This window comes from Aegilops tauschii, chromosome 2 (genome assembly GCF_002575655.3).
Source record: "Aegilops tauschii subsp. strangulata cultivar AL8/78 chromosome 2, Aet v6.0, whole genome shotgun sequence".
Taxonomy (NCBI): Eukaryota; Viridiplantae; Streptophyta; class Magnoliopsida; order Poales; family Poaceae; genus Aegilops; species Aegilops tauschii.
Genome location: NC_053036.3, coordinates 204,147,987 through 204,220,075, shown reverse-complemented (window position 1 = coordinate 204,220,075; position 72,089 = coordinate 204,147,987).

Genomic DNA, 72,089 nt, shown 5'->3' with positions numbered 1-72,089 from the left:
GAATTGAAGCTATTGTATTGCTATCTTTTCCCATTAAGTAGTGAACAAAAATGGGACCAACCAAGACATTATGCTTGTTGCTTTGTTACAACAAACTCTGCATCACCCCCTTTATAAGTAGATGGAAGCACATGTTGTTGTTGCGCCCACTCTACCCTGGAACTATTTATGCTTTTTGTTAATCTAATTCCGCTGGCAAAATTAAGCAATGCCACTCTCAGAATTAACTACTGAATCTTATTTCAAAACTGCAACACTTGTTAGGGATTGGCGGGATTACCATTTTTGTGGTGCATGTTTCATCCTCCTTTATTGCCAGTAATTGATTCCTTTTTTGCCTCTGTTAAAACAGGGATATCTATTCAACTTGTTGCTATTGCGACATTTTGCTTCGCTTAATTTTGGTGGAACTGCACAAAATGAGACCGGATTTCCATATATGTGTTGAGATCTCTTTTAGATCTTCCTCAGGAGTTGTTTCAAATCTTGGTCTTGAAAGGTCAGTACCTACTTTCCTCATAATTAACTACTGAATCTTAGTTCAAAACTGCAACACTTGTTAGGGATCGGCGGGAGTACCATTTCTGTTAGGGATCGGCCGGAGTACATGTTTAAGAAATGTATTATTCAGATAATGTCTCTGTTATTATATATCAGTTACAGTGTTTTACAAATGGTACTATCCTGCTTTGTAGTTCTTTCTACATGTTTAACCAAGGTATTGTTAAGATAATGTCTCTGTTAAAATGAATCAGTCGCATTGTTTTAGGAATGATACTTTTCTGCTTTGTCGTTCTTTATACATGTTGAAACAAGGCATTGTTAAGATACAGCCCCAACCGGCTCCATGGGGTGGTCCTGTTCATCCAGCCCTCCACGGGGTCCTGTTCATCCAGCCCCAACCGGCTCGATCGATCGGGGTCCTGTTCATCCAGAGGCAACACCATGGGGTCCTGTTCATCCACCCCCACCGGGAACTGTTCATCCAAACCCCCCAGCAACGCTCACTGTTCATCTAGAGGCAACATCGATCGGCTTCAGTTAGTAGCAGTAGCGAAGGAATCGCTCGATCGGGTTTAGTTAACAGCCATCGATCAATCGCTCGGGTTCAGCAACGCGTAGCCTGCAGTGCAATCGCTCGGGTTCAGTTAGAGCCCAACGCCTCGCTCGGGTTCAGTTAGACCCCAACGCCTCGCACCCACGCGCGTGCGTGTATGAGAGAAACGCGCATCGCTCAGCCCCGACCACCCACCGTAACTGGGAACACCCCGATATTTTCCTCGCCCTCGCTTCTACCACGGTTTTTCCGTCTTGGACGGCCCAAAGAATGTCATGCAGCCGCGTCTCCGGCCCGCCCAGGACGAAAAGCCCATTTTCTATCATGATTTTTGGTCATAGAAGTAGGAGCCCACCACATCTATGATGATACCGGGTTTTGTCACAATTATCGTCATAGAAGTGTCATAAGTATGACAGAATTTTTTTTCGTTCGGCCCAAAATGTCATGGATGTGTCTTTTTTTTGTAGTGCGCTTAGTTGGACAGGCTTGCCGGCGCGTAAACCCAAGCCGCGGTGCTTTGAGGATGGATCCTTAGCGGCCTGCCGGGTGTGCTTGCTGCCGGGCAAACCACCTAACCGCTCTCAGCGCGGCCGCTTGAACTGTTGAGCGGACTCAAAACAGAACAAGGGTGTCACCAATAGCGGATAGGCCACCCTGCCGATCTCAACGCGCCCGCTCGAACTATTGAGCAGACTCGAAACAGAACAAGGGCGTTGCCAATAGCGGGAGGGTCCCATCGCAATGCAGGTTTTCCATACAAAGAGCGAGATCTTTCGAGGAAAATAACTTTATAAAAGAAAAGGGAATTACTCAAGGTTTTGCGCGACTTAGCTTTTTGCGGTCAAGTAGATGATTGTTGCTGCTGCGGACGGCACCAGAGTGCGGCTGATTGATGCCGCCTTCTCTTCTCGGGCGACCGTGACGAGGGAGTCAATAGGTTGGCTCGAAAACCGGATTTTCACAGCTCACGCCCCCTACCCGGCGCGCCGAAGATGTCGGTGGAAACGACACCTATGGGATCACGGGGAATCCTTCTATGGTCGGCGGGCGCGAGGCTGTGGAAACAGCGGGTTTAAGAGATCAACACGGGAAATTTATCCAGGTTCAGGCCGCAAGTGATGTGTAATACCCTACTCCTGCTGGTCTGTGTTTATCTAGTGTTCTTGGACTAGGTACAAAGCGTGCATGGTCCAAAAAGTCCGAATCCTCTCACTGTACACCGCGGGCCTCCTTTTATAGTCAAAGGTGCAGCCACAGTGGCACACAGGAGGTGGAAAGTAGTACAGTAGTCGAGTTTATCGCCTGACATCACAGGACATAACGCATTAAATGCGCTACTTAGGTGTCCTCTTGCTTTATCGGGGATGGCAATGAAGCCCATCCCGTCCGTCGCTGCTCCGCCTTGCTCCGACACGTGTCCAGGCCAACGAGGCATGCAGCGCCATGCAGGCTAGCAGGCTGCTGAGCTGGTGTGGTGGTAGGGTCTTCACGAAGATCTGCATGCCACCACGTAGGTGCTTGACTAGTTGGCTTGGGAGCCACGTACTGCCAAGTGGGTACCCGCTTAGTTTGTGGGTCGGCCGCTGAGCGGGGGCGGCGATGGGGCGGCAAGGCTTTGCCGCGGTCTTGCTGATATTCCCGGCAAGGATCTTGCTGGGGCCTCGTGGGTGCCCTCGGCAAGAGTCTTGGCGGGGTCTCGTAGGTATCTTCGGCAAGAGCCTTGCCGGGGCCTCGTGGGCATCCTCGGCAAGGAGCCTTGCTATTGTCTTGTTTCCTGGTTCCTATCTAGGCCTCGCAGGCCCTTTGCATTCACAAAGATCTGCATGCCACCATGGAGGTGCCTCCCGAGCCTTGGTTCCAATGTGGTATATGGCGTCAGAAGTCTTAAACTCAAGGGTGGTAGCCTCGTTGGTGTTGGGTAAGTTGCCCCGGCAAGGCTCTTGCCGGGGCTGTGAAGGCTGCCCCGGCAAGGGCCTTGCCGGGGGAGTTTCACCTTGCCCATCCGCTCTTCATGCTTCTAGTATTGAGCATGGCTCTGGTAGTCTTGTGACTTGGCTTCCCCTCTGTCCTGCCAAGCGCGGTTGTGGGTGCGTGGCTGCGACTGCCCGCGCACAAGTAAAGGGGTGCAAAAGAGACCCCTACTTTTGTACACCAACAAAGTCATAAGGCCATCTCTAGCCGATCCTTTAAAAGTTAAAGGACTAAAACCCTTAGTGGATATATATATACTCCAGCAATTTGTGGCCTTTTCTAGTCGATCCCCTAAACTTAATGTTGTAAGCTTCAATTTGATCAAGTTCAAAGCAGGTTCAACCGAAAGTAGCATGCATTCAAACATAAACATAGATAGTTTTGTATAACCAAACATAAAACATAAATTTAAACTAAGTTAAACTACTTTCGATCGAAGTAGAGGACGAGCCAATCCTTCCTCATCATGTACGGTGTGCCGCAAGCCGGGTCCGGGCCGGTGCCGTCGTTGGGGTCGTTGGGGAAGGCACCCCTCGGCCTTCGATCTCGTCATCGAAGGAGAGCGCGATAACCTCGCCGCCCTCCGCGCCGCTGTCCTCGCCGCTTTCGACCTCGTCATCGCAGGAGAGCGTGATAACCTCGACACCCTCCACGCCGGCAAAGATCGCCCGCTCCGCCTCCACAAGCTCCGGGTGGTGCCGGCGGAGCTCTTGCATGTAGGCCTCGTCAGCGGCCTCAGCCTCGAGGCGCTCCCATGCCTCACGGTCCTCCCGCTCCATAGCCGAGCTCACCACCCCTGGCTCCGACGGAACAAGGTCGACCAGACATGTGCCGAAGGGGAAATTGAGCCTAGCCACCGTGCCGTGGTAGCGGACCTGCCAGCGGTCATACTCCATGGCCGCTAGCTCGGCCGTGTGGAAGCTACCGAGCTACCAGCGGGTGTGGGTCTCCCGGTCTGTAATCTCAACAACCCATGTCCCCCACCGCCGCTACTGGACCCCGAGGTAGGACCCTGTTGGCTGCCGAGTCCGAGGGAGGATGGGGAAGTCCTCGAACCGGCGTAGAAGTGCGGCAGCGGGTGGATCGGTGGACCGGCGACGGCGGATCGAGCCCGCGGAGGACGACGGGGACACCTCGGCAGCCACCTCGCCGGCGTCGGGTGAAAAGGCCGCGATAAACCTCTTTTTGGCCATTGGCTCCTCGAGCTCCCCGGCACAGTGGCAGAGGTTGAGGATGGAGGCGCCGGCGATGGCGGTGACCTACCAATGGTTTCGAGGGTGGTGTGTGTCTGTGTGAGCGGAGGTTTTGGGGAGTGTGTGGTGTGTGTGGAGGGGGGCGGGGGTGGGCAAGGTGGTGTTTGAGGAAATACTGCGGCAATTGAAAATTTTACTAGGCGGGAGTAACAAGGCGGGGCTACTGAAAATTTGGATCAAGGGCGAGCAAATATTTTTGAGATTGTGAGGGATGCAGAGGCGGGAGTAAAATGCCGGGGCTACTAAAAATTTGAATCAAGGGACTGAAGCAGAGCGGGAGTAACAGACATCGCACACGGTCCGCACATACTAATCGTGTGCTATCAAACATTAAAACTTTCCAGGCGGTAGATATTTTCGAGATTGTGAGGGATGCAAAGGCGGGAGTATTTGGGGAGCAAGCTAGTGTGCTTGACACACCGGCTGTGGACTGTAGCTGATGCACCTTCTCCCGTAAGCTATAGGCATACTATACACCGACGATGCTCCAGGATATTTTGTACTACATCTCACACGGTTGGTGATAATAAACTGTGTGGGATCTACTTGATTTTTCATCTTGATTTGAATTACATAATGGGGTCACAACGGCAAAGGACGGTGTTTGAATTGCTAGACCTTTTATCTGCAGTGAACATGCAACTATATGTGTGTCGTAAAAGAATTCAAATTATTCAGGGTTCGTTTGGACATTTTGTACATTAAACTGGCTTTCTAGCCATTTCAGGTGCACAATTCAAAATTAAACTACATGCACATGCTTCGGTGCGTATAAATTGGTTCAAAAATCAAATCTGTGTCTTGGGTGCATGCTTAGGTCCCATGCAAGAAATGGGAATGAATTTCAAACACCAGGGCACTGTTGATTGTCGGCAAAACATTGAGATACCTGGTTTTAAATTCTAGTAAATCCAAAACTCGTCTGAAATTCATGAAACTTGGCATGGTATCATGGAGCGGCATCAACATGCCATGGTAAAAAATTTGTCCCATTTGGGGCAGGCTTGGATATAAGCTTCTCACAAACCAGAGCTTCTCACAACAAGCCTGATGGTTTCGGTACGGAATGTGCCACCTTTGGGGACGAAACGATATCCATTGCCTCTTATTGCTTTCAAAAAATTTCTCGTGTAACATAGAACAACAGGCGTGTTGTGTTAAGTTTTGGAATTTTTCGGGGTTCGTTTGGACATTTTTATACATTAACTGGGTTTTCTAGGCATTTTATGTGCATAATTCAAAATTGAAATACATGCATATGCTCCAGTGCATATAAATTGGTTGAAAAATCAAATATGTGTCCTTGGGTTCATGCTTAGGTCCCATGCAAGAAATGGGAATGAATTTCAAACACCAGGGCACTATTGATTACCGGCAAAACGTTGAGATACTTGGTTTATAAATTCTAGTAAATCCAAAACTCATCTGAAATTCATGAAAGTTGGCATGGTATCATGGAGCGGCATCAACATGCCATGGTAAAAAATTGTCCCATTTGGGGCAGGTTTGGGTATAAGCTTCTCACAACAAGAGCTTCTCACAACAAGCGTGATGGTTTCGGTACGGAATGTGCCACCTTTGCGGATGAAACGATATCCGTTGCCTCTTATTGCTTTCAAAAAATTTCTTGTGTCAATACAGAACAACTGGAGTTTTGTGTTAAGTTTTGGAATTTTTCGGGGTTCGTTTGGACATTTTTATACATTAACTGGGTTTTCTAGGCATTTTATGTGCATAATTCAAATTTGAAATACATGCACATGCTCCAATGCATATAAATTGGTTGAAAAATCAAATTTGTGTCCTTGGGTGCATGCTTAGGTCCCATGCAAGAAATGGGAATGAATTTCAAACACAAGGGCATTGTTGATTGCCGGCAAAATGTTGAGATACCTGGTTATTAAATTCTAGTAAATCCAAAACTCGCCTGAAATTCATGAAACTTGGCATGGTATCATGGAGCAGCATCAACATGCCGTGGTAAAAAATTTGTCCCATTTGGGGCAGGTTTGGGTATAAGCTTCTCACAAACCAGAGCTTCTCACAACAAGCCTAATGGTTTCTGTACGGAACGTGCCACCTTTGGGGATGAAACGATATCCGTTGCCTATTATTGCTTTCAAAAAATTTCTAGTGTCAACATTGAAAAACAGGAGTGTTGTGTTAAGTTTTGGAATTTTTTGGGGTTCGTTTGGACATTTTTATACATTAACTGGGTTTTCTAGGCATTTGATGTGCATAATTCAAATTTGAAATACATGCACATACTCCAATGCATATAAATTGGTTGAAAAATCAAATCTGTGTCCTTGGGTGCATGCTTAGGTCCCATGCAAGAAATGGGAATGAATTTTCAAACACGAGGGCACTGTTGATTGCCGGCAAAACGTTGAGATACCTGGTTTTTAAATTCTAGTAAATCCAAAACTCGTCTGAAATTCATGAAACTTGGCATGGTATCATGGAACGGCATCAACTTGCAGTGGTACAAATTTTGTCCTATTTGGGGCAGGTTTGGGTATAAGCTTCTCACAAACCAGAGCTTCTGACAACAAGCCTGATGGTTTTGGTTGGGAACGAGCCACCTTTGGGGACGAAACGATATCCGTTGCCTCTTATTGCTTTCAAAAAATTTCTAGTGCCAACATAGAACAACATGAGTGTTGTGTTAAGTTTTGGAATTTTTCGGGGTTCGTTTGGACATTTTTATACATTAACTGGGTTTTCTAGGAATTTTATGTGCATAATTCAAATTGGAAATACATGCACATGCTCCCGTGCATATAAAATGGTTGAAAAATCAAATATGTGTCCTTGGGTGCATGCTTAGGTCCCATGCAAGAAATGGGAATGAATTTCAAACACCAGGGCACTGTTGATTGCCGGCAAAACGTTGCGATACCTGGTTTTTAATTTCTTGTAAATCCAAAACTCATGTGAAATACATGAAACTTGGCATGGTATCATGGAGCGGCACCCGACATGCCGTGGTAAATTTTTTGTCCCATTTGGGGCAGGTTTGGGTATAAGCTTCTCACAAACCAGAGCTTCTCACAACAAGCCTGATGGTTTCGGCATGGAACGTGCCACCTTTGGGGACGAAATAATATCCGTTGCCTCTTATTGCTTTCCAAAATTTTCTAGTGCCAACATAGAACAACAGGAGTGTTGTATTAAGTTTTGGAATTTTTCGGGGTTCGTTTGGACATTTTTATACATTAACTGGGCTTTCTAGGCATTTTATGTGCATAATTCAAATTTGAAATACATGCACATGCTCAGTGCATATAATTTGGTTGAAAAATCAAATCTGTGTCCTTGGGTGCATGCTTAGGTCCCATGCAAGAAATGGGAATAAATTTCCAACACCAGGGCACTGTTGATTGCCGGGAAAACATTGAGATACCTGGTTTTTAAATTCTAGTAAATCCAACACTCGTCTGAAATTCATGAAACTTGGCATGCTATCATGGAATGGCACCCAACATGTTGTGGTATTTTTCATGTCCATTTTTAGAGAAGGCGCACTCGAATAACAGCCAACAAATGCATTTTGAAAAAAATAGCTGCCACTTTAATATCTCAAACGTTTGTATAATTCAAACTGTGTGTGTTCTGTTAACCATTCACGTGACCCCACGTGTCTTCATATTAATGGCTATAGGAGGTGTCGTGCGGACAACTGCTTGACTGAACGGGAGGCGTGCGAGCGCAGTCCGATGCGCAGGCTCACCGGGAAGCGTGCAAGCTGTTCAACACATAATCTGTGCATCTCTTCAATGCAAACGATTCAGATTACGGTATGCAAATTAAAGCCAGACTTCGGCGCTAAGCCAAGCGACACTGCGATTTTTCAAAATATGCAGCGAAAAATCAATAGCACTATCTAATTTTTGCAACTAAAATTCAGTAATTAAGCATAGATTTCATTCATAGATTAAGCAGTCGTTCTCACTGGGAAGCGAGACAGCCTTGGACCGCCGCCCGCCTCGCTCCCACTGGTATGTATTAATGGCGCGGCCAAGCGGCCGCACTCCCCATCCTCGCCACACACACAATCCTCTTTCTCCGCCCGCATCCTCGACCCCGCTCTGAGTCCTCAAAGCCGTCGGTTTATGAGGATGCCGCCGAAGCGCCCCATCGGAGGGAGTGGCGATGCAGGGGCTGCTGAGGCACCGGAGCACGGCGTGAATATGGAGATAGAGGTTTCCGTCGCCACCAACGAGGTGGAGAACGAGGCTGCCAACAAGCATAGGCGGGTCGAGAAAGAACCGCAAGCGACTCCAGCAGGCCTAGACTTCATCAACAAACTCCCCGATGATATGTTGAGAGTCATCGTATCCCTCCTCCCAATCAAATATCAGGCAAGGATAGCCGCCCTTTCCCGACGGTGGCGCCCCCTATGGCTCCTCACCCCTGTCGACCTCCTTGACGCCCACGAGCTCTGCCATGGCTATCGATACATGGGCATCCCGATGCAATGTTTGAATTTGGGCGTGCTCTGCCAGCGGTTGGGCGTGCACACGATCACGTCGGGGGCCCCATATGCATGCGGTTGCGTCGCGCACGTTGCCACGCGATGCAGTTACGTGCGGCACGATGGAGTTACGCGCTGCAAATTAGAACTACCATCAGGGCCTGCCAATATTCCCGGCCGTTTGGCTTCCCCTTTAATTCCCGCGGCCATTATAACCTTAGTCCCTTGAACCTTTCGATCACGCCCCACAACACAACAAGCACACCCACGACGACACATAGAGAGGGGATGTCTAGCGGTGCTCCAATGGAGTTTAGCGAGCATAGAGTGAAGACTCACGCAAGGGAGACAGATCTCTCGGTGGTGTACACCATCGACCCGGCCGTGGTGGACGACTACATCAACAGCGTTGAGCAGTTGCTTGCTCGAGACAAGTACAAGGTGGTCAGCATCGACCTCCAGTACACCATTGGTCGTCCCGGCATAGACCAGAAGGTTGCCGTCACCTAGTTGTGCATGCGCCATCATGTCCTCATCTACCACTACTGCATGGCCGCAGAGCCTTGCAGCTGTTTCAACAGGTTTGTCAACAGCATCGACTACAAGTTCGCGAAGGTGGAAACCACTGACGATGTAAAAGCGCTAAGTGTTACGGGCTTGGCCTGCAAGAACCTTGTCGAAATCCGTGAGCACTACAGGGTCTGGGGCAGCACGAAGGACTCCCTGGTCGAACTCGCCTCGGCCATCATCGACCCCTACTACGAAAAGATGAAGCAGGATGCCCAAAGAACAAGTCCCGTATCCTGGCACAGGGCTTGGATGTGGCAACTGGATGAACCTCACCTCAGGTTCACGGCCAAGAGCGTGTACACATGCTACGAGATGCACAGGCGGATCGTTGACATGAGGAAGTGCCTCGTTACCCAAATCGACGAGCCCGGATCGAGCCACAAGCAGAGCAAGCGTCACAAGAAGTAGATGATGATCAGATGATCGTTTATGCTAGTTAAGCATGCATGTAATATATAGTTTACTTTATTGGTGTGTGGAAATGTCATGTGTGTAGTATCCACCTATGTAATTATGCATGTAATAGTTTACTTTGGTGTGCAAATGTCATGGTTGTAGTAGCCACCTATGTAAGTGGATGTTTAATTTGGTTATGCAACCATGTCCTTATAAGTGTGTGTATTTAAAACAATAATGAGGCTAGCCAACTCACCTCCAGAAGGCTCCCCCGATTTGGGCTTCGTTGGCCGTCGGATCTGTCTTCTGATGAGTTTGAGCCGTTGGATCTTCACAGCAGTAAAATCCAATTTTCACCTCACGGTCATCTTCGCTGGCCAATGACAGATGGGCTCGCGTTGTGTGCTTGTTGGCTGGGTTCGTCGTCCCTGCGTGTAAGAAGTTTTGGCCAATCCGCCCCGCGTGTTCCGCGTCCAATCATACCCTCGCCTCGTCCACTCCCACTCCCACTCTAGCCGCCAGAGAAACCCTAGCCCCCTTGCCCAATGCCCCCCGATCCCCACAGCCGCCGCACGGCCTCGCTCCTCCTTCCATCCTCCCGCACCCTCTCCTTACTCGCAGCCGCCTCCTTTCCACCTCCGCCCGAGCTCCGCTTTCCTTGCCCGCCTCCTCCTCCTTGCCATCGGCGAAAGTGGTGAGCATAGGGGCAGCAGCAATGGCTGGACGCGATGAGCTTGCCTCCGGCGGCGCCATGAACCTGCACGCAAAGGGCGACCCCATGGATCCGCCCCTGTAGGAGAGAGAAGATGCGGAGGGAGGATTGAAGGATAGGGGGAGGTAGGCGTGCTAGGGCGGGGTGGTCTCGCCGGCGATGACAGGGCTGACCGGCCAGAGTTGGATCGAGATCCTGGCTGGCACGGCTTGGCTCCAACTCCCTCTTCCACCTCTCCGCTCCCCGACACTCAAATCTGGTAAATCTCCTCTTAGTTCATTATGCTCTTGGACGACTACCGGATTAGCTATCAATACTAATCCTGATGCTACCTTGGAACTGTATGGTTGGCTGATTTATCTTGTTTGACCCCTGTTCCAGGCTCTTCTGCACACATCAGGAGCTATGGAAAGAAAGCTTGTAGTGGAGTGGGTTCCTTTGTATGATCTTGGAAGATGGTCAGTGTTGTTGACTATGGACTTCAGACCGTTTCTATTTTCCTCCGTGAATCTACCACTGATGCTTTGGAGGTGCTTGCTTTGTGTAGATGACCTCTGAAGCCCATTAGAAAGCATGGCAATGGCTTAAGGTTAGCGCATTTCGAGAAGCCAACAAATAGCCGCCTACTTCATTAGGCTGACAATCACCTGCGGGATAAAGTGCGATGTTTTGCCTGAGGGGTTGGAGTAGGAACGCAGGAGGAGGTGAGAACAAGGGTCGTTTCAGATCCACCTGAACCATCCAAAGTTTTTGTTAATAAATTTCTTCAAATGAGCAGTCCATCCTATTAATTACAATCCTTTTAGTTCATTTGTGTAGTAGCTGGCTTAGTTGTTTATGTGCTTATGAACAGATGAGTATACTTTTATTTTGCTTGGCAGGGACAAGATCATGCTATTAATCAACTTTCTAGAATAATTTTTCCTGATCTGAATTATGAAATTTGCTTTGTTAACATCTTCATATATTGTCACCTAAAAGGTGTAGGCTGAGATGATCGTCTTATTTGCACACAAGATCAAGGACTGGGCCAATGTGGTCGTTGCGCACGAACCAGTGTAGCCCATTGGCACTGGTAAAGTTGTATCGGCGGCTCAGGCACATGAAGTAAGTTCCTCCGTTTCGGTGTATTGGTGTTTCTGAACTAGCAGGCACAATTCATCTCGTGACCGCTGCCCGTTGTCTTCCCTTCTCCTAAAATTTGTGACCAAGCGATTAAACCTGAAACTGAAGCTTGGTCTTTCTCAAGATTTACCATGGTGTAATTTTATGCTATAGTCAATCCTTGGATAGAAAATAAACATGTTATGAAGATGATATATCAGTTTTAGAAATACATATTGAAGGACTATAGCAGCGTTTCTTTTTACTGAATCTCGTTTTGTTGTTTTTTCATCTATATCGCTCATTTTGTTGACATGTTTATTCAAATGTGCCTAATGTTTCTTTGTTTTTCTAGGTTTCTCAAAACTAACAAATGCTGCTCTCTGATAAATTAGGAGGCTGAATGTGGTAGCTTACTGAACTCTCATGTTGGAAAAAATCTGGAGATGTGTAGTGCTGATAAAGAAACGCATGTATGTACGAGTATGGTGTTTGCATCTTGTGACGCTCACATGCTCGTGCAGCTGCTACCTGGATTTACCGCCACCGCCTCGAGTCGCTTCCGCCTGTAAATCCAGTTGCCACCATGGTAATATTATTTCAGTCCCAACTCTCCTCCTGTCCCCGCACTTGCTTGCTACGGGTTCTTGTTGTGTGTGTGCCTGTTGGCTTAGTGACGTGTGTGTTCAGGCACGCATTGTCTTTTCCTGCCAGGGTGTTGGCGCTGCTACTTGGCCGGTTACAGCTGATAGTGTGGTATTTCTCCCTGGTCACCCAAGGAGTTCGCACATCTCTCGGTTCTCTGGCCATGTCATCATGAACAAGCAGAGTGGGATGACGCTCTTCTACTGGTTCTTGGAGGCTCAGGCATAGCCTCTCCTTCTCTTGTTCAATAATGTTTCGGTTGCTACTTGGGGTGCATACCTGAAGGAGAATCAACATTATTTTGTTCCGTGTACATGCAGGACCAGGTTGCTCATCAGTTCACTACAAAAAAAAGACACATCCGTGACATTTTGGGCCGAACGAATTTTTTTTCTGTCATACATATGACACTTCTATGACGATAACTGTGACAAAACCCGGTATCATCATAGATGTGGTGGGCTCCTACTTCTATGAAAAAAAATCATGACAGAAAATGGGCTTTTCGTCCTAGGCGGGCCGGAGACGCAGCTGCATGACATTCTTTGGGCCGTCCATGACGGAAAAAACCGTGGTAGAAGCGAGGGCGAGGAAAATTTCGGGGAGTTCCCAGTTACGGTGGGAGGTCGGGGCCCGAGCGATGCGCGTTTCTCTCGTACACGTACGCGCGTGTGTGCGAGGCGTTGGCTCTAACTGAACCCGAGCGAGGCGTTGGGCTCTAACTGAACCCGAGTGATTGCACTGCAGGCTACGCATTACTGAACCCGAGCGATCGATCGATGGCTGTTAACTGAACCCGATTGAGCGATTCCTTTGCTACTGCTGCTAACTGAAGCCGATCGATGCTGCCTATGGATGAACAGTGAGCGTTGCTGGGGGGTTTGGATGAATAGTTCCCGGTGGGGGTGGATGAACATGACCCCGCGGTGTTGCCTCTGAATGAACAGGACCCCGATCGATCGAGCCGGTTGGGGCTGGATGAACAGGACCCCGTGGAGGGCAGGATGAACAGGAACACCCCGTGGAGGGCAGAATGAATAGTAGACGATGGAGAGCTGGATGAACAGTACCCCGTGGAGGGGTGGTTGAATAGGAGCCTGTGGAGAGGGCTGGTTGAACAATAGCCGGTGGAGTAGCGCGTGGTGGAGGCTGGATGAACAGGAGCCCGTGGATGAATAGTCGCAGGTGGAGGCTGGAGGAGGTCGACGGTGGATGAACACTAGCCCGTGGAGGCTGGAGGGGGTCGACGGTGGAGATGAAAAGTGTCCCGTGGAGTCCCGTTTTGCGGTACGCCACACCCCTCCTGATGAACAGGACCCCCGTTTCGACCGTAGCGCTCCAACACAGTCCGTTTCCTCCGTTTTGCGGTACGCCACACCCCTCCCGATCAACACGACCCCCGTTTCGACCGTAGGAGGTCCGTTTCCTCCGTTTTGCGGTACGCCAGACCCCTCCCGATGAACAGGATCCCAGTTCAAACGTGGCCAGTCGAACACAAGGCCGTTTCCTCCGTTCTGCGGTACGCCAGGCCTCGTTTCAATCGGCTGTTCCGTCCAAGCCCTCCCGATGAACACGACGACGCATTCCGTTCCGACCCAGCCGGTTGGCTCCCCATGAACACGACGACGACGCTGTTTCTCCGTTCTGACCCAGCCATGTACACGAGCCCTGGCCGTACGTATGCGCGAGTAGGCGTTCGAGACCCTGCCCGTATGTACGTATGTGGCCGTATTTTCTTTCTTGGACACTGGCCGCTGTACGTACGTGTACATGCTACGTGCGCGCCTCTACTACGACACGTGCGCGCCTCTACATCGACCAGTATGTACGTACACGTTCGCGACCATAATGACAATGCTACGTACGCTTCGACCAGGTGGGTCCTGACTGTCAGGCACTTCCTTGCCTGCGAAGATGTAGCTGGTGGGTCCAGGTAGTCAGGGGGCGAATCGTTTTTTTGCCCGGACGCACTTCCTTGCGTGCGAAGATGTAGCTGGTGGGTCCCCGCAGTCAGGGGGAAACGTTTTTTTCATGAAATGCGGTGGCCCGTCCGGTGGGTCCCCGCTGTCAGGTGGAGGAATAGTTATTTTCCGCGTAATAAGGAGGCACTTCCTTGCTGCGGCTGTGGACCCAGCTGTCAGCCTCTCCATGTACAGTCCACGTCCGATGGAAGTCGTTCCTTGACCACGTTGACCACGCCGCGCCGAGAGCACCAGGGCGGTGGACGACGGCGAGGCCTAGGAAAGGGATGACGCGGAGCTGGGGAAGACGCGGCAGTGGAAGCCCGCGCGGAGAGGAGTACGAGGGTTCACTGGTTCGGCTGCGGTGTGAGGCTGCCGTCGCCGCAGGGCCTGGCCAGCGGTGGGAATAGTAGGGGGCGGTGAGTTCTCCGCGGCAGCACAGCCGGCCACGGGAGGCAGGAGCATGCGGCACAACCGGCGCTGCTTTGGGCGGCTGGAGCAACAAGACCAGAGGTTGAAGAAGCACTACGGCCGTTGGATGGACATCATACGGTCACTGGAGCTAGAATCGTGCATATTGACTAAGTTGACAAAGCCCTCCGTCCCCGTCAACTTAGTAGGCCCACAAGTCAGCCTGCCACTATACTGGGTCCCAGCTAGCAGGGGGAGTATACATTTTTTGGGCGTAATAAGGACGCACTTCCTTGCGTGCGAAGATATAGCTGGTGGGTCCGAGCTGTCAGCGGCGATAACATTTTTTCGTGAAATACAGAGGCCCTTTCGGTGGGTTCAGATGTCAGGTGGATGAATCATTATTTTCCGTGTAATAAGGAGGCATTTCCTTGCGTGCGGCCGTGGACCCAGCTGTCAGCCTCTCCACGTACAGTCCACTTCAGATGCATGTCGATCATTGACCACGTTGACCAGGCCGCGCCGGGAGCACCAGGGCGGTGGACGACGGCGAGGCCTAGGAAGGGAACGACACAGAGGCAGGGAAGACTCGGCAGTTGTTTCCCACGCGGAGGGGAGTACGACTATACGAGGGTTTACTGGTTCATCTGCCGTCGCCGAAGAATAACAATAGGTGTGGGTGAGTAGAGGGATGGCTAGGCCAGCGATGGGAGTACGGCGGGGCGGTGAAGCCTGCGCGGCAGCACAGCCGGCCGCAGGGAGGAGGGAGCAGGCAGTCCCGTCGGCGCTTGTTTGAGCGGCTGGAGCAGGAAGAGCAGAGATTGAAGAAGCACGACGGCCGTTGGATGGACATCCAACAGTCACTGCTTGTGCGTCAACCTTTTTTTAGGAAAGCCTCAAATCTGTGGAAAACAACATACAACCCATCTGCCATTATTTCTAATAATTTACAGCCCATTTGCTAATTCTGAAGGTTTTTTTTGGAGCCCATATTCTTTTTGTTAGCATTACAGCCCATATTGTGGCCACGGTTAAAAAATTATACGAAATGTTGCATATTTCGGTGCGGTCTGAACTGTTTTTAATCCTGTAATTTCGAGTCACATTGAAACTGATTTTAAAAATAAATGTATATCAATATAAAATCCAACAAATTGTCCATGCATAAAAATTAATGCAATTTAAAATCTTGAAATGAAAAAAAAAGAAATTTGAAAGTAATTGCCGGTTTGATGTGTTTTAAAAATGTACAGCCAATTTCTCATTACTGATAGGCCATTTTCTCGTCCAGCCGAATGAAGCTCTCCTCGTCTTGAAAGATTTGCAGCCCAATAGGCCTGACAAAGCGACTTACTTGGCAAATCACAAAAAAACTGGGCTAGCCATTTTCAGAAAGAAAAAAAACTACTGGGCTGGTCTATGGTAAACATAAAAGAGAAGGCTGTCTAGACATGCCAGAGTGCCCCGCACAGCCCAGTTGACACCCTGCTTCCGTCTCAAAAACAAATTAGATAAATGCCACAACAAATATGGCGATTCATAAAAATGCCACTGCAATTTCCAAACTTTGAAAAATGCCACTGCAATTTTTGCAATCTTTGGAAAACGCCATTGCAATTTGCAAACTTTGAAAAACGCCACTCCAGACTTCGAAAAATGCCACTAGGGATGGCATGAAATGGCATTTTTCAAAGTTTGGAAATTGCAATGGCATTTCTTAGAAACACCAGATTTGGAGTGGCATTTATCAAATTAACCCAAAACAAAAATAACTGGGCGAGCTGCTGGGTCCCTGATGTCAGCCGCTCGTTGTGCAACTCTCTCGTTTATTGACTACGTTGACAATGGCATGGGACCCAGATGTCAGAAATCCATTACGAGGAGCCATTTTTTATTGGATTGAAATAAGGAGGCACTTTGCTTGCGTACTGCCATGACCTTGGCGGGTCCTTGCTGTCATCCTCTCCACGTACAATCATCTTTTGGTTGTGTACGCGTCAACTTGGTAGGCCCACAAGTCAGCCTCTAAACCCGTGGAGGACAAATACAACCCATTTAAAAAAATAACAGCCCATTCCATATGTTCAAACGGAAAGTTCAACATTCAGAGCAAAGTAATAGGTCTGATCCACATATAGAGTACTGAACTTCCACGTTGACAACCATCATAGCCAAGTTAACTATCTACTTCCACTAATACTCTAGTAGCGTACAAGTACTAACTTACTCTTAGCTAACTAGACGATGCCGGCCGCCATCTGCGGTACACGCTAAACGCCGGCACCGGCGTCCTCCGCCTCGCCTCGGACTTGCCAGAGGTGCGATAGGGCGCGTTGCTCGCACGCGTTGGCCCTTTCCATGCCGGCGTGGTCCACCGAAGCTTCGGCTTCTAAGCGGGAAACCCACTTGACGAGCTGGTAGTAAAAATCGGCGTCGCGAACGCGTGCGTGCCCGACAGCCTCCAGGGCTATTTGCCGGGCGCCGGCCTCCACGTAGTCGGCCCACGTGCGGGCACTCTGCTCGCGACTCAGAGCGTCGGTGCGCTACTGCTCCATGTCCCGCTGGCAGTGCAAATCGGCGATACGCTGCTCATCCACCAAGCGGCCGCGCTCCAACAACTCCTGCTCCTCCGCCAGGCGGTCGCGCTCCAACAAGTCCTCGATCTCCGCATTGCCATCTAAAGACCGATAGAATGCATCCTCCCTCCGTCTGCCTTCCGGTGAAAAACCGAACACTAGTTCCGGCGGTGACCGCCTCCGGCCACGCCTATCCCGGACGGGCGGGGGCATGGCGGACGTGGCGAGAGCGAGGATAAGTGGCGAGCAACGTTGGGCCGGTGGGGGCTTATGAGGATAGGGCGAGTTGGGTCACGGTGCCACCATAGAAGGCCGAGAAACAGTACTTATAAGTGGAAGGTAGCGCGACGGTCATCAGAATTCAATGCATAATGAAGCAGGCATGGCTTAGCACGCCAGCTTGCCGTGCAAAACTAGAGAAACTGAAATTCTGACTGTGCCGTCCCGTCCCGTCCGTGCTAGGTCGCACGCCGGCCTTACGGTCAAACGAGTGCACTCGAATCATCTCCCTCCTTGTCAATAATGATTCCACGGATTTAAAAGGCCCGCAACAATTAAAGCGCATCTTTTTTCGCATCAGTTAGCTGCCTTAATTACGGCCGGCTGCATGCGGGCACTCAAAGTCGCTCACAGCCAGTACGCGGAGCAGCATGCAACGAGTTGCAGCCGAGGGCATTAATTGATGAACTTTAGCTGGGAGATAAGGCATTTGCGAACGTTTTTGCTAGCAGTTTCTTCAGATTCGCAAGGCATTTTCTTCAGAGCAGCTTGTCAGTTTCTTCAGAGGTAGGCATTTCTATTCAGAAAACTGCCACTTCGGATCTTGCGTCGCAACTAAAACAGCTAGGAGCGCATTAGTAGGCTAGCTAGTGATCGATCGGTAATTTGTAAACACTGAGCGAACAGATATAAGGAACTATTAATACATCTCAATGATTCACAGATCATATACAAATATGTAGCTCCAAAAGCAAATATCAGCCACAACTAAAACCAACTAGTACGATTCCCATACATAAGATCAACATGTTAATGCATCTCAATGATTCACAGATCATATACGAATATGTAGCTCCAAAAGCAAAGATCTAGAAAAAACATATGTTCTTCCTACTAACATGGATGCTTCTCTTGGCCAACATTCAGTACAGACTGAATGACAAATTTGTTTGAGAAGTCTACAATTCCTCTTGCAAACGTAAGTGGTGTCACCAATAGCTGGAACCATGGGAATGAACCACACATGATGGAGGAACATCCACTACAATATGATTTGGTCTTCTCTTGATCACACGGCGAGACTATTTTCGGAATACAAACTTTAACTTAGGCAAAATGATGCCCATTGTATAATCAGACCAAAGCAACGAAGCACCTAGTGTTGGCCAATAAATAGTACAGTACTACTTTTCTGCAGTCCATGAAGTGACTATCCAATCTTTCTGTGTCTATTTTCAAATGGCACTGCATGCAGTGACTATACTATTCTCTTGTGCAGTTCAACCAAAATTGAGGTCACTTTGTGTGTTTGCTAAATAGCAACGGGCAGACATCTCTGTCTGCACAAATATCAAGCAGCTAGTAAACATATACCCCACCTTGTATTTTCGGTTTAAACATGTCTCTTCCGCTTAGATCTGTCATGTTTTGCACTGGACAATTTGATACAGTCATGTTTTGCCCTGGACAATTTCATACTGAATTGATTTGCTTGTTCAGAGCAGAAATATAGCGCCTATTCTTCATCAGACCAAGGATATCCATGTTCGCAGTGATGGAAGAGGTGAAATCGATACAACCGAAATTGAGCATCCAGTCATTGAATCATGTCCTGCACCTCCAATGTAGGTCCACCCTGCCAATAAATTCAGATGCAAACCACTAGTATTACTATCTAATGTCAGTACAAAAAGAGTAGCAAGATAGTAGCAAACCATGTACCTTCTTAATGAACAGCTCATAGTGCCACCAATTGGATATAAAGGTTTGGGAGAAAACATGCTCCTAATGTTGAACCAGTTGGACTTTTTGTGCAGTTCCACTAAACTCGAGCATCCCTGTTTGCATAGATATTGAAAGTGTGATTACTATAAAAGTGGCACTAGTTGAAGCATAGACTCACAAATATAAGCATTCCAATTTCTTAATGGGAAAAGGTAGCAAGACTGTTTCTAACCACCTTTTTGAAGGAATAAATAAGGCAACAGAGGCTGATGTCAGAAAGGCATATATAGTTCTTTTTGAAAGAATGATCGATTCCTGACCTTTCCTCTTCTTTTAAGCATATTTTGTGCAGTTCAACTAAAATAAAATGCCATCACCGCCTTGACAATTCAGTGCACTGTACAAAAGGAAATGACTTAACATTACATCATGATGTCAGGTATGTAGTCGACAGGCATTAGAGACAAACTTACAGACCTCCTCCGATAACATAATGAACATTAATTTTAGCAAAGGTGTGACTAGCTTTACCGGGATAATTTGAGTGAACTCTACACCCTCTGTTCCTTAATAGAAGAGGTTTTTGCGGTTCAGTTTAAAGTACCCAAACGTCTACTAGTATTTAGAAAAACAGGTAGTAGTTTTCTTGAGCACATATCTGGGAAAGCTTGCCACCCTTTATTTTATGTCCATACGCTAATGCAACACCATTCGAAATTTCGAATACTACAAATATACACTAATCCAATGGCTAGTGCAATAGCGGAGTAGTTATTTTATTACAGGGTACAATACAATGGTTTTACTGAACAGATTTCAATAAACTCTGGCACTGGAAGATTTCTATAAGAATTAACAATACAAAATGTAAAGGTAACACGTTTCAGCATTGGTATACTAGCTGTGCATGAGCATTAAACCAAATAGAAAAGTCTGAAGGTAACTAGCATTATTAACTAATGACAGTATAAAAAAATTGCAAACCATGTACCTCCAAGGTAAATATCATTTCGAACTCGGGGGGACCTTAAAAATTGCTATCCCAATCTTGATAATCGATCAAACATAAAAACTTGATCGAACGAATCAAGAGAACAGCCGGAGGAGGAGGTGCCCACTCTTAACCTTTCCTCTTGTCTTCATAATTTTTTGTGCAGTTTAACCAAAATAAAATGACATCAGCGCCTTGGCATTCTGGTGACACTGTACAAAAAAATTAACTTATCTCATGAAAGTGAGGTATGTAATCTATAAGCATTAACAGTGCAAAAATCTGAAGGTAGTAACAAGTTTCATCGTTGGTATACTGGTTGTGCAACATCATTAGAATGCCTTAGTTGAAAAATCTTCAATACATCCACAATCAACAGCTAACCCTGAAATAATCCAGTGACATTAAATGGCATTGCTTAAATTTATCGGTGGCATTAGACTGAGTGCGGCATTAGTTAAATGTGGCATCACTTTAGCAGTAGCATTGCTTGACTTGACTGCTGGCATTATACTAACAGCAAAAAAGTTAGACTAAGAGCATGCGAGGCCCATTCGGACAGTGGGCGCACCAGTACGATGTACCTCCACGGATGCATAGAGTGGTGAGGGAGGTATGGTTGCCCAGAGCAACAAATATCCAGGCAACATATGTGGATTACGTCCCATTTTTGTTATGTTTAGCCACCTTTTTCCTATGTGAGGACAACAAACCGATCGACCTGGTCATTCTCTATTGCGTTGTCATGCCTTTCTACCCTTCTTCAACCAAGAGACACGAGACTCGTCCCTTAGCTACTGATTTTCCCCTTCTGAACCTAGATGCGGGTTCGATGCCTACTCTCTTGGACAGTACAGTCTCCCTTCCTTTCCTTATTCAACCCAGACATGGATTAGTCTGCATGAAGTAGGGTTTCCTTTAATAGTGCAAATTAAGGTTTTCGTCTGCGTGACCAGCAGAGCAGAGGATAGCAAATTGGGAAGATGGTGGAGTGGAAAAATATCCACATGCAACGACATGGCAGATGGGGCAATAGAACAAGGGGATGGTTCGAAAAGAGGTAGCATACCTGAGGGTCGGCGGGAAGTGGCTTCGCTCGTGGTCATCGTCCTCCACACGCACTACGAGAGCGAGCTTGGGGACGGAGGCCATCCCGCGCGGGCGCTAGGTCTGAGAGGACGGCCTTGTCGATAGTGCGTGACCTTGCTCGCCGCCGACGAGTGCGTCAACACTGCACGTCCTTTTCTTCCCCTGCGGATCTGTGACCACCGGTGAGGAGGGAGAGAGAGGTCGTCTTTTTTAGATCTGGAGAGAGGGTGATAGTGTGAGAAGCAAGTGGGCAGCCCTTAGCAAGAAAGCTCTGAAGCTCCAGCCTATATATCTTTTTTATACTACTAGTACTAGAGGTAGAGTAGTGGTAGAGTAGTTTATATTTTCTCTGCAACAGTACCAGTTAGTCGTGCTTCAAAACTGAATGGCACGCCATTAAAAAAATAAAGTCGAGAAATAATGCGGCACCTCGGTCCAACGCGGCCAGAGCACATTTTGCACGAGAAATTACACACGATGTTTCGTTGACATGTGGTCCCGTTCCAACATGTCAGTGAGACGACGGCGAGTCCTTTTGTACAATTTCCGAAAGGACGTGTAGGCCTGGGCGCCTCTTCGTGTACCGTGGCAAACTGGCAACCGTCCACCGACTCTTCGCCTTTCCCTCTCGATTTGGAACTGTTGTCGCACGCTCTTCCTCCCTCCTCCATTTGCCTTCACCCTTGCTTCTGCCATTGTTCGATCGTCTTCTCAATGGAGGGAACAAGCCGGAAACGACCCTGTTATTCTTGCCCCAATCTGAAAGATGACGTGGTGGGGGAACTCATTGATCGGTGCGACGTCATCACCTCGGCTAGCATGTCAGGTTCGTTCAAGCCCATTCTCGACTCAACTAATAACATCATTACAAGGAACCCAAGGGTCCAGGAGCGGTTTGATCTCCCTTATCTTCTTCGCTATAAGCCTGTTCGCATGGGCGCGGACGACGGAGGCCTCGCCTTGTGCAAGTTGATGCCGCTTGATAATGATACGTGTGATGTCAAGATGCCATCGCTTAAGGGTAAGTCCTGGGCTGACACAAATGGAGATTGGGTTGTTTATATTGGGTACAATTGCGAGTGGGAACTTGTGAATGTGTACACTCGTCAGCGGATTCCACTTCCAAAAATCTCCGAGTGCCCTGAGGTTGAGCACACAGATGATCTACGTACGTTCAAATACGATCATGGTGACTGTCGTCTACTGAAGATAGCAATTTGTCGAGTTCCCAACCGCTCTTGGAATTACAAGAACTATCAAGTTGTTGCTATCTTCGACAAGCTTGTTGCCGTCCTTCGTGGTTCGACTGGATGGATATTGCTCAAAAATCAGTTTCTATACACGGATGTGTACTGTGATGCAATTGAATACGAGGATCTTGTGTTTGCTGCCACCACTCGTGGCACTGTTTTTGCATGGGATCCTCGTAGTTTCGGAACGTTTGTCTTCCACCGTAATTATAATTGTTTCATCCACATACATGCGGGTTAGCAAGTTTCCCTTTACTAATTAACCTTCTTCTTGTGTTTCCAAGGTCCTGTGAACATTCCACCACCTATACTTGAAAAAATTTATAAGCAAGGGGGAGATGACGATGGTGATGATCACGAGCATGAGGAGGAGCAGAACTTATATACTCTGTGGCGCCTGGCAACTAATTCCGATGGATCACCTCTTCTTGTCTGTATACAGTGCACTCAGATTGTTACTACTGAGGAAGCAAGTGTTGTCTCCCATGGTCACCCTCTCCTGACCTATTCCAACACCCATTGCATGGTATTTAGGATGGATACTAGTGTGCTAGCACAAACACCTTCTCCCTGGTTCAGTATTGATAGTCTTGGAACAAACTCGCTCTTCCTTGGACCAAACTATCCAATGATGGTGAAAGGCGATCCAGCTGCTGTTGACACAACGTTACTACCATTTATGAGAAGCAACTGTATCTATACCTCGGACATTTCGATGGTTCCCTACCCTGGTCCTGATATATGCCGCTTCAGCCTGGAGGATTAGTCCTGCGTTGCTCTCGATATTGACAATAGCTGGCCCTTCCCAGAGCACCTATGGTTCAAAGCAAGCGTTTCCAACGCCGAGGATTGGTTGAGTTGAAGTTCATTTCATTGCTTGTTATTTGTTGTGTGATGAAAACTTTAGTATTTGCTAGAATGTTTTGTTGGAAATAATCTATAATCCAACATGTATCCTCGTTGTCGTTGTGTGTTGATGACTTGTTGTATTTAATGAATGGTACATTTCAGTTGCGAATGCATGTCATAGATTCAATTTATGAATGGTTTTCGAGTCACTTCTTGGAGTGTGAGTACCGTAGTAGTATAGCCAGCATCCGGTTAGTATATGAAGTTGCCACATCACATAGAGCCAACCTAATATTGGAGTATGCTAGCCCTCCACCGGCACGCCGCTTCAAATGGCGGAGGAAGTGACAGGTCGCGTCACCTTGTGTCCAGATCTGAGATGCCACGTGTACCAGATGAATGACTCCAAGTTCGACCACCGTGATGTTAGGTGCGAGCCCAGGAACACTGTTGGAGAGACCCCCCTCATAATTTTCCTACATTAGTCGTTTGATCCATAGGATAGAATGCTATAGGATTTTTTTCCTATGTAATCATCTTTTAATTGGCAATCTAGCATCCACTCCAACTTTTGTTTCACTTCCTTTGTTCCTACGAAGAGAGTACTTGCTCTTAATGATGTGCCGCTGCAAGAGCCGCCTATATTTATTAACCATGCTCTAAAAAGGTGGACCAGCTTTGGCTATAGTAGTACTGTACTAGGTTAGTAGGTGACCTTGCGCTTGGCTCTTCTCCTCTTCCGGAAGTCGAACAATAATGATGGTACTACAGTAGTACTTCTGGCAATCTGACACCAAATGAACTGCTGCCCGTCCACCGCTTGTAAGCAAAAGTTTCTCCTCGTGCTGCGAGCCACCACGCACGCGTTGGCGAGGGAGAAGGCATAGTAAGCAAGCTTCTCGTCGTTCTGCGAGTTGATGGGACACATCAAAGTTATTTATTAGTACTCTTGGAGTAAACTCGCTCTTCCTTGGACAAAACTATCCAATGATGGTGAAAGCCGATCCAGCTGCTGTTGACACAACATTACTACCATTTATGAGAAGCAACTGTATCTATACGTCAGACATTTTAGTGGTTACCTACCCTGGTCATGATATAGTAGGCCGCTTCAGCCTAGATGATCAGTCCTGCGTTGGCCTCGAGATTTATAATAGCTGGCCCTTCCCAGAGAATCACTTGTGGTTTAAAGCAAGCGTTTCCAACGCCGAGGATTGGTTGAGTTGAAGTTCATTTCATTGCTTGTTATTTGTTGTGTGATGAAAACTTTAGTATTTATAATCTATCCTCGTTGTTGTTGTGGGTTGATGACCTGTTCTATGTAATAAAATGATATGCATGTGATAAACTTACTAAATTTATGAATGGCTATCGAGTCGCTTCTCTGAGTGGGTGCTGCGACGAGGCAAAAAAATATTTTCCGAATACATAATTGTACCTGCATTGCAACAGGTTATCGGATGAGGCCAATCAACAATAGTACACTATTTGTACTAGCTTCATATGCTGCACTATCTCTATGTCTACGTACGTAATACAACAATTTTTAAACTTGAGACCAGCCACCCATCCTCACAAAGAACACTTTTTAACCTAGCACAGACTCCAGGAAATTTGGCCACAGTGTGAGGTGGGCCATATGTTAATGTGTTCGCTGTACGTAACCAGCACCTCGAATCCTCGATACTACTGCTATAAGTAGTACTAGGAGTAGTAGGGTGGCATGGGACAGAACAAGCATTCACGTCCAGGAGTACGGCACACACCACCAGCACGACTTCCATCTGACACCATATTTCTTGGAGTCCGTGCTACAGCAATCTCTTCAACCTAGTCGTTTCTCTAACTCAGCCATCGCGCGGCGGGCGAGGTGGGGGTTTGCCGATAGTCGGTTTCCTCAACTGCGGTCCCACTTATAAGGCCAACTCCAACGCACGACCCTAAACGAACCTCTGTTTTGCCCGGACTCTGTCCGTTTGGGTAGGGCAATGGGGTCGTGTCAGGGCCATTTCTCGGATGCGGTGGTCGTGGGCCGAATGCGCGACCGCATCCCGGCCGCGTACATTTTTCTTTGCAAACACATATCTTTTTTTCATCATTGATTTTTTGGTACATGGAAATACATCACCAAAATTTTGACTAGAAAAGCAAGACCAAAGAAAAAAAGAACCACAAGAATACATTTTAGAAGATATCCAACTTCCATAACTGCTCCTGTAAGTTGGATTAGTGCCTTCTCGATGCATTCATTGTTGATCTACGGAGGCTCGATCTTGCGTGCTTCTTTCTTCTTCGAGTGTAAAGAAGTAGACGGGTCTAGCCTCTATTCTATCAACAAGTGCACTAGTCTCATCTCTAGCCTCTATGCTAGCTAAAAGTGCTAGAACATCTACTAAATTGTGCTCTATCAATATATCATTGTACTCTTCTTCCCAATACCAAAACTTGCATCCATTCTACACAATAAAATTTTAAGTTAGCACAACTAGTCTAATCCGAGAGCACAACCGAAGATTTGGTCGAGTTCTTCCTTCTTTTGCCGACACGTGGGACATCCAGCATCCAGGTCACGTCATGCAAGAAAATAGAGTGGTAGGTGAAGCCACGTGATGTGCATCTTGGGTTAAACTGTAAATAGAATCTTACTACTCTTGAGTAACTCCAAAAGCGGCCACCGAAGATCTTTATTGGATTTGTTTTTCATCACCAGCACGTCGAGGTGAAAGATGTGTAGGTTCAGTGGGTCCTCTTGCGTTTTCACTGACATGTGGGACCGCATATGAGCAAACAGACGATGGGCTCCGCGCGTCTGCTGGCTGGCTGAGAAGAGAGATAGAGGAGGGCCGAGCACGGACTCCAGGAAATTTGTTCTACGTACTCGATATAGTGGAGTAACCAGCACCTCGATATAGTGGGGTGGCATGGGCCATAACTGGCATTCATGTCTAGCAGTACGGCACACGCCACCCACACGAGTCCCATCCGACACCAATTTTCTTGGAGTCCGTGCTAGCTACAGCCATCTCTTCTCCCTCCTGTTTTCTCAGCCATCGCGCGGTGGGCGGGGTGGGGGTTTGCCGATAGTTGGTTTGCTCAACTGCGGTCCCACTTGTAAGTGAAAATGCAACACAACACGCATTCCCCCTTGAGCGGCGTGCCGGACAAACCGTGTGGGGTGCGACGCAAACACGGCAGGCTTTTCCTTTTGAACTTGTAACTTGTAAAATATGGTTCTGCTCCATGGGGCGACCGATAGATAGAAATAACGATTTTCCCTAGAGTAATGAGAAGTCTGGTTCTGGCACAGTTCATGCATGGAGTACGTAGGAAAATTATGAAGTTGATGCGAAAGGTAAGATAATTACTAGTAGTACCATATACTACTACATGGATTTGACGGAAAGATAAAGATACATACGGATCCATCAACGACATCCTCACGCCCGAGTGCACCGGGTCACCAACCGACGTGTGAGGAGCAGCGGCGTTGGCGGCAAGCTCAACGTGCTTCTAAACAATGCGGTCCAAGGTTGCCCAGCGGTCCAAGAAGGCCAGCGTCCTATCGTCCTCCTCTTGCATGTAGTAGTCCTTGTGGACAATTTGTGCGTAGACGTGGGTGATTATGTCGATGGTGTCTTGCTGCGCCAGGCACTGCGCGGCGAGCTCGACCTCGAGGTGGACATTCTCCGGCGCGATGGCGGGCAGTCGCAGGGCCACCAGTGCGTCAAAGAGGTTGTCACCATAGAGGCTGTTGAGGGTGGCAGGCATCGCAGAGCCTGGGCGCGTGGGCTGGAGGCGTACGTCAAGGTCGTCCGCGAGCTTCTTGATGACGGTGAACTTGTCGAGGAAGCCGACGAGGACCTCGTCGAACAAGGAGACGAAGCTGTCGTCCAAGCTGCCCCTCGCCCTGGCGGCCTCAAGCACTACCTGGAGACATTCCTTGGTGCCAGGATGCAGGCCGGCGTCGTGGACCATCTGGCACAGCCGGCTGATGCTCGCGCTCATCGCCTCCATGGGTCTAGCTTCTAGTCAACTGATCTTGCGATTGGAGTGATCACTCTTGCCCTTAGGTGCGTAGGTGCGTAGGATTTCGTAGATTGGACTGGCGGGAGCCTTTATATGAGAAGTGCAGACTGCGTTGAATTCACGTGCGTGTTGGCCATCTACTCCTCGCCCCTCTACTGCACCTGCCTTTGGCTATATGACAGGTTGGCCAGCCACCCATTGGACCCACGTGTCATACACCCAAAGGCAGGTGCAGTAAGTCAATGAAGCTGCGTCCCCTCCGTGCCCGTGCATGCTTTCAATGACTTGAGACTACCAAACATCACATGAGGTGGTTAGTTCATTGCATGTAATCCTATTAAGTAGCAAAAAGACATTAAGTTACCTCGTTGATAGGAATAAAACAATACACCATGTATTTATTTACAGAGGGAGTATAGCCAGCATCCGGTTAGAATATGAAGTTGCCACATCACATAGAGCCAACGTAATATTGGAGTATGCTAGCCCTCCACCGGCGCGCCGCTTCAAATGGCGGAGGAAGTGAGAGGTCGCGTCACCTTGTGTCCAGATCTGAGATGCCACGTGTACCAGATGAATGACTCCAAGTTCGACAACCGTGATGCTAGGTGCGAGCCAAGGAACACTGTTGGAGAGACCCCCTCATAATTTTCCTACATTGTCGATGACGAGGTGCCTATGGTGACTTCGTAAATTTCAAGATGATAGTGCCGTGCATGTGTGCGTTCATAGGGGTGAGTGTATGCGCGTGTATATGAGCGCTTGCGTCTGTACTGTGTAAAAGAACGTAAATGCGTGTCAAAAAGATACTAGTCAGTATACTCAATATTGTGCACCTCGGAGAGGAAAACGATAGAACTAGTACGTATTTATTTACGGTGCAGATTCACTCATTTTGCTCCATATGTACTCCGTCTCGGTGTAGTCTAGTCACTTGTTGAAATCTCTAGAAGGGCAAATACTCCTTTCTGGTTTACAGGGCTATACTAGCAAGTAGTTGTACGTACTAGTACAATAGTGGGCTCACATAGCAATTTTGTCTCATGCAAGAGCCTGGCTATATGCATGCTCCAATGTTCGCAACTGCAACATTCGGTTTGCGCTTGGCTCTTCGCCTCTTCGAGAAGACGAACAATGATGTTACTACTACTGCTTCTACAGTGTCGAATCCACTGCTGCATGTCCATCCACCGCGAGCGGGACGGATAGCTTGTTGTAGAAGTACTACTAAGCAAAAGCCTGTCCTCGTTTGCGAGCAACCGCACGCATGGGTAAGGGAGAAGGTGTGTAGTAAAATCAAGCTTCTCCTCGTTGTACGAGTTGACGCGACACATCATAGCACTGGCCCCACATGCTTGCCTCTAAACTTGGCTGAAAGACCCGCAATGTATAATATATTTGCTGCAACCTCTAACATTTACCCACCACAAATTAAAATATATGTGGCCATATGCATCGTTCTGATGCAGAGGCCGGGGAGTCCCCCCTTTTTGAAAAAAAAAACAAATTAAAATATATATTCCCGTCTTGACAAGATGAGCGTGCAAACTACAATCACCAGGGTGTCAGGTAGGGCCAGAAGACTATTTTTTTAAAAAAAAAAACTTCGAGACAGCCACATAGCATGGAGCCGACCCCAACGATTTTAAGCTTACAGGCACGATACACGCTATCCTAGACTACTCTACACATGAAACTGCCACATGAGCGTCCGGGCTGCGGTTGGCTCTTCGCCTCTTCGGGAAGTCGAACAATGATGGAGTACTACTGCACTGCAGGAGTACTACAGTACGCTTCTGGCCATCTGACACCGATTGAACTGCTGCATGTCCACCGCGTGCGGGAGGGAGAGCACGTAGCGAAAGCTTCTCCTAGTCTTGCCAGCCACCACGCTCATGGGCGAGGGAGGGACGCTCCTGCCTTTGCGTGTATGATAGGTGGGCCGGACAGGTGTGTGGCCAACCTGTCATACAGCCAAAGGCAGGTGCAGTTAAGTCCGCGAGGGAGAGGATAATCAAACTTCTCGTTGATGTACGAGTTGACGCGACACATCAAAGCACTGCACTCGATATATTTCAATAATTTGCGTTTAGCGATGCATTAATTACAACGCATGCATGCCGTGACTCTCCTTTTGATACTTGCATGTGTTGATTTAATGCACCTTGAAGTAGTATAAAATATGTGACGGTAAAGCTTTCTAATACCCCGGCCCAAGTTGAGAGATGGTTGTGCACGAGGAGGGCGAGATCATGCAGATCGAACAGGACCCGACGATGGAGCTCTCTAAGGTCTCGATGGACCTCACCGTGCTCCATTGCCCCTTGTGCCTCCGCCCCTTGAATTGTGGTTTCTCAACGAGTTGTGCTGAACTTCTTGTGAATTGTGGTGGTTTTCAGTAATGAAAATTGGAAGGGGCAAGCCCTTCTTTGATAAAAAAATTAAATCATCCTTATATATTCACCAGTCTTGCTATAAGTCGCAGTAGATGCTATATAGGTCCGTCGGATCTTACATCAAGATCCGTGCTTTCAGATTTTCTTTTTTCTCTCTTAAATCTCAGTCGAGTGAGACATAGCCACGCCATTAAACAGAGGCTCGGGCGCCATTAATGGAGACCTTGGGAGAGAGGTGGACGGCAGATGGAGGTCAAAGGGCTCTCCTCCCGATAAGCACGCGCAGGGGTCTGATCGCACGCCTACTCAAATAGCTACCCTGCACGGCGCCTCCTAGCTAATAAAAAATGGGGACGCGTGGCGGCACGTAAATGGTACTAGTAAGTAGAACGCCCACGGTTTCAATAATACTTGTGTTTCCGATTGTAACGTGACAGCACTTGTTCCAAAATGACTTTGTTGATTGTTAATGTGTGCGCCTTCGCAAATCAGACTGCAAATTTACCACAGCATGTTGGTGCCATGTCATGGCACCAAGCCAAGTTTCATTATTTTCATGCGTGTTTTGGATTTATAGGAATTAAAAAACTAAGTTTCTCAATGTTTCCAACCCAGCCACGACGCCCAGAATTTTGAATTTCATTCCCATTTCTTGCATGGAACCTAGAAATTTACCCGAGGGCACACATGTGATTTTTCAACCAACTTTGGTGCACTGGAACATGTGCTTGTATTTCAAATTTGAATTATGCACACAAAGGTGACACGTTCCCTCCCAGAACCACAAGCCTTCTTGAGAGAAGCTCCGATTTGCAAGAAGCTTATACAAAAATTTGTTCCTATTCGTCCAATTTTTTTTACCAGGCATGGTACTACCATGACATGACACCATGCCAAGTTTCATGATTTAAAACCAAGTTTCTCAATGTTCTCGACCGAGCCACGATGCCCAGATGTTTGAATTTTATTCTCATTTTTTGCATGGGACCTACTCCCTCCTTCCATCTATATAGGGCCTAATGTGTTTTTCAAGACAACCTTTGACTATTGACAAGATTAATAGCACATGAGATGTATACTATGAAAATTATATTATTGGAAGCTCCTTTGACATACAAATTTGAAGGTATGCTTTGTGTAAGTTGCATGTCATATATTATTGCTCTAACGTTTGGTCAAAGTTAGCCTCGAAAAACGCATTAGGACCTATATAGATGGAAGGAGGGAGTAGAAATTCACCCGAGGACACAAATGTGATTTTTCAACCAACTTTGGTGCACGGGAGCATGTGCTTGTAGTTCAAATTTGAATTATGCACATTAAATGACCAAAAACTCAATTAATGTGTAAATAAGGCCAAACGAAGCCGGGATAATTCCAAAATTTAACAGGGCGCTCATGTAGTTCTATGTTGCCTTTGTAAATAAACTCAAGGGGGACAACGTATATCGTTTCGCACTCAAAGGTGGCACGTTCCCTCTCAGAACCACGAGCCTTCTTGAGAGAAGCTTCGGTTTGCAAGAAGCTTATACCAAAATCTGTTCCTATTCGGCCAATTTTTTTTACCACAACATGGTAGTACCATGACATGACATCCATGCCAAGTTTCATGATTTTCAGACGTGTTTTGGATTTACAAGAAATTAAAAACCAAGTTTCTCAATGTTCTCGGCCGAGCCACGATGCCCAGATGTTTTAATTTTATTCTCATTTCTTGGATGGGACCTAGAAATTCACCCAAGGACACAAATGTGAATTTTGAACCAACTTTGGTGTACGAGAGCATGTGCTTGTAGTTCAAATTTGACTTATGCACATTAAATGACCAGAAACTCAATTATTAATGTATAAAAAACGACAAACGAACCCGGAATAATTCCAAAATTTAATAGGGCACTAATGTAGTTCTATGTTGCCTTTGTTAAGAAACTCAAGGGGCAGCGTATATCGTTTCACACTCAAAGGTGGCACGTTCCCTCTTAGAACCACGAGCTTCCAAATCGGCCCAATTTTTTACCACAACATGTTAGTGCCATGACATGACACCATGCCAAGTTTCATGATTTCCAGGCGAGTTTTGGATTTACATGAATTTAAAATCAAAGTTTCTCGATGTTCTCGGCCGAGTCATGACGCCCAGATGTTTGAATTTCATTCTCACTTCTTCCATGGGACCTAGAAATTCAACCAAGGACACACATGTGATTTTTCAACCCACTTTGGTGCACCGGAGCATGTGCATGCAATTCATATTTAGATTATGCACATTAAAAGTCCAGAAACTCAATTAATGTATAAAAAGGCCAAATGAACCCAAAATAATTCCAAAATTTAACAGGGCACTCATATAGTTCCATGTTGCCTCTGTAAATAAAATCAGGGGGGCAGCGTATATCATTTCGCACACAAAGGTGACACGTTCCCTCTCGGAACCACGAGGCTTGTTGAGAGAATCTCCGGTTTTGCAAGAGGCTTATACCAAAACTTGTCCCAATTCAGCCAAAAATTATACGTATGAAAACAGGGTTTAGATTATCCCAAACATCTCGCTACCTAGACCAATAATGTACTATGATTTGAATTCAACATAAAATGGATACAAATATTTGAATTGGAGAGCGTATGGTACATGTAGTTCATAGTGAAATATGATTACTGCTATATGTATGTTTTTTTGTTATCAAGATAATATTTAAATTATTGTATAACTTGACAACAATCATATTCAAATAAGGAAAATTGATTCAAATTTAGTCCATATGGTAGACGACAATATATATGTTCACATGGTGGAGTAAAATGTTCATATATGATGGAAGATCAAAATGTACGACTACATCAATTATAAACAGCAAGGTCACCTAACGATATATTTGAATTCAACATAACGTGGATTCAAAAATTGAAATTCGAGATCATGGCATCTGTAATCATATAAAAAGGGACATTACTCTTTCTTTGGTGGGAATTGATTTGTTTTTTATTGTTGTTGAGGGAAGTGCGAATCGATTTGGTACTGTGCAGGGTAATCTTGTTCTCCCGATCTTTTTACATTTTTCTTGTAGTCTTTTCAATGGCATCTATAGCAATATAGTAAAAGGGGACACGACACTCTTGTGTCTTGTATGAATTGTTTTTTTACACATTAAGTTTGTTCTGCCGAACAAGGAATCCGCACCTTGTTATCCCGAAATTTTCAAGCTCGAGTATCTTTTGTCTCATCTGCTTTGAAACTCCCGCTTCTTCAACCCGCGCCGCGCCTTGTTATCCCAAAATTTGGACGCACGCGAGAACTCCCTCCTCATCCGAAATCGCTCCCGCAGCCCAGACACGCGAAATCCCCCTTCTACCCCTCAGTCGGAAATGAAGCTCCACGTCGCGGTGTCAAAACCGGTGGGGGTACGCTGGTAACTTACTCTACATTTCGGACAAGCGCGTCCCAAAGCTTGGCTCCCCTCCCCCTTCGCCCCCCATTCGTACACCGAGGCCGCCAAAACCCGCGAAACCCCACGCTCCTCCGTCGGCCTCCCGACCGCCGCCCAGCCGGAGACTCTTCCCCGACTACGTCGTCCACCGCAACAGCTCGCCGTCCCTCATCCACTGCACCGGATGAGGATCCGTTGTGGATCTCGTCGTCCCGCCGGATTAGCCGCCCCGTCCTCCACCTCCAAGGAGCTGCCCCGACGTTCTCCTCGTCTATCGCGCCACCTCAATCCCCACAGCGTCGTCTTGACCTGCCCCACCGAAACCGCAGCACCCTCACCAATTCCTCCGATGAAGCCGAGGCCAACTCGGCGCCACCAAGGAGGTTCTGCACTCACCGCTGCATTTTATCTTTTATTCGATCTCACAGGGCTGCCGGTGCTCGATACCGAGCAGACATGGCGTGTCTCCATCGACGGCGCCGTCGCCGGCCACATCATCCATGACGTCTCTCCCCCATGTCGTTGCTTCCTCGGCGGCGACTTCCACAACGGCACTAGCTGTAGCTGCTCCGGCTCTCGCTCGCGCTGCTGCTCTGTTCTTGCTGTCGGTCGCGCTGCTGCACTGCTCCTGCTTTCGTTCGTGCTGCTGCTCTGCTCTTGCTCTCGCTTGCGCTCCTGCTGCTGCTGCACGACCTCCGGCAGCTACAGGAGTTGCTGCTTTAGCACTCGCTCGCGGTTCTACTACACGACTTGCTCTCTGCTAGTGCATTCCCTGCTCGAGCGTCTGCTGATTTAGATCACTGCTTGTCTGCTACTAGTGCTCGAACGTCCTAAACATCTATTGCAATGCTCTGTTACTAGTTCAATCAGTTTCGACAGTAAAATTCAGTTTCGACTGTGAAGTTCATTTTCTTCAGTTAAGTTTAGAGTGAACAGTACTTACAGCATCTGTCGGAGCGGCCGTGGCGCGGCTGATGCGTTTTACATCTAGCATTTTTGGTGATGTATTTTACATCATCTATTGCAGATGATATTAGGGTCCCACTTCATATTAACGTTGTCTGTCTTGTCATGCTTCAGCCTCGTCGCCGTACACCTTAGCGGAGCTGCTCCAACGACGGAACCATCCATCACAGTGGAGCAGTACCCTCGGCGCCGTTTCCAAAGGCCTCGGATCTTCTTCCCCGCCTCCGACAGTCACACCAGCATCATCACCATCCTCCACGTCCAACCCAATGATGCTGAGGTCCACAAGGCTATGCCAAAGAGGTTGTACACTCGTCACATCACTTTGTTTCTCCATTCCTCTGTTCTTCCAATTCATGTGAGCCAAACACCCAAGTTGACTGAAATCCTATGTTTCCAAATGCTCTGTTTTGCACGTGCATTCCTATCCTATTCCTGTGTTTTTCCTGTCCCTGCGTTTATAGAATCCTCCAATTCTAAGGAGCCCTTACAGATTTACTTCATTTTCAGATAGGCGTCAAAGAAAACTCTGTGTGTTATGTCTTGCTCCTGCCGTGCCGTCATCCACCCCACCTGAGGTGCACCATCAACAGAAGCGTTCACTGCAGCAGAGATCCCCCCTGCAGACTTCCTTTCGCCGCCTTAGATCATCTTCCCCGTTGCCGGCAGCCACGCCAACTGCATTACCATCATCGACTGAGCAGATGAACCTGAGGACTACACAGTTCCGGAAGAGAGGTCGCAGTCTTTCGTGTTTGCTTACGTTATACATCGGTTATTATTACCTGCTACTTTATCGTTCAATCTTGAGTTTTGAATTGCCCATGGGTCTCATCGAGCCAGCAACGAATAGTATCTGTCTACTATCTGGTTCATCTGGGGTCCTCTATGTGGTTCATGTTGGGTGGGCAACAAACAATAGATGATCCATTTTCTATCTTTTTAAACTGAAGCTATAATCTACCTGCTATCATTAGTTTTGGATCCATCCACTCGTTTGCTACCATCAGTCTTGATTTTTGCATGCACCCCTTAGGCCTTACAAAATCTAACTATTTTTTTATTATGCATGTCAGATATTGTACACAATCGTACTGAACATGTAGAGAAAAAGAGAAGACCGTTGCGTGCGAATATAATGTCATGCAGACGCCGCTCCATGGTGGGCGAAGTGCCCCCCTCCTGCATTTCCAGATTGTATTCCAGAGGAAGATAACTGTTCAGATGGAGATTCAGAAGGAGCCGACCACGCCTTTTTACCACCTGAGGTGTTTGCTCTAACCTGGCATGCTGATGTTGGTCATATCATGCATATGGCGCCTTCATTGCTTACATTATACATCTTATATGTCATCAGCTTAGTTTAGATTTGCTTTGTGTGAATGCCACCTGTTTGGTTTCTATACCATACTCCCACCATTCCTAAATATTTGTCTTTTTAGAGATTTCAACAAGTGACTACATACGGAACAAAATGAGTGAATCTACACTCTAAAATATGTCTATATACATCCGTATGTGGTAGTCCATTTGAAATCTCTAAAAAGACAAATATTTAGGAATGGAGGGAGTATATGGGAATTATGCAATGCCATGTTCTTTAGCCAGGCATCATATACGTGAATCATGCAATGCCATCCTGTTTAGCCAGTCATCGTATATGTGAATTGTATTGTGCCATATTTTTTTCCATAATGTATTCCATTTGTCAACAATGTTTTGTACATTCACCTACTCTTCCTGTGCATCAGCCATTTGAGTCGGTCATGGGAAAATCTGGAGTGAAAACAAGGTCTTCTGAGCAGTCAGTGCTACCTGTCGATGCAGATTTCTTGCTGGTTACAGATAGCTCCTCAGAGGAGGATTCAGAGAGAGATGACCAGTCGTATTCCCCCCTTCCCCGAGGTGCATGCTCTAACTTGGCTGGGTTATATTGCTCATATCATGCATATGGTGTCTTGCATTGCCATGCCATCTGCTTAGATTAGACATGCTTTGTGTGAATGCCTCCTGTTTGCTTTCTAAATCAGATATGTGAATTATGCAATGCCATGTTTTTCAGCCAGTTATCATATATGTGAATTATGCACCACCATGGAGCCAGGCATCATATATGTGAATTATCTCATGCCATCTTTTTTTTCATTACGTATTCCATTTGTCGACAATCTGTGTATATTGAACTACTCTTCATGTGTATCAGCCATTTGAGCCGGTTATGGAAAAATCCGGAGTGAAAACAAGGTCTTCAGAGCAGGCAATGGTACCTGTTGAAGCATATATCTCGATGGTTACAGGGAGCTCCTCAGAGGAGGATTCAGAGACAGATGACCAGTCCTATATCCCACCTGAGGTGTATGCTCTAAGTTGCAATGTTTATATTTCTCATATGATGCATATGGTGTCTTGCATTGCTTAGTTTAGACATCATATGCACAATATTGAATTCTATATACTTAGTTTAGAGATCATACATGCAAGTGCCAGCTGCTTAGTATATGAATCAATTATGTCAGTTATATCATGCCATCCTGTATACTTAGACAACATGTATGTGAATTATTTCATCCCAACCTATTTTAGAAAGACATCATATCGTTTTGTCATGTCATCCTATTTAGGTACTCATCATATGTTGAATTATGCCATTATATCCTGTTAAGTTATCCATCATATATCTGAAACTGTGTCATGCTATCCTGTGTAGTTAGGCATCATATATGTGAAATTGTGTCATGTTGTCATGTTTGGTTAGACAACATATATGTGAATTACCACATCTGTCTATCATACAATATCTGTACGTTCAATTTCTTTTCTTGTTTATCAGCCATTTGAATTGGAGGGGGTGATGGCAGTATCTAAGGGAGCAAAAACCCGTTCTTCACAAAAGACAGTGCTACCCGTCGATGCAGATAGAACCATGGTTGTACTGGCCCACAAACTAGCCCCACCACACATAATCGAGACTCTTCCAGATTGCACACTTACACCGTTGGGTAGAGAACCAGCTACAACCCATCTAACCGCAACCCCAGCGGATAGTAACCCACTTATAGTTGACAAAGCACCATGTCCACCACAGAGTACCCCCACACGAGCAGTTTGTAAAGCTACTACAGTGCCCAACGCACGAAGACCACCACAGCTAACCCAAGCTCCACGTTTAAAGCAGAAGAGCAACCGTTCTCAGGTCAGATTCCGTAGTTATGGTCCATACTCCTTTGCTGTTGCATCACTGTATTTACTCATACCAACTACTTTCGAATTTGAAGGATCCAATTGAAACTCCAATGGCGCAACAGGTATGTTTTAAACCTATTTCTTTAACTGGATTGTTGTTCTAACTTGTTGCTCTATGTTGATTTCAGTTTAAGTTGTATAAACAGTTATGTTCTCATGTGATGCACATTACAAGTGCTGCCAATGCTGTGTAGTTTCTCACACTTATATTCTGTCTATGCTGTTGTGTCTTAAAAATATATGAGTTAAACTGTGTCTCTATCTTGATTAGGGAACATAAACTAGAATGATATGGACAATACAGTGACCATAGTACATAGATATATGTTTGTTTCATGCTGTTATCCTGTCCACCTTACTACTGAACCGGTTTACCAAAATGAGTTTCGTATACTACAAGCTAAACCTGTGATGTGTCTGCTTGTTTCTCTTATAGTATGCAAACAGAATATTGGAGAAGAGCACCCCACTATGCAATGGTAGAGAAAGTAATGCAGATAAGGTTCAAGATAGTGAGACAACCCTGTTGGTCTCCAAGAAAGGTGATAAAAACGATCTTGTAGACAGTGAGAAAACTCCACAGTCCTGCGTTGATGTAGTGTTCGAGTTACTGGCCAGTACCGCTGGCACAAGCTCTTCGAACTCGCTGCCTGAATCACTTCGGCTTCTTCAGTCTCAGCTACAAGCTGAAAGGCATCAGTCAGCTGTGCTGCGGCAAGAAGCCGAAGGACTGAGGAAGTCCTTGCAGAATTCAGATGCGTACTTTCTTGTGCAACAGCAAGCGCTGGAGGATTTAAGCGCCAAACAAGAGAAAGTTAATAAGCTTGCTAAGCATCTTGCCAGCATTATGGGTACCCAGGATATTGTTTCTTGAACTCTTCTGAAGTGGTTTCAGTTCTGGACTTGTTTTGCTGCGGCGTTTATATGCTGCTTTGTTCCCTATATTTGCACTGGTGGCGAACTTTGATGCCCAGTGGATGTAATATGTGTAATAGCCGTGATAGCCTAGCATAAGTTGCTTGCTTATTTATTTCCTTGTTGTCTTGTTTATTTGTTTGCTTGTAGTCAGTGTAGTTCTTTTTCCGCGGTTTGCTAGTGGCTGCAATAACCTATTTTTAAAAACTAGGCCACAATAACCATGGGCTAATATGTACTGTAGTGACACTGGGCCTCCTACAGGCTGTAGAAACAGTGGGCCTTCTACGGGCCGTAGAAACAGTAGGCCTTCTACGGGCCGTAGAAACAATGGGCCTTCTACGGGCCGTATCATCAATGGGCCTTATACGGGCCGTATGATCGATTGGCCAAACATGGGCCAATAACATGCCGCATAATGGCCGTAAACGGGCTAGAGTTGGAATCGTCCGTTCATGGGCTGACCATAATGGGCCATCGTTAATAGGCCGTATTTGATGACGCTATGAAAATGGCCCAACGTATTAATGGACCACAAACGGGCCGACTGTAACCATGGGCTGAATTTGGCCCACAAGCAGAAAATGACAGTAACGGGCCGTAAGTAAACGAATGCTGGAAATGAGCCCAAGAATAAATGGGCTCTGAGAAGGCCGAAAGATAACATGGGCTGGAAACGGCCCAACGGAATAACGGGCCGTTAATGGGTATAAAGTGATACACTGTTCATTACGGGCCAGTTTCACCACGGGCCGTCAATGGGTGTAAAGTGATACACTGTTCATTACGGGCCAGTTTCACCATGGGCCGTTAATAGGCCAAGAGTTACATAGGGCCTCATATGGGCCAAAAGACGTCATGGGCCATACATGGGCCAGAAGTGAAAACGGGCTGGAATCATATTGGATGGCCCAGATGACGCTACTGGGCCTAATTCGGTAGGGCGTAACAGGCCTTGGGTTAGCGGGCTGTAAATGGGCTATATGTGAACAGGCCGTTAACAGGCTTTCCATGGGTCGGCCCGCCACCTTTTGACCAAGTCAAACGGGCCGGCCTTTTCACAGGAATGGGCCTCTGTTGGGCCGTGCCACGTGTCGACGTATCATAGGCACCTTCTGTCCAATGAGTGGATGACATCTGTCCCAACGATGAGCCGACACATGTTTCCTCCAGCCAATGATGATTTTACACGTGGAAAATCCCCATTGGTCGGGGCTGTTAACGGGTTATCGGATCCAAAACCCGACCCGATAGCTTAACGGCGTTCCGTTACGGTGGATGCCACGTGTCGGTCACCCTTGACGAAAGCACTTCTGTGACGCGTGATTTATCGTCATGGAAGTGGACACTTCCGTGATGATAATTTTGGTAATGTCATGTGGGATCGAAGATACTCATGTCTGCAAGGTGTGTACAAATTTTCATGCCATTCGGACACCCTGGGAGCTCTTGGCAAAGGAAAACATAAATTTTGTACGCATGTGAATAGTAAATTCGAAAAAATAGAAAAAAAAATCAAAAAATATGAAATTTTGTGGGACTGAAGATACTCAGGTGCACGAGATGTGTGCACATTTTTGTTGTGTTTGGACATCGTAGGAGCTCGTGGAGAAAAAAACAAAATTTAGCTCAAAAAAACATTGAAAAATGCACTATTTTGCTTTTTCCTCTAGAGCGCCTCATATGTCATTTGATCACCAAAACTTGCAAACACCTTGTGCACTCAAGCCTCTTTGAAGCCAAAAAAATTCATTTTTTTGAATTTTGTTGCTATTTTTTTCGAATTTACTGTTCATAGGCATATATTATTTTTGTTTTGCTTTGCCATGAGCTCCCGGAGTGTCCAACCAACACAAAAATTAGCACGCGCCTTGCGGACATGACTATCTTCGATCCCACAAAATTTCAGATTTTTTTATTTTTTTGCTATTTTTTTCTGGATGGTCAAAGTCCTTTGACCGGACGGTAACGGCGCAAAAGGGCATTTCTATAAGTGACACTAACGGCGGAGGTGCAAAACTGAGCATACCTGAAAATTAGGGGCAAAACTGAGTGGTGGGTTCGAGTTAGGGGCAGAACTAGAATTGGCCCTTTTTATATTATTGGATGAATATGCGAGGTTTGAAAAACCGCCCTGGCTTTGGACGTTAAGTCGCCATTATATTTTGGATTGCGCCATTGAAATCATGCGCTTATAAATCATTGGATTGTTACCTTCACTGCCTGTGGTGATGTAAGCCAGCAGTATAAGTCAATTCTACAGGTATGTTTTCCTGTTTATATAAATATGCGAGGTTTGATAACCCGCCCTGGCTTTTGACTTTAAGTCACCAGTATATTAAGGCTTGAATGGCCTTGCTTAGTATTTTCAGTAATTATATAAGACTATATTGGGTTGTTACCCACCCTGGCTTTTGACGATAAGTCGCCAGGGCATATGTTGTTTAAACTTTGAGAAGAACATATAGAACTATGGCTTACATAAATGATTAAGTTCAAGCTCATCATCAAAATTGATGTTTCAAAAGGGTTATCCATTCTGGATTTTCTCAAAGGCTATAAGCCGTCGGGTTATAAAAAATCCGGCTTACAATGAATGCGCATTAAGTCGCCATCGGCCAAGAGCCGCCAAGTATTTAAACTCCGGATTTACTTGTCAACTGATAAGGTATTCAAATCTTTAATAGCCAAACTTGGCTGGATTTTCATGATGATATTGAATGATTGAGGTTTTCAAGTATATTATTCAAATCTTGAATAGCCAACATGGCTGGATTTTTACTATGGTTATCAATAACCAGCATTATGATTGAGGTTTTCAAAGTCGCTTCAGCGTAATGGGTGTTATTTCTTTATCAATGGATATGATTTATTCTGCAATGAAGGAATAGTCCTGAGTCGCTGCAGGCTTACGACCCGGCACTTGGCGGCTACATTATTCAGATTGAGATTACATCAAATATGCAAGTCCCATGTCACTGCCAGCATGCACCATGGCACTTGGGGGCTAATGCAAGATCATTTTTAACTCGCCTTATTGAAGACCCGACTCATCTCATCGTAATGAGCCGGCCCTTGGGGGCTACTAATTGCTCCTATCAAAAGTTCAAAGTACACAAGCCTTAATCCATTATATTGAAGGATCCCCTGCTCAGTTGGTAGAGCATGAGGCTCTTAACCTTGTGGTTGTGGGTTCAAGCCCTACGATGGAGGCTACATCATACGATGTTATTCTCAATGAAGTATATATAAAGTCCCAGTTCAGTATTGTCTTGCTGAGTCGGCCCTTGGGGGCTACACGTTGATGTTCAAGTCTACATGATCATAACTACAAAGTCCCTGCTTATTATTGCATAATGATCCGACCCTTGGGGGCTACACTGGTTGAAGTTTTTATGGGCATAAGGCAATTACAAGTCCCAGGTTGCTGCAAAGCATGAAAACTCGGCACTTGGGGGCTACCTATGTGGAATATTCAGTTTTGACTAGTGACTGAGATGAACAACCTGGATTTTCTCAAAGAGGTAGTATTTATATTGAAGCAAGTCTTAAGTTATCACTTTGCACTGCTCAAGACTTGGGGGCTACAAGTAATATGGACATAAGGGAGAAATATCTTCAAATTCTCACTGGCGACTCACTGGCGACCCGCCCGGATCAGGCGGTTTACGGGCACCCCGCCTGAACATTGCAACTCACTGGTGACCCAGCGAGCGGGTCAAACGGACGACAAGGCCCAAGGCCCAGTAGCCCGGTTCATGTTATGGTGGGCCGACTTAAGAGGAAAGGCATGAGGAATATTTCCCTTACAAGGAATCAAGACCCGGACTTGTATCCGGCTTGTAATAAAAGATAGACTAATCCTAATCCTACTAGGACTCCATATGTAACCCGCCCCTCCAACTTATATAAGGAGGGGCAGGGCACCCTAAGGGGGACAGGCTGAATAATCTAGAGGGCTAGACACAACTAGAGGAGAGCCGGTTTATGCGGCGACTCCCTCATGAGCATATGGAATATGACCTAGCCACAAACAACATGTAGGGTTATTACCGGATGATGTTTCCCGGGGCCCGAAGCTGTCTAAATCTTGTCTCGTGTGTCAACTCACCTCGACCATCTCCTCGTGTCTCCTGATTCCGACCAACCCCTCTCAAGCTACTACGTAGATGCGTTGGCCTCACGACTAAGTCCTTTTCACGAGGACATCTGCCGTGACAAATCAACAACACTTGTGGTATCCTCAGATGAGGACTTTGTGACCATAGAGATAGTTGAAGAATTTGCAGCAATAGAAGCATTTGAACTTTCAGGTGAAGAATTAGCAGATTCATGTTCAATGCATTTCAAACATGGTGGAATAAATTCATCCTCAGCGAAACTGATCTGTTGACCAAGCAATGAATCACGTTTGTTATCGAGATCTTCATAACTCACCCTTAGCTTTTCAAGATCTTGCTTTCTTTTAAGAAATTCATAAGAAAGTTTCTCATGATCAGCTTAGAGAGTGTTATGATGACTTTGAAGGTTATCAAACTTAGACTAAAGTCTTTGAAGATTATCAGTCAGAGTTTGAGTTTGATCCATTTCTTCACCCAACAGGTCATCGCTTTTGTCTAGCAAATTTTCAACCTTTTCCAAAGCTTTTTGTTGTTTAGTGGAAATAGAAGCAAGCTTGGAATAGCTGGGTCCAAAATCGTCATCAGATTCATCATCACTAGACTCAGATGAGGAACATTCGGTTACCTTGGCACCTTTTGCCATGAGGCATGGTGCAGAAGATGATGGTTCAAGTTCAAAAGTCATTGTTTTGAGTGATTCCTTGAAATCCTCAAAACAGGGATCATGACAAGTTCGATGACCTTCATAGACGTCACAGATTCGGTCCCAGATAAGCTTAGCATTGCAGAGATGCATAATGAGCCTGAACTGATTTCTGAATAGGCAGGAATAGATGATGTCCTTCGCCATGATGTCCAGTCGAGTGAACTTGCGAATATCATCAGCATTCGCCATCTTGCATAGATCAGTAAGGCCAATCTCAGTGACGGTCCACAGCTCGCTGTTCATTGCCATGAGGCGCTTCCTCATCATGGCCTTCCACTTGGGATAATCATGACCGTCAAAGATGGGGCATGTCACTTTCTTCATTCCTGCAGTCGACATAACTAAAACTCCAGGTGGTTAAACCAAAATCACACAGAACAAGGGAGTACCTCACTCTGATACCAATTGAAAGTGCGTTATATCGACTAGAGGGGGGTGAATAGGCGATTTTTACAAATTCGTCACTGAGGAAATTCAAGGTGAGGAATTTCCTAAGTCACAAACAACAGGCAGCGGAATAAGTACTCAGGTGCATGCATAACAGAGCAGAAGCATAGTCATCATGATGAAATGAAACATACACCGAGCACAAGTAGCGTGTAAAGGGGATAAGCAGGCTGAAGACAAAGTGACTGAAGAATAGGATTGAGGAAATTGAGAAAGTCTGCAGTCAAAGTCTTCAAACATTAACGATCAAGTTCATCAATGCAAGAATGAGGAAATGAAATGATTGAGGAAATAGAACTAGTAGCTTGGTGAAGACGATGATTTGGTAGACCAGTTCCAACTACTGTGACAGTCGTACGTCTGGTTGGAGCGGCTAGGTATTTAAACCTGAGGACACACAGTCCTCACCGTATTCTCCTTGAGCTAAGATCACACAGACCTCGCCCAATCACTCGTGGTAATCTTCAGGTGACTTCCAAACCTTCACAGACTCGGTCACTCGGTGATCCAGAATTTCCTCTTGGATGCTCGAGACCATGACGCCTAACCGTCTGGAGGATGCATAGTCCTCAAAGGTAACAAGCATCGGTTCCACATAGGAACAATCTCTTCAGTGATGCTCGATCACTTTGGGTTTGTAGGTGTTTGGGTTTGGGTTTTCCTCACTTGATGATTTTCGCTCAAAGTCCTCGGAGGATGGGATGCTCTCACTGACAAGTGTCAGTTTCTCTCGGAGTAACCAACCAACTACTGGTTGTAGGGGGCGGCTATTTATAGCCTAGGGAGTAGCCCGACATGATAAGACAATAATGCCCTTCAATGATATGACCATTAGGTGGGTAGATATTTTGGGATAGTTGGTGCGTAGCACACCAACAGTCGGATATTTGAGTATCAAATTCCTTACGGCTATCATGTTCCTCACTTGTAGGCAATCCGCACTAGCGAATTCCTAACTCCTCAGTCAAAACAAAATTCCTCAAAGACCAGAAGATCTTCGTCTCTGTCACTGAAGAAATTGACTGAACTGTATGAGATTTCCAATGGCTTCACTCGAAAGGATTGGGTAGGTGTAGGATTTTGAGATGAGCATCACTTGGAAACTTTTCCTTAGTTTTACCTCGACCCCCTTTAACAGAACGGTGTTTCCTATGACTCAAGAAAGAGAAAATGAAACTATGAAAACAAAAGTCTTCACGCTCATAATCCTCGCATGAATATCAAGTCTTCAAAGTCACACCAATTTCCTCACTTTCAACGTATTCAAGAAAACCAAAGTCTTCAGCTAAAGACATTCATTTTTAGGGGTCGACTTTCATCGTAAATATCAAACTCCTCATAGACTTATAGATCTGTGTACACTCACGAACACATTAGTCCCTTAACCTATAAGTCTTCAATACACCAAAATCACTAAGGGGCACTAGATGCACTTACAGTGATCAAGATCAAGATCAACCCCAACCGCAAGTTTCTTCATCATCGTCACTTTCCCGTGAACAAGAACTTGTGGTTGCCAAGAGAAGGGTGTCTCCAAGGCTAAAACAATCTCAAGGACAAGCTTCTTCATCAAGTTCAAAACCAAGTGAATAAGAGCTTGCAATCAAAGAGCAAAAGGTGGCCGCCAAGTTAAAGCATCTTCAACATCTCACCGAGAACATCTATAGAAGCATAAAAAATGGGGTAACTACTCGTAGACGTTTGGCAAACTTTTGTGAGCATCACTCGTTTGTCTCTTGTGTTGAGCCCCTTAAGGTTGAAGATGCACTTGACGATCCGGATTAGGTAGATGCCATGCATGAAGAACTCAACAACTTCACCCGCAACAAAGTATGGACCCTTGTGGAGAGACCCAAAGAGCATCATAATGTCATTGGAACAAAGTGGATCTTCAAGAACAAACAAGATGAACATGGACAAGTAACAGCGAACAAGGCAAGGTTAGTGGCACGAGGTTTCACCAAGTTGAAGGTTTGGACTTTGGTGAAACTTTTGGCCCCATTGCCCATCTTGAATCCATTTGCATCTTGCTTGCATATGCCTCTCATCATGATTTTAAATTGTATCAAATGGATGTGAATAGTGCATTTCTTAATGGTCCTCTTAAGGAGTTGGTGTATGTCAAGCAACCTCCCGGTTTGGAAGACCCCGATCACCCCTCTCACGTTTATGAACTCCATAACACTAGTACGTGTCGGTGCTATACAAACGGTTTTTAACCCCTTTCCGCAACAGCATTTGGAACCGTTGCCAAGTGAGTGTGGGCGATAGGGGGGTCCTTCCCACACGACCCAGAAATCGTTGGGGATAGGCCCTCCTGGGACACAGGCTGGGGAAAAATAAGCTCGTGTGCGATCGGGTGAGGCATCTAAACCCAACCATTTCTGTTCGTATGTACATCCCACACGGTGAATCCCAGAAAAACATTTCCGTTCGTATGTATATCACACACAGTCAATATAAGGAATACGTTTCCATTCTTATGTACATCCCACATAGTCAATCCAGGGAAAACGTTTCCGTTCGTATGTATATCACACACAATCAATCCAAGGAATATGTTTCCGTTCTTATGTACATCCCACACAGTCAATCCAGGGAAAACGTTTCCGTTCGTATCCCACACAGTTTTATGTGTAGGCTCGTGTGTGAAAGGTGTAACTATCACACATGCTCTGCCTTGGTTAACCATTTGCTTTTATCAACTACATCACACACAATTTGATGAAGAAAACTGTGTGGCATTGGGCTATCCATCACAAGCGCTTTTACTGCTAGAACCGTTTGTAAAGTTCCATGACACATTTAGCAGGTTTATTAGTTTACAATTAATACTTTCAGTATTACACAAATTCACATTTCATATCGAACAGCTATTTGCTAATTTCATATCAGGCACATAAATATATTATAACATCACAGTACGATAGCTACATGAAAACAACACAATACAACATATAGCTAGTTCAACTTCATAAGAACAATATTAGAACAATATATTCATTTCCCTAATCGAGATCATCCAGGCTCATCTTATCCACCTCTGTTTTCAGTTCAGTAAGAACCTGTTTTGCACTAGCCAACTGGGAAAGTGCCTCCTCCTTCGCCAACACCATCTTAGGAAAGTCTGATTTAAAGAATCGGAGCTCATTCTCCACCTTCCCTTTTTTATCCCGCATCTTCAAATATTCTTTAGCGTTGACAACACTTTCTCTAAGCCTACCTCTGTTCTCTTCCTCATACATGCTCCAGAGCTTCACTAGGCACATCTTCAAAGACTGTGGCCACTCTTGATCAACCCACTCCAAGTAAGAACACTTCCGTTCATCCTATAATATTTAAAACTAGATCAGTAACAATTGTAGGGGAAATGGGTTTATAGCAACATAGAAAATCACCAATGCTTATTTTGAAAAATTGAAGAAACAGGTTAATTATGACATATCTTCTCAAAAAGATCAATGTGCAAATGAATTAATTGCTACTGAGACAACAACCAAATTCTAGAACATCAGAAGCTATAATTAACTACAACAACACTACAAGTTCTTACTAATGTACAATAAATAACAGATTGAACATTTTATGAGGAAGGTAAATATAACTGCAACAACATAGCGATAATGTTTGGATGACAGCAAATTGATACTAACAGGTGTGTACATGCACAAACTTAGTAACATAGAACTAATAGCACTAAGGCCGTCCACTATGTATGCCAAAACTGTTGCTACATCTCGCACCGGTGCCCTGCACTGGCGAGCCGATGCAGTGGAAAAAAATCAGGGACCCAAACTCCGGAGCAACTAGTTACTCCGATGCCCAGTTCCTTCGTGCCATAAAGATTTAGTATTTTACTGCTTGGCTGCTCGGATGTGTGGACCAAAGTTGGCTGCACAAATTGCTGAAGCGGTGCCAAATAATTTTCTAATGGCACCGCTGATGAGATGGCAACAATTTTAGATACTAGGTACAAACGGTGACACTGTCTTAGGATGCGTTTGGTTGAAGGTGTGGTATGAATGGATTGGGACCGTGACAGTGTCTGAATCACATCTAACAAATGATTTGTAACAACGAAAGAGGGTCTAACCTTCTCTGCACATGCCAGAAACTTCCTCCCACTGTCCACAGATTCAAACGCAACTAGCTTCACACATGGAGATTGATGGTGACAATGAGCAGATAGATCTTCAGCCACCCCGCTCCATTCGTTGCCACTGATGGTCCTAGGGAGCTACAAGAGGAAGAAATTACTCAAATCGACCGTCAGGTAAAAATCCTTCATTCCAAGTCATAGCCCGAGAGAGAGAAGAGAGGCATACCCGGGTGGTGAAGGAGTCGTCATCGAAGGAGGAACCGCTGGAGAGGTCTTTGAAGAAGACCATGGCGACCCCGGCGATAGGATGCGAGACGGCGAGAGCGAGGAAGCGGCTATAGCTTAGGAAGGAAGGAAGGAGGAAACAAGGGAAATGTGACTTGTGGTCGGGGAGAAAAGGGGGTGGGGAAGGGGGGAGGGGGGCGGGGGTAGATATTTTGGCGGTAGGCCAAAATTATGTGGAGGGAACCTTTGCGCGTGGCCGCCGGACCATTCACTTTGAACGATGCTCTGCATCGCAAACGATTCTTCTGCTTTACGCGCATGGGATGAGTTTGATAATTCAAATTTTGGTGGAAATTTCCCTGGGTACGTCATTGCATAATTTAACATCGCTTACTAATTTGGGCACACAAAAGAGCGTAAAACAAACAGACCATACTTACTGAATCGAGAAATTTTAGTAATTAAACAGAGCCAGTTGACCTAAACATTGCTCTAACAAAAGACCAACATTAAAAGCAAAGCCTAAGTACGCATAATTTTAACAAATCCGCTGCCGCGCCAGCCTATGCATCGTCGGTGTGAGATGAGACGTCGATGACTTGTCCTGGCGACATGCCGCCGTTGGTGGACTCCGCGTCCCCCTGCTGAAGTCGACCGCGTCATCGTCCTCGGCGCCGCCCTCAAGGTTGTAGTACTCGTAGTAGTGGTCGCGCCAGAGCTTGCATTAGTACTCCACCGCCGATTCCTCGATGGACAGACTCTTCGCTACCTCGACCTCGGCCACACGCAACTCCTCCTCCCGGCGCTCCTCGATCTCCGCCGCCTCCTACATCTCCAGCTCCCGCTCGGCGACCTCATGAGGAAGCAAGTGCTCCATGGCCACCGCTGCCTTTTCGGAGGTGGGTTGCATGCTAGATTCCGAGGTGGCCTAGAATATCTTGGCGTGTGTATCCTCGATCTTGGCGTAGATGGCCTCGACCCGGGCTAGGGCGACATCAGTGGCACGGACGGTAGCTCGAGCGCTCTCGGTATTTGCAGCCACCGTCGTAACAGCAGCTGCAGCCGACTCGGCTACCGCTGCTGCCCTGTCGGCTACCACAGACGCCCTCTCGGAGGAAGCGGCTGCGCTCAATGCGGATGCGGTGGCACTCTCGGTGTAGGCGGACGCACTCTCGGCGCAGGCGGTGGCGCTCAAGGGGGGGGGGTACGCGGCCATCGTACGGGCCTTCACGAAGCGTTTCCACGGCGTCATCTTTGCATGAACGGGGTGCGGGAATGGGGATCGGGATTCGTGGATTGCCGACACTGGAGCTTACGAGCCGGCGAACCTTAATGAGGAAGACTTAAATAGACCCATATATTTTCATCGCAAACGGTTCCTAAAAAAACAACTGTGTGTGATGTTGTAGATATTTTTTATTAGCCGTGAAAGACGAATTTGGAGTAAAGTGGCAATGGATGGTGTTTTAAATGTACGAGAAATTTTTTCGTACTAATACAACTGTCATGTCAAATTTTGGAAAATTTCAGGGGTCATTTGATCTTTTAAGACATTTAAGTGATCTTATAGCCATTTAATGACCGTAATTGAAATTTGAACTACATGTACATGCAACAGCTAACCATAACGGTTTGACAAGTCATATTTTGTGTACTTGTGTGCGATTAAATTCCATGTGCAGTAAATTGTAAGGAATTTTCAAACATATTGGTCTAACGGCTATGACACAATTAAGCATGGAGTGCCATGGCATTTAAATTCCAAAAAATTAAAAAATATCAGAAACACATGAAACCTTGGTTGATGTAATGTCATGCCACCAAGATGATGTGGTAAACTATTTGGCATGTGTGATGAAAGTTTGGACACACACCCCTCACAAACCGGAGCAACTAACTAGAAGGCTCGTGGTTCCGAGAGGGAACGATGCATGTTTGATGACGAACAGGAGATAGCTTCCTCTTACGGCCTTCAAATTTTTTCTACATGTAACGTGCACTAATACAACTGTGATGTGAAAATTTGGAAAATTTCAGGAGTCATTTGACCTTTTGAAGACATTTAAGTGATTTTCTAGCCATTTAATGACCGTAATTCAAATTTGAACTACATCTACATGCAACGGCTAACCATAACGGTTTGAAAAATCATATTTGTGTACTTGTGTGCGAGTTAATTCCATGTGCAGTAAATTAGAAGGAATTTTAAAACATATTGGTCTCACGACATGGACACATGCATATGTATGCATGGAGTGCCATGGCATTTTAATTCCAAAAATTAAAAATGATCAGAAAAACATGAAACCTTGCTTGATGTAATGTCAGGCCACCAAGATGATGTGGTAAAAAAATTGGCATGTTTGACGAAAGTTTGGACACACGCCCCTCATAAACCGGAGCAACTCACTAGAAGGCTCATGGTTCCAAGAGGGAATCATGCATGTTCGATGACGAACAGGAGATAGCTTCCTCTTACGGCCTTCAAATTTTTTCTACGTTTAACGTGCACTACTACAACTGTAATGTGAAATTTTTGAAAATTCTAGGGGTCATTTAACATTTTAAAGACATTTAAGTGATTTTCTAGCCATTTAATGACCGTAATTCAAATTTGAACTACATCTACATGCAACGCCTAACCATAACGGTTCGAAAAATCATGTTTGTGTACTTGTGTGTGAGTTAATTCCATGTGCAGTAAATTAGAAGGAATTTTCAAACATATTGGTCTTACGGCATGGACACATGCATGGAGTGCCATGGCATTTTAATACCAAAAAATAAAAAATCATCAGAAAAACATGAAACCTTGCTTGATGTAATGTCATGCCACCAAGATGACGTGGTAAAAAAATTAGCCTGTTTGACGAAAGTTTGGACACACCCCCTCACAAACCGGAGCAACTCACTAGAAGGCTCGTGGTTCCGAGAGGGAACAATGCATGTTTGATGGCGAACGGGAGATAGCTTCCTCTTACGGCCTTCAAATTTGTTTCTACATTTAATGTGCACTAATACAACTGTCATGTGAAAATTTGGAAAATTTCAGGGGTCATTTGACCTTTTAAAGAAATTTAAGTGATTTTCTAGCCATTTAATGACCGTAATTCAAATTTGAACTACATCTACATGCAACGCCTAACCATAACGGTTTGAAAAATCATATTTGTGTACTTGTGTGCGAGTTAATTCCATGTGCAGTAAATTAGAAGGAATTTTCAAACATATTGGTCTCACGGCATGGACACATGCATGGAGTGCCATGGCATTTTAATTCCAAAAAATTAAAAAATGACTAGGAAAACATGAAACCTTGCTTGATGTAATGTCATGCCACCAAGATGATGTGGTAAAAAAATTGGCCTGTTTGACGAAAGTTTGGACACACACCCCTCACAAACCGGAGCAACTCGCTAGAAGGCTCTGGTTCCGAGAGGGAACAATTCATGTTTGATGACGAATCAGAGATAGCTTCCTCTTACGGACTTCAAATTTTTTCTATGTTTAACGTGCACTACTACAACTGTCATGTGAAAATTTGGAAAATTCTAGGGGTCATTTGACCTTTTAAAGACATCTAAGTGATTTTCTAGCCATTTAATGACCGTAATTCAAATTTGAACTCTGACTACATGCAACGGCTAGCCATAACGGTTTGAAAAATCATATTTTTGTGTACTGGTGTGCGAGTTAAAAAAATCATCAGACGATGTAAATATCTGGTGTTCAAAAAAGAAAATGTAAAGATCTGGCAAGACAACCGGCCTGCACATGATTGGCACTCTACTTCGCGGCTCGAGGTTTGGTAGGTGAGTGGTGTGGGTCATTAATCAGACAGGATTCTGTATTGGAAACCGTCAGCTATTATGTTCACACACGGATCTTGCTGCGGGAATCGTATCTAATCCAAACTACAGTACTCGTAAATTCCGGCGACCGGCGTGTGTACTGTTCCTGTCGATCTAGATTCCGGCCGCCAATAAATACTACCTTGCTCATGTCGTCCCGCCTGCATTCTCATCTACATCCTCCCCTCACTCGCCCTCTCTCTCTCTCTCTCTCTCTCTCTCCCTCTCCCTCTCTCAAATCTCTGCCATGGCGCCGCCGGTCTGCCCACGCGCCGTCGAGGAGTCGCCGCCCCCCGAGGACGCTCACTCGAATAGCAGCGACGAGGACCCCTACGCGCCGCCGGGACCCCCAACTTTGGATTGGTTTTGGGGCCAGTACAATCTTTGTGTGTGGAAGTCGTTGCCGCCGGCTGAGAAACCCAGGCAAGTAGTGTTCAAGAAGGAGATGGCGCAGGAGGAAGCCAGGTACCAGGTGGCTTGTGAAGCCCGTGATGCCGCCTGGAAAAAGCAGGCGGCGGAGCTTTGGGGGCGGGCGTGTCGTCATGCGGAGGAGGTGTGTGAAGACGGGTACTTCACAAGGAAGGTCAAAGGCACTGGGTGCCTCGTCGCTGCATGGAGGTGGGCCGATAAGCTCCAGCGTGCCACCGACGAGGAGCTCCGGTGGGCGCCTAATGAAATGGCAAGATCGTTCGTGCTCGTCCGCCAGAAAGAGGCAGATCGGTACGTCAAGCGCTCCGAGACGGAGGAGGTTAAAGACGTCGCGCACTAGGGAGCTACTGGAGAGGGGCTGCCGGAATACTGGCCCCAGGAGGGATTATTAGTTTTATTATTTTTCATTTTCAATTTTATGCATTGTACCTAGTAGTTAAGTATCATCACGTATATGTGATGATATTATATATATATATATATATATATATTCTGTGATGAACTAATGAACAATTAATATATATATATATTATGAATTCCATTTTCTATCTGTTTTTATACTAATTTGAATCTAGTTGTTATCATCCACATATACAGAATGGAAAGCGTATACACACACATTGAAACAGAACATATAAGAATGGAAAACAGAGTACACACATTGAAATAGAGCAATACTATGGTTGCTGTGAATACATAGCTATCCACGTCGAAACAACTCAACAAAATAAAACGCGTCCATGAGACCATGACCAGAAGCCCTTGCCTACGGTAGCTCTTGACTCTGCCTGAACTCGTGCACGCGTTCGTCCAAGCGGTCGACACGCTCGCGGTACATCTGGAGCACAATCTTGAGCTCCAAGTTGGCTATTTCATCGAAGATCACCAGCTCGAGGATGCGACGGCCATGTTCCTCTATTGCGCCCAGGTGGACACCTGGGCCAAGGTGGTGGTCGAGCCTACCGACCAGCGCGTTGGCATCGAGCGGGCCGCGGACAAGGCGAACGATGCGACCCATGTGAACGGTGCGCGGGCGTCCGGTGCAAGTACGGCGAGGCCGGCCTCTGGTGCAAGTACGGCGTAGAGGGCCTCTGCCCACTCCTGGCGAGGAATGGGGGTACTGACGAGACTTGTACCCAGCTGCGATGCCGTGTCGACAGCAGGCAAGCGCCTATGGATCCGCTCTTGCTGTGCGGCGCGCCGCACCTCTTGCTCTGCGGTGCTCCAACGATCTCGTCATGCGGTGAGCTGCAGCGTATCGGTGCGGACACGCCTAGCTTGCTCTGCGCGCGCCATCGATCATGTTGTGCGCCGAGCTGCAACCTGTCGGCGCTGACATGCCTATCTTGATCCGCGGCGCTCAAGCGCCATGCGCCAAGGATCTGCTCAACCCTGGCGATGACGCGCATCACGACGTCATCCATCGCGTTGCCGGGGAGCGCCTCGGCCTCGACGGGCCGTGGCGCCTGCTCGTTTTCCTTGTCGATGAGGTTGATGGCAGAGGCGGCGCTTTGGTGGGTTGGCATGCTTGGAAAAGGTGGATGTGCTACAGGCTTCGCTTGTCGCCTCCGTGCGTCGCGCGCCGCCTAGGTTTATGCGCAATATTGCTGGGTGGCGGGAAACATGTGAGGAAATGGCGGGAAACGGTGGCGTGTTCATAAAACGCCATCAATTAATGGAAACTTAGCATAGAAGGAACATCGAGCTAGCACAATAAGTAGATGATGATCAGATGAACACGGACCACACTAGGGAACCCGTCGGTGATGAATTCATCAATCGCAAACGGTTGTATACTTGCAAGCGTTTGCCCACCATTTTGGATTTCAAGGAATTTAATTATGATAATTGCTCGTTGATAGATTGTATTTCCTTGTTGCAATCCGTGCTAAATTCTCCTCATGCTTATAGTCAAAATAAAGCTTTTACAAAACATATCGTTGATGCTCTGATGCAATCTTATGAAGAAAAACTTGAGTTGGAAGTTACTATCCCTAGAAAACTTTATGATGAGTGGGAACCTACTATTAAAATTAAAATTAAAGATCATGAATGCTATGCTTTGTGTGATTTGGGTGCTAGTGTTTCCACGATCCGAAAAACTTCGTGTGATTTGCTAGGATTCCGTGAATTTGATGATTGTTCTTTGAACTTGCACCTTGCGGATTCCACCATTAAGAAACCTATGGGAAGAATTAATGATGTTCTTATTGTTGCAAATAGGAACTATGTGCTCGTAGATTTCATCGTTCTTGACATAGATTGCAATCCTTCATGTCCTATTATTCTTGGTAGACCTTTCCTTAGAACGATTGGTGCAATTATTGATATGAAGGAAGGGAATATTAGATTCCAATTTCCATTAAGGAAAGGCATGGAACACTTCCCTATAAAGAAGATTAAATTACCTTATGAATCTATTATGAGAGCTACTTATGGATTGCCTACCAAAGATGGCAATACCTAGATCTATCCTTGCTTTTATGCCTAGCTAGGGGCGTTAAACGATAGCGCTTGTTGGGAGGCAACCCAATTTTATTTTAGTTTTTTTCTTTTTGCTTCTGTTTAGGAATAAATATTTGATCTAGCCTCTGGTTAGATTTGTTTTTTATGTTTTAGTTAGTGTTCGTGCCAAGTTAAACCTATAGGATCTTCTTGGATGATAGTTATTTGATCTTGCTGAAACTTCCAGAAACTTTCTGTTCACAAAAACAATTTTTAAAAATCACCAGAATGTGATAAAATATTGATTCCAATTGCAGAAGATCAATAAACAAATTGTCTAGGTCTTCCTATTTTGGTATATTTTTTGGTGTTCCAGAAGTTTGCGTTAGTTACAGATTACTACAGACTGTTCTGTTTTTGACAGATTCTGCTTTTCGTGTGTTGTTTGCTTATTTTAATGAATCTATGGCTAGTAAAATAGTCTATAAACCATAGATAAGTTGGAATACAGTAGGTTTAACACCAATATAAATAAAGAATGAGTTTAATACAGTACCTTGAAGTGGTGTTTTGTTTTCTTTCACTAACGGAGCTCACGAGATTTTCTGCTAAGTTTTGTGTTGTAAAGTTTTCTAGTTTTGGGTAAAAGATTTGATGGATTATGGAACAAGGAGTGGAAAGAGCCTAAGCTTGGGGATGCCCATGGCACCGCAAGATAATCTAAGGACAGCAAAAAGTCAAAGCTTGGGGATGCCCCGGAAGGCATCCCCTCTTTCGTCTACTTCCATCGGTAACTTGGAGCTATATTTTTATTCACCACATGATATGTGTTTTGCTTGGAGCGTCTTGTATGATTTGAGTCTTTGCTTTTTAGTTTACCACAATCATCCTTGCTGTACACACCTTTTGAGATACACACATGATTCGGAATTTATTAGAATACTCTATGTGCTTCACTTATATCTTTTGAGCTATATAGTTCTTGCTCTAGTGCTTCAATTATATCTTTTAGAGCACGACGGTGGATTTGTTTTATAGAAATTATTGTTCTCTCATGCTTCACTTATATTATTTTGAGAGTCTTAAAACAGCATGGCAATTTTCTTTAATTATAATATCATGAGAAAATTTGATGCTTGATAATTGTTTTGAGATATAAAGGTGGTAATATCATAGTTGTGCTAGTTGAGTAATTGTGAAATTGATAATTACTTGTGTTGGAGTTTGTGATTCCCGTAGCATGCACGTATGGTGAACCGTTATGTAACGAAGTCGGAGCATGAGGTATTTATTGATTGTCATCCTTTGTGTGGCGGTCGGGATCGCGCGATGGTTAACTCCTACCAACCCTTCCCTAGGAGCATGCGTAGTAGTACTTTGCTTCGAGGGCTAATAAATTTTTGCAATAAGTATATGAGTTCTTTATGACTAATGTGAGTCCATGGATTATACGCACACTTACCTTTCTACAATTTTCTAGCCTCTTCGGTACCGTGCATTGCCCTTTCTCACCTTGAGAGTTGGTGCAAACTTCGTCGATGCATCCAAACCCCGTGATATGATACGCTCTATCACACATAAACCTCCTTATACCTTCCTCAAAACAGCCACCATACGTACCTATTATGGCATTTCCATAGCCATTCCGAGATATATTGCCATGCAACTTTCCACCATTTCGTTTATCATGACACACTCCATCATTGTCATATTGCTTTGCATGATCATGTAGTTGACATCGTATTTGTGGCAAAGCCACCATTTATAATTCTTTCATACATGTCGCTCTTGATTCATTGCATATCCCGGTAGACCGCCGGAGGCATTCACATAGAGTCGTATCTTGTTCTAAGTATTGAGTTGTAATTCATGAGTTGTAAATAAAACTGTGATGATCATCATTATTAGATAATTGTCCCAAGTGAGGAAAGGATGATGGAGACTATGATTCCCCCACAAGTCGGAATGAGACTCCGGACTAAATAAAAAAAGAGGCCATGAAGAAAAAAAAAGAAAAAGGCCCAAAAGAAAAAAAAGAAAAAAGAGAGAAAAAGAGAGAAGGGACAATGTTACTATCCTTTTACCACACTTGTGCTTCAAAGTAGCACCGTGATCTTCATGATAGAGAGTCTCTCATTTTGTCACTTTCATATACTAGTGGGAAATTTCATTATAGAACTTGGCTTGTATATTCCAATGATGGGCTTCCTCAAATGCCCGAGGTCTTCGTGAGCAAGCAAGTTGGATGCACACCCACTTAGTTTCTTTTGTTTGAGCTTTCATACACTTATAGCTCTAGTGCATCCGTTGCATGGCAATCCCTACTCCTTGCATTGACATCAATTGATGGGCATCTCCATAGCCCGTTGATTAGCCTCGTCGATGTGAGACTTTCTCCTTTTTTGTCTTCCCACATAACCCCTATCATTATACCTTATTCCACCATAGTGTTATATCCATGGCTTGCGCTCATGTATTGCGTTAAAGTTGAAAAGGCTGAAGCGCGCTAAAAAGTATGAACCAATTGCTTGGCTAAAACCGGGGTTGTACATGATATGAATATTTTGTGTGGGGAAGATGGACCATAGCCAGACTATATGATTTTGTAGGGATAACTTGCTTTGGCTATGTTATTTTGATAAGACATAATTGCTTGGTTAGCATGCTTGAAGTATTATTGTTTTTATGTCAACATCAAACTTTTATCTTGAATCATATCGAATAAGAACATTCGTGCCACAATAAAAAGAATTACATTGAAATTATGCTAAGTAGCATTCCACATCAAAAATTCTGTTTTTATCATTTACCTACTCGAGGACGAGCAGGAATTAAGCTTGGGGATGCTTGATACGTCTCCAACGTATCTATAATTTTTTATTGTTCCATGCTATATTATATTCTATTTTGGATGTTTAATGGGCTTTATTATACACTTTTATATTTTTTTTGGGACTAACCTATTAACCGGAGGCCCAGCCCAAATTGCTGTTTTTTGCCTATTTCAGAGTTTCACAGAAAAAGAATATCAAACGGAGTCCAAACGGAATGAAACCTTCGGGAACGTGATTTTCGGAACAAACGTGATCCAGGGGACTTGGAGTCCACGTCAAGAAATCAACCAGGAGAGCACGAGGCAGGGGGCGCGCCTACCCCCCTGGGCGCGCCCTCCACCCTCGTGGGGCCCACGTTGCTCCACCGACACACTTCTTCCTCCTATATATACCTACGTACCCCCAAACCATTAGAGGCATCCACGAAAACCTAATTCCACCACCGCAACCTTCTATACCCATGAGATCCCATCTTGGGGCCTTTTCCGGCGCTCCGCCGGAGGGCGCATTGATCACGGATGGCTTCTACATCAACACAATAGCCTCTCCGATGATGTGTGAGTAGTTTACCTCAGACCTTCGGGTCCATAGTTATTAGCTAGATGGCTTCTTCTCTCTCTTTGGATCTCAATACAAAGTTCTCCATGATTCTCGTGGAGATCTTTTCGATGTAATCTTCTTTTGCGGTGTGTTTGTCGAGACCGATAAATTGTGGGTTTATGATCAAGTTTATCTATGAATAATATCTGAATCTCCTCTGAACAGTTTGGTTTGGCCTACTAGATTGATCTTTCTTGCAATGGGAGAAGTGCTTAGCTTTGGGTTCAATCTTGCGGTGTCCTTTCCCAGTGACAGCAGGGGCAGCAAGGCACGTATTGTATTGTTGCCATCGAGGATAACAAGATGGGGTTTATATCATATTGCATGAGTTTATCCCTCTACATCATGTCATCTTACTTAAATCATTACTCTGTTCTTATGAACTTAATACTCTAGATGCATGCTGGATAGCGGTCGATGTGTGGAGTAATAGTAGTAGATGCAATCGTTTCGGTCTACTTGTCACGGACGTGATGCCTATATACATGATCATACCTAGATATTCTCATAACTATGCTCAATTCTATCAATTGCTCGACAGTAATTTGTTCACCCACCGTCATACTTATGCTATCTTGAGATAAGCCACTAGTGAAACCTATGGCCCCCGGGTCTATTTTCCATCATATTAATCTTCCAACACTTAGCTATTTTTATTGCCTTTTATTTTACTTTGCATCTTTATCATAAAAATACCAAAAATATTATCTTATCATATCTATCAGATCTCACTCTCATAAGTGACCGTGAAGGGATTGACAACCCCTTTATCGCGTTGGTTGCGAGGTTCTTATTTGTTTGTGTAGGTGCATGGGACTCGAGCGTGGTCTCCTACTGGATTGATACCTTGGTTCTCAAAAACTGAGGGAAATACTTACGCTACTTTACTGCATCACCCTTTCCTCTTCAAGGGAAAACCAATGCAGTGCTCAAGAGGTAGCAGTGCCCAGTGCCAGTTGCTATTTTTTGCTTGTTTTTTACATCGCAGGAAATCAATATCAAATGGAGTCCAAACACCGCAAATTTTTTTGTGGGTTTTTATGGACTAGAAGACATCCAGTGGGCCAGAGAAGCACCTGGGGGTGCCCCGAGGGGGGCACAACCCACCTGGGCGCGCCCAGGTGGGCTGTGCCCACCTTTGTGGCCTCCCGTACCCCATCTTTACCCTATAAATTCTCAAATACTCCAAAAACCCTCAGGGTTACCCTAGATCAGAAGTTCCGCCACCGAAAACCAATCTAGACCCCGTTCTGGCACCCTGCCAGAGGGCGAAATCATCACTGGTGGCCATCTTCATCATCCCGGCGGCCACCACGATGAGGAGGGAGTAGTCCACCCTCGGGCTGAGGGTTTGTACCAGTAGCTATGTGTTTAATCTCTCTCTCTCTCTCTCGTGTTCTTGAGATGTCACGATCTTGATGTATCGTGGGCTTTGTTAATATAGTCGGATCATACGGTGTTTTCCCCTCTCTATCTTGTTGTGATGAATTGAGTTATCCCATTGAGATTTTGTTTTATCGGATTGAATACTTTTATGGATTTGAGAGCACTTGATATATGTCTTGCATATGAATACTCGCGGTGACAATGGGGTATCATATTGATTCACTTCATATGTGTTTTGGCACTCAACTCACGGATTCCCGAGGTGACATTGGGGTAATCTACGCATAGGGGTTGATGCACGTTCTTGTATTTGTTTCTCCGGTAGAAATGTTGGGGCACTCTATGAGGTTCTTCGTGTTGGATTGAGTATTATGAATCTGAAATTATTTGGTGTTATTTTAGTATGAATTCTTGGATAGATCGATCGGAAAGAATAGCTTCAAGATGGTTTCGTACCCTACAAGCGACTTCTTCTTATGTTCTCCGCTAGATAGGAACTTTGGAGTGATTCTTTGTTGCACGTTGAGGGATGGTTATATGATCCAAATATATTAGCACCGTTGAGAGATTGCACTAGCGAAAGTACGAACCCTAGGCCTCATTTTCAAGCATTGCAATACCGTTTGTGCTCCGTTTTATCAATTGCTACCTTGCTGTTTTTTTATTGTTCCTATTACAAAATTCAATACCTACTATCCATATTACACTTGTATCACCATCTCTTCGCCGAACTAGTGCACCTATAAAAATTACCATTGTATTGGTGTGTTGGGGACACAAGAGACTTTTTATTATTTGGTTGCAGGGTTGGTTGAGAGAGACCATCTTCATCCTACACCTCCCACGGACTGATAAACCTTAGGTCATCCACTTAAGGGAAAATTGCTACTGTCCTATAGAACTCTACGTTTGGAGGCCCAACACGAGTCTACAAGAATAAAGTTGCGTAGTAGACATCAAGCTCTTTTCTGGCACCGTTGCCGGGGAGGTGAGTGCATGAAGGTATATCTTTAGATCTTGCAGTTGAATCTTTTAGTTTCTTGTTCTATCACTAGTTTGGTTTATAAGGAAAACTACATAAAAATGGAATTGAGGTTGCATCATATTATTGATCATCTTTATAATATCTTTCTTGAAAATGATGGTTCAGAAAATTATGCTCAATTGTTAGAAGAAGAAGTCAATAAAATGTTTGGCACAAAATATTTGAATGATGAGCATGTTGCAATGTCGTTAGTATGAATTCTTTGAATATCCAAAATGCTAATGATGATTGCACAAGTCATGACAATTTTTATTATTATAAGCAAGTCAATTTATGTGGAGTGCATAAAGTTTGTGAAGACGTGCCTTATTGGCAAGATAGATTTTGCAAGAAGCATAAACATGATATAACCAATTATTTGCTCAAAGTGATAGATGAATTTGCTACAAAATTATGTTCTCTTTGTCCTATTACTTGTGAACTTTGCAATAAGGTTGGTCATCTTAATTTTCAATGCAAATTTTTCATGATCGAATCATGGCCAAATATTGTAATGATTTGATCACCCTTGAACTTTATAATGAGCTTTGTCTATTTTTGGGGAGTGAAGAATTGACATATAAAAATAGTTGGTTTGAAGTATTCATTCTCACGGACGACATTGAAACTAAACTTAAAAATATCCATATGTTTTGCATGGTAAATTGCAATGAGAATGCTTATATTGCCAAATATAGAAAGATGGGAAAACCAATAGAATATAAAAGGAGTACTAATGAAAGGGTAAAGATTTCCACTTTCCCTCCTATTGTCTCTCATGATGAAATAGGTGAGGAGGAGGAGCTCCCTATTCAACCAATCTCATCAATAAGAAGCTTGAAAAATTTAATTAAACCCACGCATGATGTGGTGAAGAAGAAGAAAAGAAGAAGAAAGAATAGAGGTAAAGAGGTATCTCTCCCAAATAGTGTTGCTCCTATTATTGTTGTGCCTCATGAAAATGAATCAAAAATAATTGTGGAGGATGATGCACTTGATGATGATATTGCTTCTATGTCCTATGGCACAATGTCCAAGAGAACTATTGATGATGATTTTGTTATGCCCACTGCTTGTTGTGATGATTATGATTGGGAAAATAATGATACTTCTTAGAATCTTGGAAATATTTTTGGCACCAACTTGGGAAATTATGATGATAGCAATTGTTATACCATTGGTGCTATTCATACTATTAATGATGAGAGTGATTATGCTTATGATATGCCAAGCCACAGGCTTGGGGATGCTATGTTTGATGATAATGACATGTTTGAGAATTTATTTGTTGCAATTAATGTTTGTCCCAAGCTTGGGGATGCTATTGTAAATGAAGATGATCTTCTTAGTCCCCTTACTTTGAATGATCAAATTTGCTATGATGATTGCATGCCTCCCACTTATGATGATTATTGTGATGATACTTGTGTTATAAAAAGTAGTGATAATTATTGTCATAATTTTTAATATCCTTTTATTGAACATTACTCTTTTAATGTGGGAACAATTTATAGTATTCGAGTTCCCTATGATACTCCCACTATTATGAATGAGAATAAAATTGCTTATATGGAGAGTAATAAATTTTCTATGCTTTTGGATCATGAAAAGAATGCTTTATGTGATGGTTATATTGATGAATCTATTCATGATGCTACTGAAAATTATTATGAGAGAGGAACTTATGATTCATGATGCTCTCTTTATGTTTCAATTCTTATCTTTTATGCGAGCATCATTGAAATCATCATGCCTAGCTCAAAGGCATTAAAGAAAAGCGCTTGTTGGGAGACAATCCAACACTTTTACCTAATGTTTTTGTGTGTTCACATGATTATGCTACTGTAGTAACCATGTTTTATAGTTTTTTTTCAATAAAGTGCCAAGTAAGGCCTTTGTGATAGTGTGGATGATAGTTGACTTGAATCTGTGCAAAAAAAAACTTTTGTGTCCAGTACAGAAATTCTTATATTTTACTGGAACGTAGAAAAATTCTGAATTTTACAGGTGATAGATATACAAATTATCTACGTTGTCCTAATTTTTAAAAAAAATTGGAGTAGCAGAAATATGGTTGGAGTACAGATTACTACAAACTGTTGTATTTTTGATGGATTCTGTTTTCAATGCATAGTTTGCTTGTTTTCTAGTTTCTGTGGCTTATATTGCTCAATATAAATTGTGGAAATGATATGCTACAGTATGCATTGTGTGGAAACAATTATGAATCTTTTCTTTGACAGTACCAAAGTGAAATTGTTTGCTCTTTATCATACTAACCTATCTCACGAAGTTCCGTTGAGTTTTGTGTGATTGAAGTTTTCAAGTTTTGGGTGAGATATCGATATTATGAGAATAAGGAGGATATTATGAGAATAAGGAGTGGACCCTAAGCTTGGGGATGCCTAAGGCACCCCAAGGTAATATTCAAGGCAGATCCAAGCTACTAAGCTTGGGGATGCCCAGGAAGGCATGCCCTCTTTCATCGTCAACATTATCGGTAACCTCACTTGAAGCTATGTTTTCATTCGTCACATGATATATATGAGTTTTACTTGGAGCGTCATTTTATTTTGTTAGGATTTTCTTGCTGTTATTTAGAATAATGTTTTGCATCTTTCTTTTCAATAAAAATGTCAAGGATAACCTTCACCATGCTTATTTTGCAAGTATACATGTTGTTGTTTCAAAATAGAAAGTTTACCGCTGCTGCAAAAATTCCCTCAAAAAGTCAGAATGTGATAAAATGTTGAAACTTTTTTGCAAAATAACCTCTGATAAATTTTCTACAGTGTGGTAAATTTTCATAATTTTTGGAGTTGAATAAGTATTAATATTCTTGCATTCTTTACAGACTGTACTATTTTGGCAGATTGCTGTTATGTTTGCATTGTTTGGATATGTTTGCTTGTTTAATGATTCTATTTGAGGATAGGAGTATTAAATATGCAGAGGCCTTTAGTATGCAATGTTGAATAATAATTTTAGTGATTGGCTACAGTAGAGAATGATAAAGTTTTTGCATTGGTTTATACTAACTTATCTCACGAGTTCTTGTTGAGTTTTGTGTGGATGAAGTTTTTAAGATTTAGGGAAACCGTGATATAAAAGGAATTAAGGAGACACAAAAGCTCAAGCTTGGGGATGCCCAAGGCATCCCAAGATAATATTTCAAGAAGTCTCAAGCATCTAAGCTTGGGGATGCCCCGGTAGGCATCCCACCTTTCTTCACCGACAATTATCGGTTAGTATCGGTTGATCCTAAGTTTTTGCTTCTTCACATGAGTTGTGCTATCATTGAAATGTCATTTTACTTTCATTTTGCTTGCTGTTTTAATAAAATTCTTAGATCGAAAAGTTTTTGAATAAGAGAGAGTCCTCAAATAACTACCTTTTTACTTAACTACTCACATGATCTTCACCTATATCGTTTTGGAGTAGCTTGTCATTTACTCTTGTGCTTCACTTATATCCTATGAGTTAATTGTTGAATGAATTGAATATCATGAAGTTGATTATATCATGCCTAGTGGTAGCTTCACATTGGGTTTAGAAAGTGAAATCTTTTGAAGCTTGACAATCACAATATTGGTCATACAAGCAATTCCTGAATGATTACTATAAGGAAGAGAACTTTCACATGAAAATACACTATCTTGGAAATATTTTGTGATTTTGAGCCCCCATCAAAATATTATATGCCAAAGTTGTTGATGTCGGACAAGGAAGACAACGTAATGGTTTATGTTTGTTCATATTCACATAGAAGTTATATTGTCATAGATCCTTCAACATGTGGTGCTTGCCCCCCATCTTTGCTTGCCAAAAATTCCGCACCAAGTAGAGATACTACTTGTGCACCCAAAAACCCTTAAACCCAAATCTTATTTTCAACAGTCCACCATACCTAGCTAAGGATTGAGTAAGATCCTTCAAGTAAGTTGTCATCGGTGCAATAAGGCAATAAAAATTGCTTCTAAAAGTGTTAGATCATTTAGTGTAAGAGAAAATTGAGCGTTGTACGAACTTGTGATGGTAAAGAATAAAAGCGATAGACTGCATAATAAAGGTTTCTATTATAAGGGGCAATATAACGTGACATTCTTTTGCACTAAGGGGTTGAGGATACAAACAAAAAGCGCATGGCAACCTCTGCTTCCCTCTGCGAAGGGCCTTTCTTTTACTTATATGTATTTACTTTCATGCAAGAGTCAAAGTTTTTCTCTCTATTCATTTTTATTTTTCTATTTTGGCAAGCATCATGTGGTGGGGAAAGATCTAGGCACATATATCCAGTTGGATATGGGTAGCATGAGTTATTATTCTTGACATCACCCTTGAGGTGAATACGCTGGGAGGCAAAATTATAAGCCCCTATCTTTCTATGTGCCCGGTGAAACGTTTTGATCATGTGTATGCGGTGAGTGTTAGCAATCATACAAGACTATATGATGGTTGAGTATGTGGAGCTCTTACTTAGACTGTGTTGAATAAGTTGAATTACAATTGCTTGGTGACTAAGAATATAGGTTGTTGAGTTTCAAGAGAATTCATTGTTTGAACCTTAACATGTGAATTGGTTGCTACTTTAATATGATAAATTTTATGAGAAAGAATTGTTGTTATAATGCTAGGAAAAGTGATTGAAATTGTCATTGATCAAACTTGTGCACTTTGCTAGCATTCACACTTCATAAATTATATCTTTTATCATTTACCTACTCGAGGACGAGTAGGAATTAAGCTTGGGGATGCTGATACGTCTCCAACGTATCTATAATTTATGAAGTATTCATGCTGTTATATTATCATTCTTGGATGTTTTACAATCATTTTATAGCAACTATATATCATTTTTTGGGACTAACCTATTGACCCAGTGCCCAATGCCAGTTGCGCTTTTTGCTTGTTTTTTACATCGCAGGAAATCAATATCAAACGGAGTCCAAACACCGCGAAACTTTTTGTGGATTTTTTATGGACCAGAAGACATTCAGTGTGCCAGAGAAGCACCTGGGGGGTGCCCCGAGGGGGGAACAACCCACCAGGGTGCGCCTGGGGGCCCAGGCGCGCCCAGGTGGGTTGTGCCCACCTCGGTGGCCTCCCGTACCCCCTCTTTACCCTATAAATTCCCAAATATTCCAAAAACCATCAGGGTTACCCTAGATTAGAAGTTCTGCCGCTGCAAGGCTTTGTAGCCATCAAAAACCAATCTAGACCTTGTTCCGGCACCCTGCCGGAGGGGGGAATCATCACCGGTGACCATCTTCATCATCCCGGCGGCCACCACGATGAGGAGGGAGTAGTCCACCCTCGGGGCTGAGGGTTTATACCAGTAGCTATGTGTTTAATCTCTCTCCCTCTCTCTCTCGTGTTCTTGAGATGTCACGATCTTGATGTATCGCGGGCTTTGTTAATATAATCGGATCATATGGTGTTTTCCCCTCTCCATCTTGTTGTGATGAATTGAGTTTTCCCTTTGAGATTTTGTTTTATCAAATTGAATACTTTTATGGATTTGAGATCACTTGATATATGTCTTGCATATGAATACTCGCGGTGACAACGGGGTATCATATTGATTCACTTGAATTGTGTTTTGGCAATCAACTCACGGATTCCCGAGGTGACATTGGGGTAATCTACGCATAGGGGTCGATGCACGTTCTTGTCTTTGTTTCTCTGGTAGAAATCTTAGGGCACTCTTTGAGGTTCTTTGTGTTGGATTGAGTATTATGAATCTGAAATGTTTGGTGTTATTTTAGTATGAACCCTTGGATAGATCGATCGGAAAGAATAGCTTCGAGGTGGTTTCGTACCCTACAAACGATTTCTTCTTATGTTCTCCGCTAGATAGGAACTTTGGAGTATTCTTCATGGCACGTTGAGGGATGGTTATATGATTCAATTATATTAGCACTATTGAGAGATTGCGCTAGCGAAAGTACGGACCCTAGGCCTCATTTTCAAGCATTTCAATACCGTTTGTGCTCCGTTTTATCAATTGCTACCTTGCTATTTTTTTATTGTTCCTATTACAAAAATCAATACCTACTATCCATATTACACTTGTATCATCATCTCTTCGCCGAACTAGTGCACCTATACAAATTACCATTGTATTCGGTGTGTTGGGGACACAAGAGACTTCTTATTATTTGGTTGTAGGGTTGCTTGAGAGAGACCATCTTCATCCTACACCTCCCACGGATTGATAAACCTTAGGTCATCCACTTGAGGGGAAATTGCTACTGTCCTACAAGACTCTGCGCTTGGAGGCCCAACACGAGTCTACAAGAATAAAATTGTGTAGTAGACATTAGTGAGGGGGCTACATGGGACCCACAAGGCAGGGGGCGCGCCCTCCACCCTTGTGGCCCACTGGTGCATCCCCCTGGTGCATGTTCAGTGCTAGAAATTCTAAAATATTCTATAAAAAATCATACTGAATTTTCAGGGCATTTGGAGAACTTTTATGTTCGGGACATTTTTTATTGCACGGATAATTCAAGAAACAGACAGATAATACTATTTTTGCTTTATTTAATCTTAATAACAGAAATTAAAAAGTGAGTACATAAAGTTGTGTTTTCTAAATTCATCCATCTCATGCCCATCAAAATGAATCCATTAACAAGGTTGATCAAGTCTTATTAACAAACTTCTTCTGAATGACAAGAAACCGGAGAACTTTCGAATGACACTAGGTTACCTCAACAGGGATATGCATGTCCCTAACAATAAGGATATCATATTTCTTTTTGACAGTAGGAAGAGGAAATTCAAAACCTCTAATAGTAATAGTTGAATTTTTCCAATAGAATTGATACTATGAACTTGAGGTTGTTTCTTCGAAAAGTGTACCGTGTGCTTATTACCATTAACATGAAAAATGACATTGCCTTTGTTGCAATCATTAACAGCTCCTACAGTATTCAAAAAGGGTCTTCCAAGGATGATCGACATACTGTCGTCCTCAGGAATATCAAGAACAACAAAGTTCGTTAAGATAGTAACGTTTGCAACCACAACAGGCTCATCCACACAAATACTGATGGGTATAGCATTGACTTATCAGCCATTTGCAAAGAAATTTCAGTAGGTGTCAACCTATTGAATTCAAGTCTACGATATGAAGAGAAAGGCATAACACTAACACCGGCTCCAAGATCACATAAAGCAGTTTCAACATAGTTTCTTTTAATGGAGCATGGTATAGTTGGTACTCCTGGATCTCCAAGTTTCTTCGGTATTCTGCCCTGAAAAGTATAATTAGCAAGCATGGTGGAAATTTTGGCTTCCGGTATCTTTCTTTTATTTGTAACAATATCTTTCATATACTTAGCATAAGGAGACATTTTCAGCATATCAGTCAAACACAGACGCAAAAAGATAGGTCCAATCATTTCAGCAAAGAGCTCAAAATCATCATCATCCTTTTTCTTGGATGGTTTAGGAGGAAAGGGCATGGGTTTCTAAACCCATGGCTCTCTTTCTTTACCATGTTTCCTAGCAATGAAGTCTCTCTTATCATAACGTTGATTCTTTGATTGTGGGTTATCAAGATCAACAGCAGGTTCTTCCTCCACATCATTATCATTACTAGGTTGAGCATCAATATGAACATCATCATTAACATTATCACTAGGTTCATGTTCATCACCAGATTGTGTCTCAGCATCAGAAATAGAAATATCATTGGGATTCTCAGGAGTGTCTATAACAGGTTCACTAGAAGCATGTTAAGTCCTATGAGTTTTCCTCTTCTTTCTATTAGAAGTACTAGGTGCATTAGTATTAATTCTCTTAGAATCTTGCTCAACTCTCTTAGGATGGCCCTCAGGATACAAAGGTTCCTGGGTCATTTTACCACCTCTAGTCATAACTCTAACAACATTATCATTGTTCTTACTATTCATCTCATTGAGCAAATCATCTTGTGCCTTAAGTACTTGTTCTACTTGAGTTTTAACCATGGAAGCATGCTTACTAATAAGCTTAAGATCATTAACAGTTCTACTGATATAATCACCCAAGCAGTCAAGCATGTGAGCATTGCGTTTCAATTGTCTACTAACATAAGCATTGAAATTTTCTTGTTTAATAATAAAATTATCAAACTCATCCAAGCATTGACTAGCAGACTTATTATGAGGAATATCACCTTCATCAAATTTATAGAGGGAATTTACCTCTACTACCTGCGTCGGGTTATCAAGACCATGTATTTCTTCAATAGGCGGTAAATTCTTAACATCTTCAGCTTTAATACCTTTTTCTTTCATAGATTTCTTTGCCTCTTGCATATCTTCAGGACTGAGAAATAGAATACCTCTTTTCTTCGGAGTTGGCTTAGGAGTTGGTTCAGGAAGTGTCCAATCATTATCATTACTCAATATATTATTCAATAGCAATTCAGCTTGCTCAACAGTTCGTTCCCTGAAAACACAACCAGCACAACTATCTAGCTGGTTCCCAGAAGCATCGGTTAGTCCATTATAAAAGATATCAAGTATTTCATTTTTCTTGAGAGGATGATCAGGCAAATCATTAAGTAACTGGAGGAGCCTCCCCAAGCTTGTGGGAGACTCTCTTCTTCAATTTGCATAAAGTTAAGTATTTCCTTTAAAGCACCTCGTTTCTTATGAGCAGGGAAATATTTTTCAGAGAAGTAATAAATCATATCCTGGGGACTACGCACACAACCAGGAGCAAGAGAATTGAACAATAACTTAGCATCACCCTTTAACGAGAAAGGAAACGACTTAAGAATGTAGTAAAAGTGAATTTTTTCCTCATGAGTAAATAGGGTGGCTATATCATTCAATCTAGTAAGATGTGCCACAAGAGTTTCAGATGCATAACCATAGAAAGGATCAGATTCAACCAAAGTAATTAACTCAGGATCGACAGAGAATTCATAATCCTTATCAGTAACAAAGATAGGTGAAGTAGCAAACTTAGGATCATATTGCATTCTAGCATTCAAAGAATTTTCTTTCAGCTTAGCTAACAGTTTCTTAAGATCATCTCTATCATTGCAAGAAAAAAAGTCTCTAGCAGTTTCTTCATCCATAATATAACCCTCAGGTACAATAGGAAGTTCATATCTAGGAGAGCTAGTCTTATCAAGTGTTTCAAAGTTTTCGGTTTCAATAATTTCATCAGTTTCAGAAATAACATCATCTTCAGCATAATCAATAGTTCTAACTCTAGCAAGATGTTCATCAAGTAATTCCCCCAGTGGTATAGTTTTATCCAGCAAAGTAGTAGCATCATAAGCATCATTCATAGTAGAAGTAGCATCATCAATAACATGCGACATATCAGAATCAATAGCAGGTGTAGGTGTCGCAAGTTTACTTAAAACAGAAGGTGAATCAAGTGCAGAGCTAGATGGCAGTTCCTTACCTCCCCTCGTAGTTGAGGGATAGATCTTGGTTCTAGTATCTTTCAAATTCTTCATAGTGATCAACGGATATAAATCCCAAGTGACTTAGAGAATAGAGCTATGCTCCCCGGCAATGGCGCTAGAAAAAGGTCTTGATAACCCACAAGTATAGGGGATCACAATAGTTTTCGAGGGTAGAGTATTCAACCCAAATTTATTGATTCGACACAAGGGGAGCCAAAGAATATTCTCAACTATTAGCAGCCGAGTTGTCAATTCAACCACACCCGAAAGACTTAATATTTGCAGCAAAATATTTAGTAGCAAAGTAGTATGGAAGCAACAGTAACGGTGGCAAAAGTAACAGTAGCAGTTTCGTAGCAATTGTAACAGTTGCAACAACAAAGTAACGTAGCAAAGATCAATATGTGAAAAGCTCGTAGGCAATGGATCAATGATGGATAATTATGTCAGATGGCATTCATCATGCAATAGTTATAACCTAGGGTGACACAGAACTAGCTCCAATTCATCAATATAATGTAGGCATGTATTCCGTATATAGTCATACGTGCTTATGGAAAAAAACTTGCATGCCATCTTTTGTCCTACCCTCCTGTGGCAGCGGGGTCCTAATGGAAACTAAGGGATATTAAGCCCTCCTTTTAATAGAGAACCGGACCAAAGCATTAGCACTTAGTGAATACATGAACTCCTCAAACTACGGTCATCACCAGGAAGTGTCCCGACGATTCTCACTCCGGGGTTGCCGGATCATAACACGTAGTAGGTGACTATAACTTGCAAGATAGGATCAAGAAAACAAATATATTCATGAAAACATAATAGGTTCAGATCTGAAATCATGGCACTCGGGCCCTAGTGACAAGCATTAAGCATAGCAAAGTCATAGCAACATCAATCTCAGAACATAGTGGATACTAGGGATCAAACCCTAACAAAACTAACTCGATTACATGATAAATCTCATCCAACCCATCACCGTCCAGCAAGCCTACGATGGAATTACTCATGCACGGCGGTGACCATCATGAAATTGGTGATGGAGGATGGTTGATGATGATGATGGCGACAATTTCCCCTCTCCGGAGCCCCGAACGGACTCCAGATCTGCCCTCCCGAGGAAGAATAGGAGGTGGCGGCGGCTCCGTATCATAAAACATGATGAATCCTTCTCTCTGGTTTTTTGTCCCCGAAAGTGAATATATGGAGTTGGTGTTGAGGCCGGTGGAGGTCCAGGGGACCCACAAGGCAGGGGCGCGCCCTAGGGGGGCCCCTCCACCTTTGTGGACAGCCAGTGGGTCCCCTCTGGTTGATTCTTTTGCCAATATTTTTTATTTATTCCAAAAATATTCCACGTGGATTTTCAGGTCTTTCCGAGAACTTTTATTTCTGCACAAAAATAACACCAAGGCAATTCTGCTGAAAACAGCATCAGTCCGGGTTAGTTCCATTCAAATCATGCAAATTAGAGTCCAAAACAAGGGCAAAAGAGGTTGGAAAAGTAGATACGATGGAGACGTATCAGGGCTCTAACGCCCGTGCGCATGGGGTACACAGAGTTGTCTGCACTAGTTCTATTCTGTTCTTCCCTAGCCATTTATCCCAAGCACTTGTACTTATTTGTGTTCCCCTTGAGTGTTGTGGTGTTGGTGTTTGTGCGTTTTAGACTCCGCGGACAAGAGGGCCAAGCTCCATCACAAGCGCCCAGAGGCAAGTTCCAAGGAATTCACATAGTTGCTCGTCGCCAGCCATCTGAGGGCATTGGTCAAGGGTCAGGGCAGGGTCATGTTCACCGTGCAGCCACCAAGCAGCCCGTTGTTGAGGCCTCGGAGGATTCATAGGAAGATTATGACTCTCAGGACGATGCTCACTATATATGTCAATCTCGAAGATGTAGAGATAGAGGCTGACGATGATCTTGTTGATGGAGGTGATGAAGATGAAGATGAATAAGAGATGTCTAGTCCCGATCAAGCCATCCCTGGCGGGCGGGATCTCAGGGGCTTCCTCTTGCAAAATGGACCAAGCCAGAGTTGTGGGCTGAAAGACAGAGTCGTCCATATGCTGCTGCCACGGCTGTGGGAGTGGATCCCCGGTTCAAGAATGAGTTTTAGCAAAGAGTGTACCATGAGTTGCTCATGAACAAGGCCAAGAAGTTTGCTCCACACAAGCAGGTTAATGTTGAGAGTCTTCAGGACAATGATCATCTCTATCCGGGTGTATATTCAGTTCTTGGGAGGTTGGGGCTCCTTCCTTTCATCACGTTTTCAACCACCC